This window comes from Macaca nemestrina, chromosome 13 (assembly GCF_043159975.1).
Source record: "Macaca nemestrina isolate mMacNem1 chromosome 13, mMacNem.hap1, whole genome shotgun sequence".
Lineage (NCBI taxonomy): Eukaryota > Metazoa > Chordata > Mammalia > Primates > Cercopithecidae > Macaca > Macaca nemestrina.
This window is the reverse complement of record NC_092137.1, coordinates 58521061-58593149: the sequence shown is the minus strand read 5'-3', so window position 1 is coordinate 58593149 and position 72089 is coordinate 58521061. Positions and strand designations below refer to the sequence as shown.

Below are 72089 nucleotides of genomic sequence, written 5' to 3'. Positions count from 1 at the left end.
AGGATGGTCTCGATCTCCTGACCTCGTGATCCACCCGTCTCGGCCTCCCAAAGTGCTGGGATTACAGGCGTGAGCCACCGCGCCCGGCTCTCCTCAACATTTTTTTTAAACAAAGTCAGTTTAGCTTTGGAGTTCCTCAAGCCCATGCGTGTCATTTCTATTGACGGTAAAAAAAAAAAAAAAAAAAAAAAAAAAAAAAAAAATTCTTAATCTTCCCTCTTTATTTTTATTGTGTTCCTAATTACAAAAATATGTATTCCCCTAGTCAAGATCAAGGTTCAAACTGGGTCCATTCAACGTTCTCCCGCTCTCCCTTCTTCTGTCCTCCTCCAGGGAAGAGGTACAGTCTTTAGGATCTGATATGTTTGCAGAGCAAAAGGTAGAAAAAACTGTAAATGTCTATTCCACTTCAGACCTAGGCCCCAGTCAGACTCTGGGACAAACGAGTCCCTGGGCAGAGGACATGTGAAGGTTCATGTCTTAGTGTCTCTTCACCAAGCCCATCTTGGGCTTCTGCTTCCCTGTTTTGACTTTTCTTCTAGTTGCAGTGGAAGCTGCTCCTTCTTGTAACCAATGCCCAGATTCATTACCACAATTTCTACGTAAATTCTGAGTTGCTCTCTGATACCCCTGTTGTTAGTTATTCTCTGTCTCCAATATGTGGACACTTAAGAATGGATCCTTACTCTATATTTCTTTTGCCACAAATTACTGAAGGCTTGTATCTGAATTCTAGTCTGTGAATTGAAGCTCATTGTGTGCTAGTAAAATACCTGATGTACCTGAACAGGTAGTTGTTGGGGGGAGGCGGATTGTCAAGAAAAACCAATGAATTCTAACATCCACCTTTTCCCTGATGCTGAGATTTTCCATAATTTTCCATGTTTTCTCAATTTAAGCTCTTTTAGCTTTTTTGGCTCATCATTGCCAACCAAATCCTGGTCCTGGAAATAAATTTTCAGTTTTAAACTTAAAAAAATTAAAGATGAATTCATGCCAATAAACTCAGCCCTGATAAATGTATTGAAAGCCTGAAATGGAAATAGCTTAAATGACTCACTTGTTTATGAAACCAAGTGTTCTAAGTCACTAACTGTAAGATAACACAAGGTCCAAAAGTTGCTTTATTAATTATACACTAATCATTGTAGACCTCTCAGTAGTCACTTAATATATTATACAGTCTACTATAAAATTTAATGTATTAGATTATTTTAATCTCAATTAAATCTCAATATTTAATTCTCATAGTTTAAAAATAAAATTTCTTTAATGATTTTTTAAATTTTATTTTATCATTGGCCCACTCCCAATGAGTAATTGTTAATTCATTTTTAGTTAACTTATTTGTGTACGACAGTATGTGTCCAAATAGGAACTTTAACAAATGTTGCATCAGCAACAACATGTTTTTATTTTGTCATCTAGTTTGCAAAGATACTTGCCTGGTGAAAGTACAATCATGGCTATAGAGGGCTTACAAAAAAATCAATTTCACAGCTGTTGAAAGTTAGGAAAGGCTGCATACTAATCGGGGCTGAGCTCACCCTACTTCTTCCATCAAGAATGGGCTGGCCTGTGAATCAGAGATTCAGAAAAGGGAGCTCAGACCATTAACCTCCTGACTTAGCTAACACCAGCAAAGCACTTCCTCACTCATGCTTGTAAAAGATGATGTGTGTATGAAAGGCATTTTGAAAAGAGAAGTGAATGACTATTGGAAAGTAGCCTTCTTCTGATACCAGGATTGATGTTTTCAGCTCTTTTGCCTTTACTTCTGCTAGTCTCCTATTGTCAGTGGAAGAGTTTCTTTAACTACTTAATGATCTTGTCTCTGACTCTCTTTTATGACACTTTACTTTTTGTGTCCTCGGTGTCAATGAACCTTACTGATTTCCTTCTTTTCACACAAGTGCCAGTATATTCACCTTGAATGTTTTTAACCCTGTTGCTCTCTTCACCCTTGTATTGACCTCTGTAGAAATCTCCAAAGTTACTTCCGTGGGCTCAATGGGCCATGTTCTTCTCCGAGCTCAATTTCTAACTTATCAGTTTCTATTTAATTGAAGGATAAAATACAACCTCAAGGTAATTTTTAAAAAAGATATCTTATCCAAACAACAATCTCAACCCTGAGTTCCTGGCTCTCCTGACATCCAGGCCAATGTTCTTTTCATGGAGTTCTGCTGCTTCCCTGAAGAATAAAGGTGCAATCCCACATTCACTAGGTGAATATATAATAAAAGAAATGCATTCACATCATCATGACTACTGTGACACAATTATAGTAGCGACCTTCCAACTTGCTTTCTAGGCAAAAGGAATTGTATTTGGCAACTGATTGTAGACAAATATTAAAAATTACAAATATTAAATATAGCATTTATCAGGTTTCCTTTTAACTCAGTCCATTCCCGAGTCTATAACCTACACTTACTAAGGGAACAAAGATGGTGCACATATTTCCCTGCAGCTCCTAACAAGGGCCAAAGTAGACTTGGTTTAACTCCTTTTTCACTATGATCAGAAAAGATAGAATGAAGAATAAACGAAATAAATAATCTGTATCCAGGCTCCATTATTGTCCACGCAGTAAGACTTGGTATTTATTACATGTAAGATAGGTGATTTGTTCTGTTGCTTAAAGGGTATGGGAGAAAGTGCTTCTGAAACTAGCATCACCATAGCACAATAAGCCATTAATATCTGAAATTATAACATAACACATTTATTCCCCTTCATTAGTAAGGACCTGCTTACTGACAAAGTACTATAGGGGTAGATCACATTTAGCATTTTTACATTTTACTAATGTAAGTCATTTACCACATGGGCATATAATAGACACATATTAATTTTAAGGTGGTAATCAGAGGCTAGAACTAAAGTTATTATATAGATTTTTTTTCTGTATAATATACAGAATGCATGCCCATGCATTTTTAGATGAGGAAGCTGAGACTCAGAGAAGGTTGATCAAACACAGAACCAGGGCCAAAGACCAAGGTCTGTGAGTCCCAGAGCACTGTAGCCACTTCCCCATAGTGAAGTGGAGTAGTGGAGTTCTCCTTAGACATGCAACAGGAGCACAAATGCCTAAGAGATCCTACACGTGCCACTGAAAATATTTAATATTTTTCTTGTGCCCACTGAGGCATAGCATTCTACTCAGGGAGGAGAAACATACTTGAAATATACCTGAGGGATCAACTAGTTGAATATACCTGAGGGATCAATAGTTGAAAGGAACCTGAGGGATCAAATGTCCCAATCCCTCAATTTAAACATGAAGTAACTTATATCTAAGCAATTAGTGGCAGGTGTAGGACTAAACCCCATCACCAGACTCTCAATCTAGTTCTCTTTTCAGTGTATCATGCCTCTGTGAGCATCAGAAAATAAAAGTGGCTGTCTGACTTTCATGGGAAGGAAGACCAAAAGGCAAAATTAGGAGAGGTGGTTTACGTAAAGAGCAGACTCCAGGCAGGATCTCTCCTCTGGAAAGGGGTGAGAGAGAGTGTTATGTGAAAACAGGATGCGAGGAGCTGCCACTGCTAGAGTTATAGTTCTCAAAATATGGTCCCTGGCTATCAGCACTCAGCATTACCTGGAAATTTGTTAAAAATTTAAATTCTTGATCCTACCTAGACCTTCTGAATCAGAAATTTTGGGGTTTGAGCCCAACAATCTATGTTTTAACAAGTCTATGAGATAATGCTGATGCAGTTTAAATTGTGAAAACCAATGCAGTAGAGAAGTCTTTATGAAACTCATATGAACGCAGTTCTCAGGACACAAGAATCTACTGAATAGAAAAATATTTTCCTAGATAGGACACATCTCTGTTCTATTTGCTCTCTTCTAACTCTGAAGGCTTACCTGATTACTTTCATAAAATAGTCACACAATCTTAATATGGACAAAATGTTTAATTCTCTCTCATTCATTTCTTTCTAAGCTCTAAAATTCTTAATCTTTCTATAATTATTGCTTACCATGTCCTTTAGTGCTACTGATTTATTTAGGGTTTTTTTTCCTCCATAGTTTTCATGTGTCTATATAGTTTGGTATTGAAACATATTAATACACTAAAATTACTTCACTCAACATATCAAATAAAGGGCATATTAAACTGAAAAATATTTTTAAAAGATAAACCACAGTTGTATTCTTACTCTTTTAGGTCAGCTCCACATTTATAAACTTTATCTTTTCATTGAGTCTTAAAGTTGGTGCAGTGAGATTCTAGTATAGAGTATATTTAGCCAATATGCTAACATTCTGGGTTTCGAACATTTTTATTTACTAAACAAAAACAAATAAAGAAGGTTGGTTTATAAAATAGGTAAATACTGAGGATGAGGAAGTGAAAGCAGCTCAAGAAAAACAGATGCAAGTGAACAATGAGGAAATAGCATTGTTCTCTGGGTTAAATACACTTGGTTTTGACTCCCTGCTCTGTTGCCTAACAAAGATAGACACCTGGGGCATATCACTTATACTCTACATCTCAGCTTTCTTTCTTTTCTTTTTTTTTTTTTTTTTTTTTTTTTTTTTTGAGACAGAGTCTCTCTCTGTTGCCCAGGCTGGAGTGCAGTGGCACTGTATCGGCTCACTGCAACCTCCATCTCCTGGGTTCAAGCAATTCTCCTACCTCAGCCTCCCAAGTAGCTGGGATTATAGGTGCCCACTACCATGCCCAGCTAATTTTTTTATATTTTTAGTAGCGACAGGATTTCGCCATGTTGGCCAGACTGGTCTTGAACTCCTGACCTCGGGTGATCCGCCCACCTCAGCCTCCCTATAGTGTTGGGATTACAGGAGTGAGTGGTATTAACGATGGGAGATCATTTCTCCCTCTCTTCTTCGTTTTCTGTTCTATTAATTTTGCCTTTACATTATGCTGTTTTGTATTGTTAAGTGGCTCTCAAGTATCCTATAAATTCATTGAGGGCAGTTAAGGTGTCTAAGACTTACTTATAATTTGTTCAGCCTGTTGTACAAAGCTCTAAACATCTAAATGCAGTAGGCCCCCCAATTACTGAGAGATATCCAGTATGCGATGGCAATGGAAGAGAAAAATGCCACCAACATTTGTCCATGGGCAACTTGCTGTCATTTCTGTTATAAAGGCTCATACTTTATCTGTGGTCCCTACTCTGTGGCTTTCTGAAACAGTCAGCAGTCGTAAGGTTTAGCCACATCAAAAGACCAAGAAAGGTTTTTTCTCTAAATAGAAACTGTAACTTGGTTTGATGCTCTCATTATACTTTACAGTGGTTCTCAAAGTGAAATCTCTGGATGAGCAGGATCAGCATGACCTGCAGAACAGTTAGAAATACAAATTTTCAGGCACCACCCTGACCTATTAAATCAAAAATCTCTTACCACAAGCCTTCCATGTGATTCTGATGCACTCTCAATTTTGAGACCACTGGCCTAAAACAATGTCCCTGTTTCTCCTTCCTGGTTATCAGGGTCCTGACTAATATCATTGATGTTCTTAAGGGGATATCTTAACCGAGGTAGATAATGGGATAGCAGTATCTATAATGTATCAATCCAACCAGTAATAGTTACATAATGAACACAGAGTATGGAATTTTTCAAAGCATGTTTAATGGGTTAGAATTCAAAATTAGTAAGTACTGTTTAAAAAAAAAAGTATTACTTACGCAAATAAATTTAGACTAACTAGATTAAAAAAATTTCTAACCTGAGAAATTTTCAATTTTTTAATATATTCAAAAACATTCCAAATCTTCACAATTTCCTCAAACTTATTTGAAACCACCTTTTCAAATAAAAATGTATTTTTTGCTGATTCAAAGGCCTCTTTTTGTGGTTTTATTTCCTACACCTGGATTTTGTTATAGCTTGTTACCAAAAGGTGTTTGATGTTACATTATTTTTACTCGGAGCCTTTCAAAATTATTATTCCAGTGGTTCCCAATGGAGCAATTTTGTCCCCAGGAATATTTGGCAATGTCTGGAGATATTTTTGCTTGTCACAACTTCGTGGGGGAAGTTGCTACTCGTACATAGTGATTAGAGATTAGAGATGCTGCTAACCATCCTACAACGCACAGAACGGCCCCCACAACAAAGAATTATCCAGCTCAAAATGTCGATACTGTTGAGGGTTGAGAAATCCTTCATGAGTTCTTCAAGTAGTAGTGAGCATAGTGGGCACTTTCTGTGTACCTACTTGCACATTGAATACAGATTGTCATACAGAATTGTCTTTTTTATAGTGATAATTCCAATACCTACGACATCATCTGATAAAAATGGAGGCATCCGGTAAGAGCATATTGAATGAGTGAATTAATAAAGTAATTAATCATTGAGAGAAACAACTATCAGGAATGAAATTAACAGCAAACCTTGGAAGTCAATGTAAAAACCACGTCATTTAACACAGCAAGTGAAATCCATATCGAGGAAGGCTTTGAGGAGGGAAAATTGCAACTGATCTTGACTGATCAGAGCAGATGGGGGAGAGCAGAGAGCAGTCCAGCCAGGGGGATATGACAGACCATGCAGAGAACGGGCGCATCAGGGGCTGTCACACGTCTTGTAAGTCAATGCCTCACAGCGTCACTCATGTGAATCTACCTGCAGGTTCTACTCCCCTTCTTTGATCCTGTCCCTGTCCTACAACAGACAGGTAGCAAGTGGTAGAAATCATTAACTGATGGCCTAAAAGCCACAAGGTTTGGTTTGCATCCCAAGATTTTGTTTGTCTGTTTGATTATTTTTAGGAACTTTGTTTTCTTAACTATTTTTATGATGTAAATAACCATGCATTATTTTTTTAAAAAATTTTGAAACACAATGGTTGTACATATTTATGAGCTTTCTGTGATATTTTGTAATATGCATATAATGTGTAATGATCAAGTCAGTGTATTTAGGGTATTTATCACCTTGAGCATTTACCATTTTTATGTGTTGGTAACATTTCAAGTCCTCTCTTCTAGCTATTTTGAAACATACAGTATATTGTTATTAACCAGCCACTTTGCTCTGCTATTGAACATTATAACTTATTTCTTCTATCTAAGTATATGTTTGTATACATTAGCCAAACACTCTTTATCCTTCCTCCTCCCCACACACCCTTTCCAGCCTATGGTAATTATCATTCTACTCTCTACCTCCATGATATCAACTTTTTTTTAGCTTCCACATGTGAGTGAGAACATGCAGTATTTGTCTTTCTGTGCCTGGCTTATTTCATTGAACACAATGACCTCCACTTCCATCCATGTTTCTCCAAACAACAAGATTTTATTATTTTTTTATAGCTGAATGGTATTCCATTGTGTACCACATTCCATACCACATTTTCTTTATCCATTTATCTGTTAATGAACACTTAGGTTGATTCCATAACTCTGCTATTGTGAATAATGCTATAATAAACATGGGGATGCATGTATTCTTTTGTTATATTGATTTCTTTTCCTTTGGATAAATACCCAGGTGAGGTATTGTTGGATCATCTGGTAGATCTATTTTTCGTTTTCTGAAAATCTTCATACTGTTTTCCATAATGACTATGCTAATTTACATTCCCACCAATAGTGAATGAGTTCCCCTTGCTCTGTATTCTTGCCAGCATCTGTTTTTTTGGCATTCTCACTAACAGCCATTCTAACTGGGGTAAGAAAATATCTCATTGTAAGTTTGATTTGCATTTTCCTGATGACTAGTGATGTTGAACATTTTAAAAATATACCTGTTGACTATTTGTATGTCAACATTTTGAGAAATGTCTATTCATATCCTTCACATTTTTTTTTTTAACAGGACTGTTTTTCTGTTGTTGAGTTTGAGTTCCTTGTATATTCTGGATATTAGTCTCCTGTCAAATGAATAGTTTACAAATATTTTCTCCCATTCAATAGATTGTCTCTTAACCCTGTTGATTGTTTCCTTTGCTGTGCAGAAGCATTTTAATGTAGTCCTATTTGTCTATTTTTGTTTTTGTTGGCTGTGCTTCTGAGATCTTAGCCATAAATTCTTTGCCTAGTCCAATGTCCTATAGTGTTTCCTTTATGTTTTCTTCTAGTAGTTTTATAGTTTTCAGTCTTATGTTTAACTGTCTGATCCACTTTGAGTTGATTTTTTTATATGGTGAGAGAGAGAGGCCTAGTTTTATTCTGCATATGGTTATTCAGTTTTCCCAGCACCACTTATTGAAGAGGGTATTTTTCTTCAATATATATTCTTAGTGCCTTTGTAGAAAAGCAGTTGGCTGTGAATATGTGGATTTATTTCTGTGTTCTTTATTCTGTTCCATTAGTCTATGTATCTGTTTTTATACTAATACCATGCTGTTTTGGTTACTGTAGGCTTGTAATATATTTGGAAGTCAGAGAGTGTGATAGCTTCAGCTTTGTTCTCTTTGCTCAAAATTGCTTTGGCTATTCAGGCTAATTTTGGGTTCTATACATATTTAAAAATTGTTTTTTCTATTTATCTAAAAAATGGCATTGGTATTTTGATAAGGATTGCATTGAATCTGTAAATGGCTTTGGGAAGTATGTTCATTTTAATAAGATTAATGCTTCTGATTTATGAGCGTGGGATGCCTTTACATTTGTCTGTGTCCTCTGCAATTTATTTCATTAGTATTTTGTAGTTTTCTTTGAAAAGGTCTTTTACCTCCTTGGTAAAATTTATTCATAGGTATTTTATTATTTTTTGTGGCTGTCATAAATAGGATTGCCTTCTTGATTTCTTTTCAACTATTTCATTATTTGTGTATAGAAATGCTACTGATTGTGTTATTTGCATCATGCAACTTTAAGGAATTTGTTGATCATATTATAAGAGTGTTTTAGTGGGGTCTTTGGTACTTCTAAATATAAGATCATATCATCAGAAAAATGGGAAAGTTTGAATTCCTCTTTTCCAATTTCAATGTCTTTTATTTTTTTCTCTTGCCTCGTTACTCTGGCTAGGACTTTCAGTACTATATTGAGTAGGAGTGAAGAAAGTAGGCATCCCTGTCTTGTTCCAGTTCATAGAAGAAAGGCTTTCAGCTTTCCCCCATTCAGTATGATGTTAGCTGTGAGTTTGTCATAGATGGGCTTTAATATATTGAGATATTTTCTTTATAGTTCTAGTTTGTTGACAGTTTTTATCATGAAAAAGTGTTGAATTTAATAAAATAATTTTGCTGCAGCTATTGAGATAATCATATGATTTTTGTCCTTCATGCTGTTAATGTAATGTATTATGCTCATTGATTTGCATATGTTGAACCATCTTTGCATCCCTGGGATAAATTCCACTTGCTCGTGATATATTATCTTTCTGGTGTCCTGTTAGACTCAAATTGCTAGTATTTTGTTAAAGGTTTTTGTATGTATATTCACCAGGGATATTGGCCTGTAGTTTTCTTTTTTTGTCATGTCCTCATCTGATTTTGGTATCAAGGTGTTATGGGCCTCATAAAACAAGTCAGGGAGAATTTGCTCCTCTTCAATTGTATTGGAATAGTTTGAGAAGAATTGGTGTTTTTTTAAATTATGAGTATTCACTTTATTTTTGATCCTGCCACACTAAGCAACCTGCCCCAATGCATTGTTCTTAAACTTTTGATAACTGTTACTGCCTTTCTTCTATTTCACAAGAAACTTGTAGTAGATAATAACACGAATGGATGAGCAGAAATAAGCAGTAGTGGAAAAATGTCAAAGCAGTATATTATCTAATGATAATAGTAACAAATATTTAATCATGCTTATGATGTGGTACTTGGATATTCTAAACACTTTTCATGGATTAATTTATGCTTACCTTATAGCAGCATCCTGAAGGGGAAAGACAATGTTTTTATCCTCAGCTGATAATAAGTCCATATGTTTGACAGTATGCATGCATGTGCTATTTTGTAGAGGTAACCTGTGGATGTGATTTTATTTTATATACACATACAATTATTCTTTCTAACTTTAAAAATCATTCCTAGTTAATATGCTAGAACAGCACTACTAGTATGGCAGCCATCAGCCACATGTGGTTATTGAACATTTAAGGCCAAGTCTGCTCACACTTGTAATCCCAGCACTTTGGGAAGCCAAGGTGGGAGGATCATCTAAGCCCAGGAGTTTGAGTCCAGCCTGGGCAACATAGTGAAGCCTCCAGTCTTCCCAAATAAAAAACTAATTTTTTCTTTTTTTGTAAATTGAAATATGACCAGTGTGAAATGAGATGGACTGTAAGTGCATAGTGCACGTAAGATTTTGAAGACAATATTTTTAAAAGAATGTAAAGTACTTCTTCTTTTTTTTTTTTTTTTTTTTTTTTGATACAGGGTCTCATTTTGTTACCCAGACTGGAGTATAGTGGTACAATCATGGCTCACTGCAGCCTCCACATCCTGTGCTCAAATGATCCTCCAGGCTCAGCCTCCTGAGTAGCTGGGACTACATGTATGCACCAGCATGCCTGGCTAATTTCTGTATTTTTAATAGAGACAGGGTTTCACCATGTTGTCCAAGCCCATCTCAAACTCCTAGGCTCAAGCAATTTGTCCACCTTGGCCTTCCAAAGTGCTAGGATTACAGATGTGAACCACTGTACCTGGCCATACAATACCTCTTTGATATTTGTGATTGATTAGATGTTGTGTTTTGCTTTCTCTTTCTTTCTTTCTTTCTTTTTCTTTCTTTCTTTCTTTCTTTCTTTCTTTCTTTCTTTCTTTCTTTCTTTCTTTCTTTCTTTCTTTCTTTCCTTCCTTCCTTCCTTTCTTTCTTTCCTTCTTTCTTTCCTCTTCTTCTTTCTTTCCCTCTTTCTCTCTCTCTTTCTCTTTCTCTCTTTCTTTCTCTCTTTCTCTTTCTCTCCTTCTTTCTCTCTCTTTCTCTCTCTTTCTCTCTCTTTCTTTCTTTCTTTCTTCTTTCCTTCTTTCTTTCCTTCCTTCCTTCCTCCCTCCCTCCTTCCCTTCCTTCCTTCCTTCCTTCCTTCCTTCCTTCCTTCCTTCCTTGCTTCCTTCCTTCCTTTCTTTCTTTCTTTCTTTCTTTCTTTCTTTCTTTCTTTCTTTCTTTCTTTCTTTCTTTCTTTCTTTCTTTCTTTCTTCTTTCCTTCTTTCTTTCCTTCCTTCCTTCCTCCCTCCCTCCTTCCCTTCCTTCCTTCCTTCCTTCCTTCCTTCCTTCCTTCCTTCCTTCCTTCCTTCCTTCCTTCCTTCCTTCCTTCCTTTCTTCCTTTCTTTCTTTCTTTCTTTCTTTCTTTCTTTCTTTCTTTCTTTCTTTCTTTCTTTCTTTCTTTCTCTCTTTCTCTCTTTCTCTCTTTTCTTTTCTTTTTTCTTTTCTTTTCTTTCCTTTCCTTTCCTTTCCTTTTCTTTTCTTTTTCAGGGTCTGGCTCTGTCACCCAGACTACAGTGCAGCTCATTGTAGCCTCTACCTCCTGGGCTCAAACCAACCTCCCACCTCAGCCTCTCAAGTACCTGGGACTACAGGCACACATCACCACATCCAGCTAATTTTTGTATATTTTGCAGAGATAGCGTTTTGCCATGTTGCCCAGGCTGGTCTCAAACTCCTGAGCTCAAGCGATCCACCTGCCTTGGCCTCCCAAAGTACTGGGATTACATGGGTAATCCACTATGCCTGGCTTGATTAGATGATTTTTAATTTGCAGTTTTTTTGAGAACTGGTGTTAATTCTTAAGTTTCGTAAAATTTGGCAATGAAGCCATCTGGTTTTTGACTGACTTTGCTTTGTTGGGAAAGATTTTGTTACTGAGTCAATCTCATTCCTTGTTATTGGTCTGTTCAGCTTTTCTGTTTCTTCCTGGTTCAATCTTGGTAGGTTTTATGTATCCAGGAATTTATCCATTTCCTCCGGATTTTCCAGTTTGTAATTGTCTCAAATAATCTTTGTGTTTTTGTGTATCATTTGTAATGTCTCCATTTTTATTCCTGATTTTGTTTCTTTGGTCCTTCTCTCTTTTTTTCTTGATGAGTCAGCTAGTGATTTATCGATTTTTACCTTTTCAGAAAAGCAACTTTACATTTCATTGATTTTGTGTGTGGGTATGTGTTTTTAGTCTCCATTTCATTTAGTTCTACTCTGATCGTTATTATTTATTTCCTCCTACTAATTTGGGCTTGGTTTGTTCTTGCTTTTCTGATTCCTTGAGATGCATTGTTAGATTGTTTACTTAACATCTTTATACTTTAAAAAATTTGTATTTATTTATTTATTTTGTAGAGATAGGTCTCCTGTGTTACCCAGGGTGGCCTCAAACTCTTGGCCCTAGGCAGTTCTTCTGCCTAAGTCTCCCAAACTATCAGGATTACAGGTGTTAGCCACTGCCTCCAGCCAAAATCTTTCTACTTTTTTGGTGTAGGCATTTATTGCTATAAACTTCCCGTTAGCATTGCTTTTGCTATGTCCCATATCTTTTAGTAGATTGTGCTTCCATTTTCATTTGTTTCAATTTTCTTTAATTTTTTTCTTAAGTTTTTCATTTACCCAGTGGTCATCCAGGAGCATGTGGTTTAATTTCCATGTTTGTGTACAGTTTCCAAAGTTCCTTTTGTTATTGATTTCCAATTTTATTCCATTGTGGTCTGAGATGATACTTGGTATGATTTTGATTTTCTAAATATTTTTGGGACATTTTGTTGCCTTCCATATGATCTATCCTAGAGAATATTCTATAAGCTAATGAGAAAAATGTGTATTCTGTAGCTATTGGATAAAATGTTCTGTAGATGTTTCTTAGGTCCATTTGGTCTAAAGTGTAGTTTAAATCCCATGTTTCTTTGTTAATTCTTTGTATAGATGATGTGTCTAATGCTGAGATTGTGGTGTTGAAGTCCCCAACTATTATTGTATTGGAGTCTGTCTCTCTCTTTAGATGTAATATTTGCTTTATGTGTCTGGGTACTCCATTGTTAGGTGCATATATATTTAGAATTGTTATATCCTCTTGATGAATCGATTCCTTTATCATTATATAAGGATCTTCTTTGTATATTTTTTCTGTTTTTGACTTAAAGTCTGTTTTATATAACTACTCCTGCTTACTTTTGGTTTCCATTTCCATGGAATATCTTTTTTGTCCCTTTACTTTCTGTCTATATGTGTCTTTACAGGTAAAATGAGTTTCTTGTAGGCAATATATAGTGGCCATATTTTTCTTTACCCATTCCTCTAATTTATATCTTTTATGATGATGATGATTATTATTATTATTATTGAAACAGGGTCTCACTTTGTTGCCCAGGCTAGACTGCAGTGGAGCAATTATAACTCACTATAGCCTTGAACTCCATGTCTCAACTGTTCCTCCCTCCTTGGCCTCCCAAGGTGCATGCCACTATGCCTGGGTAATTCAGCCAGTCTATATCTTCTAAGTGTAAAATTTAATCTGCTTACATTCAAGTTTTTTTATTGACTTAGGGGGACTTATTCTTGTGATTTTGTTCATTGTTTTCTGATTGTTTTACTCGCCCTTCTTTTCTTTCTCTCTTGTTGTTTATCATTATGGTTTGGTTGTTTTCCGTGGTGTAACATTTGAGTTTTTTCTCTTCCTCATTTGTGTTTTTGCTCTACCAGTGAATTTTACATTTTCATGGGTTTTCATGATGGTAGATATCCTTTTGCTTTCAGGTGTGAGACTTATTTAAGCATTTCTTGTAGGACTGGTCTAATGGTGATGATTTCCCTCAGTTTTTGTTTGGCTGGGAAAGACTTTATTTTTCCTTCATTTATGAATGATAACTTGAATATAGAATTCTTGGCTTGCAGCAATTTTCTTTTATCACTTAGAATAAATCACTCTGTTTTCTCCTGGCCTATACCATTTCTGCTGAGAAATCTGCAGTTAATCTGATGTGGAGGTGGCTGCTTTTCTCTTTGCTGTTTTGAGAATTCTCTTTTTGTCCTTGACTTTTGACAGTTTGACTATAATGTGCCATGGATAAGACATGTTGAGTTGCATCTATTTGGGATTCTCTGAGTTTCTGTATCTGGATGTCTAAATATCTTGCTACACTTGGGAAGTTTTCAGCTATTATTTTGTTAAATCGGTATTCTATGTATTTGGCCTTTTTACCTTCCCAAATACCCAGAATTTAAATAGTTACCTTATGGTGTCCCATCTGTAATGTAGGCTTTCTTCCTTCTTTTAATTCTTTTTTTTTTTTTTTTTTTTTTCTGACTGGGTTATTTAAAAGACCTCACTTCAAGTTCTTAAATTTTTTCTTTTGCTTGATCTAATCTATTGTTGAAGCTTTCAAATATGTTTTTAATTTTATTCATTGAATTCTTCAGTTCTATGATTTCTGTTGGGTTCTTTTTTATAGTATTTATCTCTTTGGTGAATTTCTCATTCATATCCTGAACTGCTTTCCTGATTTCTTTGTATTGCTTAACTATCTTCTCTCACTGAGCTTCTTTAATTGATATCATTATTTTGAATTCCTTTTCTAGGATCTCATAAATTTCTTTTTCATTGAAATCTGTTGCTGGAGAATTATTATGATCCCTTGGAGGTGTCATATTTCATTGCTTTTTCATTTTCTTGTGTCCTGATGTTTATATCTGTGTATGTGGTATAACAGTTGCTTCTTCCAACTTGTTGGATTGGCTCTCATCGGGGGAGACTTTTTGTTGAAGTTCTATCTGTGGTGTTAGTTCGGTAGGGTACTTTAGCTTTGATTCTGGGTGCATGCAGCAGTATAGTCTCCGTGTTATTTTTTCACTGTAAATAGCTTCAGTGCTGTCTGTGACTTCCTCAGTGGCTTAGGGTGTGGTTATTAGTGGAGGCTGTGGTAAGGATTTTCTAGGGATGTGAATGTCAGGCCCCAGTGGTGAAAGCAGCAAGCCAACTATGCCTGTTTTGGGGTTCCCAGGTAGTATACATAGGCACTGTTGTAAGCAGTCTCTAGCAGGCCAATTCTTGGGTTTCCAAGCAGCTTGCTTGGGTGCTGACAGTGGGTCAAGTCGACGGAGGGGTCCTTGAGCCCCTGGGTAGCGAGTGTGGCATGGATTATAGTAGTAGTAGTGATGGCTCCCAAGCAGCACATACTGCTTTTAGCATTGGCTGCAATCTGCTAGGCAGCCAGTCCCCAGGTTCCCACGTGGTGCATGTAGGTGGGTGCTGGCTATCATAGTGGCAGGCTAGGTGGGTCTATCCTCAGGTCTCTGGGAGGAGTACTCAGATATCAGTGGTGGTCGATGGGTTGCAGTGATCCCCAGACTCCCAGGTAGCGTGCTTGGGCACTAGGATTGGATGGTGTCCAGCCAGCTGGGCTTGTCCTCAGGCACTCTGGTGGTGTGCACAGGCGCAGGCTGCTGTGGGCAGGCCAGAGTGATCCTAGGTCCCCAGCAGAGTGCTTGGGGGATGGCAGCACTGGTGGCAGAGGGTGGGATAGCCAGCCCTTTGGTATGTGCAGGTATGCAAGGCCCTGCTGCTGGTGGTGGGGCAGGGGTGTCACTACTAGTGGCATGTGCTTCTGTCCCTAGTAACAGCAGTGGGGGTGGCTGTGAGCAAGGAGACTCTGTTCTCAGGGAGTGTGCAAGAATGCAGCAGCCCTGCTGCTGGTGGAAGAAGATTGCTATCAGTGGCAGTGGCCTCAGGCAGGCAGGTTTCAGTCTCTGAAGAACACATGCTTTGGCTCCCTTTGTCCCAGACACAGCCTCTCAGTGCATGGCACCACCCCTTCATTGGGGTGCACAACATTGTCTGTGCTAGCTGGGGATCCTGCTGCTCTGCTGGATGCAGCTAGTATTGTGCCACTATAGCCTTCCATGAAGACAAGAGGGAATATCAGTGGAGCTCCAGGGATATGGAGATGCAGGGGCTATTGGCTCTCATGGCAGGTTGCAGTGTGGTGGGGACTGGGCTCTCCAAATGGCACCATGCTGCAGCTGCTTAGGACTTGCGGGGTCTGTGGAACCCTGTGTGAGCTCCCTTTCCGGAGAAATGCTCTTCATCGCTCCCTGGCAGCTCCTTATGCTAATCTCAGGGCCCACAAAGATCACGAAGCTCTCCCATGGCTTGGGTTGCAGGAATCTATGATAGGAATATGGACTTCTGGGTTCTCCCTTACCCTTTCCCCACACTGGGGATTATCTTTGGGGTCTCAGATGATCCTGACTGAGTTGCTTGCTCACTTACCCCTCCTTCCATGCTTCAGTTCTTTCCTGTCATTTCTCTATTGAATTCTAGTGTTCTCTCTTAGATGCTGTATTTGAAGTACGATTATCTACTTGCTATTTTGGTTCTTTGTGGAGGAGATGAGTGCTGGATGCTTTCAGTCAGCGATCTTGAAGCCCCTTCCATCTGTGAATTTTTAACAAACAATTTAAGTTTGTTAAATAAACCCCATCCTGCTTTTCAGTGCTTGAAACTTCTTTATTGAATCTACATGCATTTAGGAGAATATTGTGCAGTTCTCTGTGACTCCACCTACTGTTTCACCCCCAGCCCTACTGCAATCCACTGTATCACCTACCTGGCCCTGAGTTCATTTGCCATTAGAGTAAAAGCGCTGTACTTGGAGTCATTAGATAACTCTTATCTGAATGAACCTTGATTAGCCACTAAGAGATTGAGCTTTACTTTGTTCATCTTTAAACCCTATGCTTCTTACACAGAGATGGTCATGAGAATCAAAGCCAATTATATCAGTGAAACCACCTGACTAGCCATGCTTTCTGAGCAAAAGGTATCCCAAGAAGGAGAAAATATAATTTATAGCAACCTATAAAATCTTTTAGGCCCATTATTTGTCTGTGAAAATAAAAGTTTCAATTTCATTATAAGTGACAGATTCCATGACAAGCAATAACATATATGTGTAGCACTTAGTCATTGCCAAGACAAAAGTGATTCACAATTTTAGTCACCATTATTGATGGTTTATATAATAAATAATAGTAATAGTCAATCCCTGTTTATTTTTACATGTTTTAAAATATTCTAAGTAAAATTGATACTACAGAAAGATAAGTCATGTTTGTCCTACAGCTTCAAATACTTTCCAACACCTTACAAAACATTAAAAAAACATGAAATGTTATTATTACCAGTCTTTCAAGACCCAGCTAAAGAATTCCTTTATAAAAAATTATTTCACAACCCCAACCTAAAACTTTCCCTCTGAATTCTAGCAGTTGCTGTTTCTCTTTGGTTTTCTTGGCCATTATGTGTACACATGGCCTTGTATTGCTTCTATTGTTGTCACACTGTTATTTAAATATTTGTGGAATTGAGATTCTAGCATTTAATTGTTCATGTGTTTATCTCATCTCTCCTCAATTCAATTATAGGCTTCCTTATGTCACAGGCCATGTTCTCTGCCATACTTTGCAACACATCACATACATAGTAGGGACCCAGTAAGTGTCTTTGATTTCATTTGAAGAGAGTGTTATATCCTAGAAGTGCCGTAAGAATGTGTCTCTTAAAACTCCTCATCTATAACCTTGTCCCTTCTGGAATGTAACCAGAGAGTAGCTTTGAAGTGAGGTTATGGTGTGTTTCTTTCTTACTTGTTTCTGGGAATGAAAGACCTTGTTTTCTACCCTGGCAAAGTAAGATGATTTGAATTTCTCTAATACACAATCCAGTATATGTTGTTTTTTCTATTGAAGGTCATGTGTTGAAATGTAAAAGTATCTGTTGGCAGTAATTATTTAAGTAGACTATTTCCAATCTTAAAAACATAGCCTTGTGTTTAAGGCTTATTTATTTGTCTATGGTTGCAACTTAAAACACTTTTCCTTATATACACTATAAAATGTTAATAGCTACATATAGAGTGACTTTACGACTGTAGTGTCATTTTTCTCAGCTTGATCAGCTCTTTTGAATGGCATCATTATGATCAAAGTTGTTTACAGTAATAAAATATGAATAGTTTCGATAAAAAAGTAGGCACCATTACAATTAAAAAGTATCTGGCATTTTAGAATGTGATAACCACTCATAATGCTGTCGTAGGATAAGTAAGTCTACAATATAAACACAATTAGAAGAATGACCTAAACAAGTCTTTGAAGCACAAAAAGAAATACAAATTGAGGGAGGTGGTGCTGCATAGTTGGGGATATGCAGAATATTCAACATTATTTCAAAGAAATTGTGAGCAGTTTAACATTTTATTCATACTTGTATCCTTCATCTAGTTCCACCTGCAAAGAACAAGCAAATTTTAAAATTAGGACAACGTGCCAAACGTTTCAATAAAAATTCGGGCTTAGTAGTTTGTTTGAAAAGGTATACTCCAAAAATCAGCAAATTCACATTTGTGGGGGTATTTATTCAATTATATTACATTGCTATTGGAAAACATAACAAGGAGGATGTATAAAATAACTCTGCAAATCTTCACACCGTGAACTAACACCTCTCTAAATGATAATGTTTTCTTCATCCAGACACTGATTTTTACGTTTCTGTTTCCTTCCCTTCATCTGAAGATTGATTTACTTCTGGTTCATGCATATGCTCATGGCCACTACCATCAGAGGGGTGGCAGGTAAGAGAAATTGAATAAAAGTCTAGGTCAGTTAATAAAAGTCTAGGTCAATTAATGTTGCTATTGCTGGTTTCTGAAACCAGGTTTGGAGAAGGTAAATGATGGTAGGCTATTTCTTTGGGGAATAAAAGGAACTGGTTTCAGCAATTTTATAACGGTGATTGTCTTTGTAATGTTTATAGTGAATAAAGTTGCAAGGGCTAACACAGAGGCAGCTGAATACAATGACTGTTTTGACTCCCTTATTGAAGAATGGAAATAAGCAATTTTTAACATAATTCCTGATGCACACAGTAATTAGGAACCTGTGTACAAATAAATAAAAGAATTGTCAAACAATTTACTTAAACATGTTGCATGTGTAATAGTAATACTAAAACATAACTCAAGATATGTAATCCCTTTACTAATTCATTATTTTTGGTGAATAATGAAGGTGTGTTCTCATGCCAGACTATTTTAATCCTGACATATATCTCCACCTCCGTTTTGGAAAACATACGCCTTTTTCATAAGAGTGAATGTTATCCTTTTCTCCATGAGACTGTCTATAGAATACCGCTTTCCTCTAGCAGTACATTGGCTCCAGAGTGAATTAATCAATAAAGAAAATAAATTATGTAATATTAAGTATGTATGTATCTTCTTTAACTGCATAAAAACCTAGACTAAATTTTAAAATTGCTCTTGTAGGTGCTTGATTATGTTTTCAAACAAACTAAAAGTCTATCAAAGGGAGAGTAGCTAAAGAAATTATGGATGTATATAATGGAATATGTTGCTGTTAAAAAAATCAGGTAATTCTGTATGAATTGACAATAAAATGTTATTGTGAAGTGAAATATTTTAGTTAAAAAAGAAAGTTACATAACATACACAGGTATTGTGTCATTTTTTCATAAAAATACGTATATTTATATATTCTAGAAAAGAGTCTCAATAAATACATATCTTTCTTGAGGGAGGAAAAGATTCACTGTTTATTTGTATGATTTTAATTATCACAATGAGCATTTTAAAAACAGTTTTTATGATACAAAGATCAGGGAGGGTCTCAGAAAATTTCTATAGACTTCAAGGAAAACAGCATTCCTTTATTGTTGGCTTGTTTTTAAACAGAGAAGCCATGGAAAAATCCTTGGTTTGTTATGAGGAAATTTTTTTCTTTTGGTATTTGCTATCTATTTTTATTTCCTCATTTGGAAATTATGTATTCATATTTTTTTGATCATCTATTGGAACATTAAAAATTGATGAAACAGAAACCTATACTGGCTTAGATATTCCAACCTGTGTCTTTGATCAGTGTATGGCATTGTGTGGCCTCTGGAATCGGCTCAGGATGGATGAGCAATTGCAGCCTCCTGTTTAACAGTTGTTTGGCTCTCCCATTGGACGAAGTTGAGAAATCACACAGCTGTGATTGCTGCTGGCAGCTACTCCATAACCCCAGGGGAACTAGCCTTCAGAGAAAGCTTACTCTGAGGTTGCAGGGGAGAGAGACAGAGAGAAATTAGGCATTTGGTGACATCATTGAGCTGATGGATAGACCAACCCTGAAACCTTTCCTATTCTGTATTTTCAGGTATAGTATCCAATAAATTTCCTTTATTCTTTAATCCACTTTGAGTCAGTTTTTGTGTTAGTTGCAACTGAAGACATCCCACTAATATATTCTCTTAAGTAAATAGGAATGTAGACAAGGATTTGTGTACAATAATTATTATCACAAATATTTAATGAGTAAAAAAATAAATGTTTTAAATGTTAAAATATTAGGAAAACAAGTACATAGATTATGGTTGACTGATATGACAGACTATTATGTAGCTACTAAAACTAATGTTTTCAAGTAGTTTTTAATTAGCAAGGCCCTTCACAATCCAGCTCCTGTCACCTCCCTGACCTTGTATCTCTGGGCTCCCTGGTTCTCTGTCCACGTTGCACTGTCTTACTTACGTGCTTTGCCTAGTGTGGTTTTCTCTGCATAGGAAAGCTCAGAATTCTCCCAACTTGTAGCTTCATCCTACTCACCCTTTAAAGTTAAGCTCAGGCATAGCTCCTCCAGGAAGCCTTCCCATAATTTTTTTTGTTGCTCCCCAAGTTCATGCCAGCCCCCTCCTCTATGTACCTGCAATAACAGTAGTCATTTCTGTAACTGACGGTGTTTTAACTATCTCTTTACGTGCCTTTCTTTCCCACGATACTGTGAGCTCTTTGAAGACAAAGACTAACTGCTTCTTATTAGTCTGTGTATTCTTAATGCCTAGTCAAAGTTCTGGCAGAGAATAGCTGCTCTATAAATATGTGTAGACTGTGTGCATACATAGTTAGATGAATAAATGGATGAATTTTCCCCATGGATATATCAAGAATGTAGGATGGGAAGCTTTGAGAATTTTTCACTTTTTGTGTGTTTTGCATGGAAATGGGGAAATTTTGTGATAAATAAGTCCTGGAGATTTATACTCGAAACAGCATAGCGCCTATAGCTAAGAATACTGAATTGTATAGTTAAAATTTGCTAAGAGGGTAGACTTTGTCTTAAATGTTTTTATCAAAACAAAACGGCGATAATAATAAAGGTGGGGGAGAAGACTCTGGAAGGTGATAGATATGTCTGTGGCCTTGATGGTAGTGATGGTTTCATGGGTAGATACTTATCCCTAAACTCATCAAGATGTATATATTAAATATGCACAGCTTTTCATATTCCAATCATACCTCAATGAAGTGGCTTATAAAATAAAGGAAGGAGTAATAAAGAAAAATATTGCTTCTCCTATTTAGTTTCTAAATTTATAAGACATTATCAATGAGCTTGTAATGGCTGGCTAAATGATAAGACTATTTTGGGGGGCTTCCTGGAAGATTACAGCTTTATTTCCTATTTTTCTTTCATTTATACGACAATGACTAATCGAGACAACTCTTCTGCCTACCTCCCTTACTCTTATACACAAATATTTATTTATTTGCCAAATAAGTATTGAGTACCTAGAATGTGCTAGACACTGGGCTATAAAGAGAGCTGTGCCCATTCCCACAAGGTTAACAGTTTAAGTAAGCAGACTGTCTTTTAATAAATACACAAATAAGTTTTCTATGCTAGTGAAGACACAGTCTCCACTGAAGGGAGGTGCAATTCCCTTTACCCTCAGGTGGAAAAAGAAAAGCAGCTGGCTATTTATGTAAAAAAACAAGGCTAGACTTCAAAAAATTCCATCTTTTAAACTCCTTTTGTGAGAATTTATTCAACAACATTTATTAATAAATATTTATAATTGAGACAGGTGAAGACAAGCCCCATACTGTTATTCTCTCATGAAAAATTAAATTGAGTTATTCTTTTGATTAATTCTAAAAGCTTCAGTTTAAGGTTACTGAAGTCTGACAGGAAAATTGAAACCATGATTGATTTACATGACATACTTTTAGTGGAAAATACTGTAAAATATTGCAGAGCACTTTGACATCTTAAAAGATGAACCCAGATGAGACGTGCCAGGCTTGTGGGGCAGGGCAAAGGTATTCACGAGTAACCTTCACCTCAGACCACCCACTTCCTGAGGAGCCCTGGTTGGGTAACGTGCTTTCACTTTCTGAATGGGTATCTCTTGGAAACGCAGAAAGGCCAGGAAGAAGCGCTCTCCTATCATACAAACAATGTTAATACTAAGCTTTCTAAAAAAGACTTAAAAGAGCATGGAGAATATAAGATGAATTCTGAATCTGTACATTACAAAAGGCTGGTAAAATCCCTTTTCTCTGCCCTCCTTTCAGGACAGATAGTATGTATTAGTCATTTCTGTATTTATACTGCCAGCAGAGTAGACTGTATACAATAGGCATTCCTAGGAATTCCTGAATGAAATATTAATGGTGATTCTGTGTATATAGTGCGATTTTCTATGAGTGTTGTTTTCTCCTTTGCATTCTTTAGTCTTCACATTTTCTACAATGGTGATGTACTGGTGTTGTTATTTTCATAAATTCACTGTCAATGGAAAAGAAAAGAGAAGGGTGGAAGATATTGAGATATTGGTGCTGTAATTCAGCATGCCCCTAATAATTGGTGTATTTGCTATTTGTGGCTAAGAAAGATAAACAGGTCTCCCCACACTAGCCTTTCAGATGTGCAGCATACCTGATTTTCTTTTTCTTCCAAGTATCAGAATTTTTATTCTAATATCAACCTATGTAAAATACAAACTCACAGGAAGATTACAATGAAGAAAGCTAATAGTGTCTAGTGAGTTTGATGCATAGGTTAGCCAAAAATTCTTCTGGCTAAGCCCACATCTCAAGGTAGTGCCAATGAGTAACTTGAGTATGGGGTGATTTTTAACTTCCCTATAATTTCCATCACTTCAAATATATTTAAGTAAAAACCATTTATTCTTCAAATGCTGTTTCAAGTCGAATCTCTTAATCCCTTACCAGCAAGATTGCTATCCTCATGCCACTCCTATAATATTACCATAGGTAAGATTATCTGCAATTTTATTTTATTTTATTAATATTTATCTTATCTTATTTTTAGAGAAAAGGTCTCTTTCTGTCACTGTGACTGGAGTGCACTGGCACAATCATGGTTCACTACAGCGTGACCTCCTAGGCTCAAGTGATCCTCCTGCCTCAGCCTCCTGAGTGTCTGGGACTACAAGCATGCACCACCATGCCTGGCTAATTTTTTATTTTTTGGAAAGATGGGATCTCACTATGTTGCTAGGGCTGGTCTCAAACTCCTGGTCTCCAGCAATCCTTCAGAATTGGCCTTCCAAAATGCTGGGATTACAGGTGTGAGCCACCATGCCTGGCTTATTATCTTTATTTTTAGATGAGGGACAAATAAGTAAACCACTCAGGGGCATGGCCAGTGAGAGGCAGAGCTCAGAAGAGAGCACTTGTCTTCCTTACCCCCAAGTCTGTCCTTTTCTTACTATGTACCATGTTGCCAGAATTTCATAAAACCACAAAATGAGATATAGAATCACAAGTTTAGAATTTATAGTATGGAGACACTATAAGCTTTATTACTTAGACAACTTAAGTAAAATGATAACAATTCAGGTATTAATTACTAAATTCCTTACTAGAGGATTTAGTGAGCCATCTGTAGCTAAAATAAATTTTTCTGTTTTCCCTGGTTTCAGATTGTTCATTCTGTTCTGTTCATTTGTTTGCTTGCTTTTCACATTAACTGATCTTCCATGACCCATGCTATTCACATATTAATGATCTCTATGTTACAATGACTATTTTCTTATTTTATGGCTTAAATGTTAATTGCAAAAAGATTTATTCATTTATTATCCTTCTGGACATGACTAAAGGCCCTCATTTTTGCTTTAATATTAATCAGCCATATTTCTCTCTCTCTAACTAGCTCTGCTATTACTAGCTAATACATAGATCCATGTAATTCCAAGACATAGAAAGATATATGTGACTTCAATTTGCTTACTTCAAATGACTTATCTTGAAAATTAAATATCTATATTTAAGCCATTTCTGATCTTCTTTTCTCTGTGTCTGGAAGGAAAAATGTGTATAATCCCTGACTTTTTGAAAGAGTGAGAATAGTCACAATCTGATAAAGGAGTCTCACCTTGGAGTTGAGTTCATTTACCATTATCCCCAGTACAGCAACCTTATAATCCTACCCTGACCACAACACCTGAGTGTGTACCGTCTCTGGCTCATGAAATAAACAGGATTGTTACATGGAAAATTGTATTTGATACTCGTGCCACTGTTCTCTGTTCCCCTTTTCACACATTGCCACCGTTAATTTCTTCTTTAGAGCCATCTTCTTACAGAAGCAATGAATAAATTGTATAAGCCTCAATAGATTTTGGTCAGGAAAAACAATCCCGGGGATTTCATCTTGGAGACTCCTTCTTCGTTCTATACATATACTTGTGTTTGTATCAGTGATCACAGTGCAGTGAGGCACATGTGGGCTCCAGATACAAATCTGGGTTTGAAACCTGGCTCTAAAATCTATTAAGTATATTTTTAAAGTTTAACCAAGTAGTATTTATATGTACGTATTTGTAACTATAGGAAGAAAGATAAAAGATGAAATATTGGCCCCTAAATCTGATTTAAACTGTTAGGAAACAAAGTTTGTGGGTTTTTGTTGTTGCTGCTGTTCTGTTCATTTTGGATTTTACCCTTTCTCCTTGTTCGTGAAAGAAGTGATTTTTCCCGTTACATAGAGAATTAAAATTTTAAATAAAAGAAATGTGAGGCTACCTTTTTCTTTGATGAAAGCAGATTTTGAAGATCAAATGTTTGCTTTTCTTTGGTCCTTCATAGTATCTTCTAGAAGGAAGACTCTATACCAGGTGGAAAAAAGATGCCTGTCAATATACCTGAAGCAGTGACCACTTAATATTGAATATTTATTAAAATAGGTTGTGTCCTCCTGTTCAGTTTTAATTATGTTCTTACTAAAGTATTACAGAAAATATTTTTAAAAGTATGCTATGAATCTCACTTATTAGCAGATATTTAATCCAAATAAGCACCAAAAAAGCAAATTTTTTGGCTTTGTGTGGGGGCCATTTATTATTTTATTTAGGCACATGTATGTGTAATAGCTTTAATTAAGTGTAATTTACACACCATAAAATTTACCCACTTTAAGTGTAAAATTCAATAATTTTTAGTAAATTTACAGAATTGTGCAACCATCACCACAATCCAGTTTTAAAACATTTTCATCGCCCAAAAAGATCTTTCATGCCCATTTGCAGTTGCCCTCTTTTCCCATTCACAGCTCCAGTAGCAATTTTAACAAAAAAAGAAAATCTTCTCTTAAAAGTGATCCAACTCTCCCCCATTATCTATCTATCCTAGGTCAGCAGACAAAGGGACTAAAATTAATAATTCAAAACCAAAATTCACCTCAAAGCAAGCTAGGTTACAGAGTTCAGTGCTTCCCCCAAATTTAATTATTTGTTTCTTTTATTTATTTATTTACTTTTTTTGCATGAAAATGGCACTCTTTAGGCCTAAAATATGAAAATATGTTGGATAAAAGATCTAAGAAGTGGAACCAGCAGTTATTGAGGCTGTTTCTGCTTACCCCTAATTTAAATGCAATAAAAATACACTTTGAGAGGCTGACACAGGCAGATCACAAGGTCAGGAGATCAAGACCATCCTGGCCAACATAGTGAAACTCCATCTCTACTAAAATACAAAAATTAGCTGGGCGTGGTGGTGCATGCCTATAATTCCAGCTCTGTAATCCCAGCTACTCAGGAGGCTGAGGCAGGAGAATCCCTTGAACCAGGGAGTTGGAGGTTGCAGTGAGCCAAGATTGCACCACAGCACTCCAACCTGGTGACAGAGTGAGACTCCATCTCAAAAAAAAAACAAAAAACAAAAATTATATATATGTATATATATACACACACACACACATTTATTTCAATATAATTGAAATGTATTGGGCTATCAAAAGACATAAATTCTGTTTTAAAGATTTTTTCAAACTCATTAATTTTTATTTAAAAATTTCTTTTTTGAATAGACCTTTTCCCCATGCCTTTCCAATTTTCACAAATGATATACATTTATTTCAGCTAAAATGTTCAATTTTGAAGCAAAAGTATCCTAACCTAAACATCAAGGACAAGTGCCATTTCCCCTCCAAGTTACACTCAATCTGAACACTGTAGATAGTTAAAACATAACCATTTGAGTGGTAGACTGTTGATCTATTCAGTAAAGTCATCTGCCTTATGAACTTTGTAGGCCAGGCAGAAGGGGTTGCTTCTCCTTAGTGGTCACATAGACTTAATTATTACCTGGAAAAAAGTAATGAAAACATACATATAGGCCTTGTGTTATGATCCATCTCATATTGCTCCCTCCTGCTCATAGGTGCTCTAAGTGATTTCACTGGGAGTAATACCTTTCTTTCATAAAGAAAAGTATTATCATATCATAATGAATATATACACATATATACTTATGTCTATGTAGGTATATATATTCATCATGATACATACACACATTTATGTATGTGCGTATATATTCATTGACCAATACATAATACACAATAAAAGAGTCCATATTTCAGAAACAACCTTGGGATAACAGAAAAAGAATTTTATAGGTGGGAGTAGAAATTTGAATTTTGTTCCACACTAGGTAGAAAGAGCAAAAGTATTTAATCCTTCTGTAATTAATCAGGTTTCAGGAAGACAAATTTCAGAAGTTTGTTATAAGTACATGATGGACTCAGATATAAATTTGGATCCTAAAATGACAACAAACAGAGTTTTAGTAATATCTAAGGAATGGAATCTTGTTACCAATTCAATTTTAGAAGACTTATTAAAAAATGAGTATTTTCAATTCAATTCCTTTCCAATCAAGTCTACAAGTATTTATTATGTGAAAAACACTGTGCCAGAGCCACAGGCAATATATTAGGCCATATAAGCAAGTGCAATAGGAGAATTTCAGCTCAGTTAGTGATCAGCAAAATCGAGTTCTGACCTAAAGCATACTGGTAACAATACTGTGACCCGCATATCTTTTGGACCCAAACTTAAAATTGTACAAAGTAAAACTGCACCTAATTTTTTCCTAGGCTGAACAATCATGTCTCCAGATGTAGAGCCTCCTCCAGGTGGTACTAAAAGTAACACAAGTAGCTCTGAATTTCCCTTCCCAATCTTGAAGCTCTGCAAGGTAACATTTTCCCATCTTTTCAAACTGTGTCAAATATGATAAACTGAGCCATCAAATCCAAATGCAATTTTGAAATGATCCATTAGGGGAATTCCATGGATAACTGGTGATTCCTCTATCATATGCATGAAAGTTGCACGGTAGCATTGGTGCTGTTCAAGAGCTTTGAGTTCAGAAATGGAAGAAGGGAAGAAACTGGTAAGAAGGAACAATTTAGGTTTCTGACTCTGAAGGTAGGTTCCAGAGGCAACTGAAAAATGTGTTTTCACCAGATTCCTTGGTAATTTCTTCCACAGTTCAAACATTTTTTAGGTTACTTTGCTTTATACAGGAAAATCCATTTGTTACTGAATTATTGGCTTATAAGCATCTCCTTTTTTAAATATGAATAACTTTTAAGAGACTAAGAGGGCTAATAGTTACTCACAAATTAATGTGAATTAATTTGAGAATATTTAATAAGATTGTTTTTCTCCTAATAACCAAAAACAACTACACTTTCAGAATGGTAACTGTTCGTTTTGAGACAAGGTCTGGCTCTAACACCTAGGCTGGAGTGCAGTGGCACAACCTCTGCTCAATGCAACCTCTGCCTCCCAGGCTGAAGCCATCCTCCCACCTCAGCCTCCCGAGTAGCTGGGACTACAGGCATGAACCAGCACACCCAGCTAATTTTTGTATTTTTTGTAGAGATGGGGTTTTGCCGTGTTGCCCAGGCTGATCTTGAACTTGTGAGCTCAAGTTATCTGCCCACCTTGGCCTCCCAAAGTGCTGGGATTACAGGCGTGAGCCACCACACCTGGCAGAATAGTAGATTTTATTTATGAGTAGTTATGAAACACCAAATATGCATACCTGTTCATATCCTTAAAATTTAAGATTTGTCACATACATTATCTAGTTTGCTGCCCATAAATGCCATGTGATATGAAAGACACTGTTGGTTGCCTAAAAAGCATTCCCTTGTTCTGTCTTGTATGTAAAACTCTGAGCTGGGGTACACCCCACACCTCCATGTGACTCAAGTTCAAAATAAGATAAATCTAATCCAATCATAGTTTATCATTTGCCCTATCAATAAGTGATTTGGGGCGAGCATGTCACTGATTTCTGGTCAATAAGATATGGGAGAGGCCTGTTGAAGTACTTCCGGAAAAGATTACTTTTTGCTCTAAGGAAAAAGAAGAAAAAGAATGAATAGGAAGAAATAAGTCCTCTTTCTTCCATTAGGTATAGTTATATTTGTAAGTGAAGCTATACTTCAGAAAGGGATAAAACCAGAATGGCAGAAGTCATCTTTCAACCAGGAGCTTGCTAAGTGATCATTCTGAAATGCCTTATAGAAAGGTCAAAAGTACTAGGGTCCTTTGCCATGTAATTTAGTAACTAATTTAAATATTCCAGTACCTGTACACTCTTAGAATTTTGTGTTATATTGATGAATAGTGAATACATCTGCATTTCTGTTTTAAAAAACTGAGTCAGAATTTTGGGTGACTGTTAACTGAAATCACAATGATACATGAGAAATGGTTAGATCCCTAAGTTAGAGATACAGAGACTGTGGATGGAGGTTCAGAAATGTGACCAAGACCACATGGTAAATTACAGGTAGTTTACATAATTAACCATTCTAATGACATAATTAACCATTCTAAGCAGACATCTCTACTTTTGCTCCATCAGCCATTGTCATAGAGTAATGGTCACATTGAAACATCATGGTCACTTCTATGGTAAAGGAACATTCTCGGCCGGGCGCAGTGGCTCAAGCCTGTAATCCCAGCACTTTGGGAGGCCGAGACGGGTGGATCACGAGGTCAGGAGATCGAGACCATCCTGGCTAACATGGTGAAACCCCGTGTCTACTAAAAAATACAAAAAACTAGCCGGGCGAGGTGGTAGGTGCCTGTAGTCCCAGCTACTCAGGAGGCTGAGGCAGGAGAATGGCGTAAACCCGGGAGGCGGAGCTTGCAGTGAGCTGAGATCTGGCCACTGCACTCCAGCCTGGGCGACAGAGCAAGACTCCGTCTCAAAAAAAAAAAAAAAAAAAAAAAAAAGGAACATTCTCAGAGAAGGAATTGGGGCTGAGAAAGTACCCTCAATGGAGTCCAATCAGTATTTACAACTTTGTTTTATTTTGTTTCTTAAGAAATTTAAAGTCTCTAATAGCCAACTTGTCAATAAAATTTTAGACATAGTTTGATCATAAGTAATAAACTTATTTCTAGTACTGAAGGAGAAAAAAATAACCAATCATCCCTGATGATGACGATTACTTAGTGTGAATAACAATAAGTAAGTGAAAAAAACCTTAGAAGTCATAATTGCTAGTGTATGTCACCATTTTTCAAAGTGCAATTATCTATAATTATGTGTAATTTATAATTATTTATTGCATTTAATATATATGTTAATACATATATATTAAATAATATATTTATATTATATGTATATGCTAATACAAAATACCTAGGTGTTTTAGAATTCTATATATGTATTCCATATGATATATGGAAAGTACATTAAAAACTAAATTCTTACATAATTTGACTGCATTCAAGTAACTCAGCAATATGCCGTAAGGATTATAGAGATAATATTAAAATTTTTCAGAAACAAGTTATATATATAATACTGTAATGACATCAGAAAATATTATATATATTTTAAAAAGGTGAAAATGAGTAATGCAAAAGCTATATCACATTATAGATGTCACTATACATAAAAAATACATAATTTAAGTCAAATTAAAAATGTTCATATGTAAAATAAATTGAAATTAAGTGTAATGAAGGTTAGGAAAGTACAGGTATAAAAACTGTTAAGAACTGTACAGATTATAAATTTTAATCATTAGGTTTTTGCAAGCTGAAATTTATGTTCTATATATGTCAACACTAGTATGAATTTTGTTTATCAAAAATGTTTTTCAAGCATCACAAATTTTAGGGACACAATAACTGAAATCATAAATTCTGACATGATATGTGAATCTATGAAAAATATATATTTAGTTATAGATGTGAAAATATATTAGGAAAAACCTAGCTAACATGAAATTCATTTTGTAAATTGAAGTAGGCAATAATATAGTTCTTTATGAGAACTTCGAGAGAACTTAAAAAGAAGTGCTATGTTGAGTTCATCTTTTTAACAAGTAATGACTTAAGATTTCAGAATGCGATGACAAGAAATGTCAGAATTAAATCCTATGGATTCATCTGTTGTATGTAGAAGGATTTTCTAGGATGTGAGCTGTTTCTGCATAAAAATGAAAGCAAAGGCTGGGTGTGGTGGCTCATGCCTGTAATCCCAGCAATTTGGGAGACCAGGGCGGGCAGATCATAAGGTCAAAAGATTGAGACCATCCTGGCCAATAAGGTGAAACCCCATCTCTACTAAAAATACAGAAATTAGCTGGGCGTGGTGAGGCATGCCTGTAATCTGTCTCAGGAGGCTGAGACAGAAGAATCTCTTGAACCTGGGAGGCAGAGGCTGCGGTGAGTCTAAATTGTGCCACTGCACTCCAGCCTGGCGACCAAGCAAGAGTCCATCTCAAAAAAAAAAAAAAAAAAAAAAAAAGAAAAGAAAAATCACACCACCCATTTAGAAAAGTCAGAACCTCGCAAACATTTACCAATACTACAAAAACAAATACCTACTATTTTCCAGAGGATAGTGCAGTTCTATTATTTTATTAGTTTCCATTTTCACTAATCTCTGTTCTACCTGGGTTGAGTGAATATGCCAAAATACTATGCAAATAACTGCTCCTGTTTCAGCTGAATTGGGAACCAGAAATAGAGAACATCTCAAGGGATCTCTAACTGAGCATTTCAGGAGTGAATTGTTTGGAGTGTGATGATTAGGTTTTGGATAAGATTGTGAATTATGTTTATTCAAATACCCCTAAATCTCCAAAATCAGGCAGAGCCTGCCATGACTCTGACTGAGCAATGATATTTTACACCTTACATAAGGCTGAGTCAACTGTGGCTGCACCAGAGCACTTCCTCTGCAAGCCTGAGCCTTCTCAATACCTCAATCCAGGAGCCAGTCGTGGTCATTCCTGGGCCACGACATCCTAGATGATGAACAATATACAAATTCCTCTAGCCATCTTACTTCTTCAATACATGGTTTGTGCTTCCTTTTTTTATTTTTTGGTCTTGTTTTTCTATTCTAATTTGCCTGCTTTTTCTCTTGTTAATTCCTCGTATTTGTTTTCAGAAACTTTGAATTGAGTCGCAAATCACTCTCCTGCATTATTTATTAACTTTTTCACATTTACTCTGTGAAAAGGGATAATAATTGGGTCATTCTTGTCATACTCAACTAAAACAGAGTGGAGAATCCAGGTGGGGCAAAAGCCCTCAGGGTACATGATGCTGCTCCAATAATTTAATTATCTGCAAGACTGGCTGCTGAAACTGCTTGCTGTAACCTGAAACCAGTTTTATTCACTGGTTTCTGAAATAAACTGTTGCAACTCTAAGCCTCCTTTTACCCACCACCATCACTTGCCAGCTCTCAAAAACTTTACTAGTGCCATTGAACTTTTGAAACAATATCTAACATTTCTTCTTTTTCTGAAATTTCCAACCTTCTCGTTGTTCTTCCGACATACTGAAGACCACCTCATTTATATGGATGCCCTGAATTGCAATTCTTGTATCCCAAATAAATCATTAAAGATTTATCTTGTGATATTGTTTGGATCTGTGTCCCCATCCAAATCTCATGTTAAAATGTAATCCCCAATGCTCGAGGTGGGGCCCAGTGGGAGGTGATTGGATCATGGGGGCAGTTTCTAGTGGTGTAGCACCATCCCCCTAGTGCTGTTCTCATGATAAAGTTCTCATGAGACCTGGTTGTTTAAAAGTGTGTAGCACCTCTCCCTGCTCTCTCTTCCTCCTGGCTCCAGCCATGTGAGACATCTCACTCCCCTTTTGCCTTCTGCTATGATTGTAAGTTTCCTGAGAGCTCCCCCAAAGCAGAGCAGATGATGCCATGCTTCCTGTACAACCTGCAGAACTGTGAGCCAATTAAACCTCTTTTTTTTAAAGAATAAATTTTGCTCTATCACCCAGGCTGGAGTGCAGTGGTACAGTCTCGGCTCTCTGCAACCTCTGCCTCCTGGGTTTAAGTGATTCTCGTGCCTCAGCCTCCCAAGTAGTTGGGATTACAAGCACCCGCTACCACACCTGGCCAGTTTTTGTATTTTTAGTAGAGACGGGTTTCACCATGTTGGCCAGGTAGGTCTCAAACTCCTGACCTCAGTGAGTTTGAGGCCATCTTGGCCTCCCAAAGTGCTGAGATTACAGGTGCAAGCCACCACCCCTGGCCTAAACCTCTTCTCGTTATAAATTATCCAGTCTCAGGTATTTCTTTATAGCAGTGTGAGAATGGCCTAACCCATCTTGTAACCAAAAATCAAATTCTAAGTCCCACAACCAACTGAATAGACCCCTCCCCTCAGCCAAGGGGATTCCAAAGTAAACCTGAAAATCTAGTTCAGGCCATGATGGGATGTAGGGGTTGGACATGCTTCATTATACTCTCCTCCAGTTGGAATTCAGGCACAGCTGACCAGCATTAGCATTAAAACAGAGATCTTAAGACCGACAAAACAGGCTTTGTAGCAATAAGATACCAAATTTCAACCAGACTGTAGTATAGCATCCCCCAACAGATTGCAAGCCCTGAAAGAAGTTATTTTACCCCAATATATATTTATTTGACATATTTTGAAATGGCCCTGCAAAGCTTTCTCTTGTGGGGGAAATTTGCATTCTGTAGAGAACCCCCTTCCCTTTCCAGGTCTTTTTCTGATCCTGAAGAAATTAGCTGAGAATCTAACACATTTGAAAGGTTTAAATACGAACCATTTGCCACCTATTGCCTCTAAGCCACCTGGGAGACTTCATCTACTGAATAAGAACCTTGTTGTCCACAACACCTTATCATATCCCAGGCATTCCTTCTATTGATTCCAAGTCTTTAGATAATAACACAATGCTTTCAACTAACTGTCAATCAGAAAGTCTTTGAATGCACCTATGACCTGAAAACCCTGCTTCGAGTTATCCCTCCTTTCCAGACTGAACCAATGTACACCCTACATGTATTGGCCGAGGTTTGCCTATAACTTCTGTCCCCCTTAAAATGTGTAAAATCAAGTTTTAACCCAACCACCTTGGGTGCATGTTCTCAGGCCCTCTTGAGACTGTGATTCTGGCTCAGAATAAATCTGTTCACATATTTTAGAGAGTTTGGTTCTTTTCATCATCAATCTACATTTTTATTTTGACCTTGATAGCTCTATGGTGGTATCGCTTTCTCTCATGTATGTTTGTTTGTAGTAATATTTTGAGGTAAAACTTACATTTTACAGAAGGCTCAGATTTTAAATATAGTTTTATGAGCTGTGAATATCTTGATTACCTCTCTAATCAAGATCTAGAACACTTCTATCATCCCAGGAAGTTTCCATACGGACTTTCTAGTCAACTGCTTCCCCTTCCCACAAGCAAAAAATTAAAAATTTTCTGTTATCATAGATTAGTTTTGGCCTGAACTTGTACTTCATGTAAATGCAGCTATATAGAATAAATTTTTTTTCTGACTTTTTTAGTTTAGCATAATATTTTGAAATTGTTGAGAATGTTCATGTTACTTGTATCAGTAGATCATTCTTTGTATTATTGAATACTATTCTGTTGTATGAATATTCCACCTAATATTGTTTTTGAGTTTTTTTGCTCCCAGGAATAAATCCATTATCAACATTTATGTACAATTATTTTTTGTAGACATATGTTTTTGTTTTTCTTAGGTCTTAGGATTAGATTGAAAAGTCAAAGAGTAGCTGGTTCTAATAATAAATTTACCATGACATTCAGGTTTAATAAATTAGTGTGAAGAGTTTAGTTAAGGTTAAGTTCACCAATGAGAAGTGGCTCCCTTCTAAGCTTGATGATAAACAGGATGTTCAATACTGATGGCAATCCTGAATTGTGATGAATTAATCATGGAAAGCCTCCCTGAGGAGCCATTTCCATATATGAGCTGGCCTTCCCCCCATGTTTTTCTTCTGCTGTGCTGTGGATCAGGAGTCTGTTTATCTGAAGCTCTCTACTGTGCAACTGCTCTCTCTGCCTGTCCTATGCCACACTCCCATCTGCAGTTGGTCATTCACTGTGTCCCTGTTGGGAGAAAAAAAAAAAATTCCAACTTAGATCTAGTGATTGGGGGCCTGCAAATTAACTGACAATAGCAAAGAATGACTTGTGAATGGGTAGCCCCCAAACCAGAAAAGGATTAGAGATGCTCCAGCACAGCCTCGTATCAAAGGACATTTATGAACAAAGAAAGGAAAGTGACATACAGAAAAAATGGAAGTCAGATACAGAAATATTAGATTGGTTACAGCTTAGCCTTTGCCTTATTTGAATACAGTTTGTTGGCCACCTTTGATTGGCCAAAACTCAATCAAAAGAGTAGGTTATAGTTTGTTTACATAGTCTCTTAGGTTACAGTTCACTATGGATGGAGAAACTTTTAGGTTGTATTTAAAATATGTAAGGAAGAGTGCTTTTTCTCATGGCCAATGTTGGGGTACAGAAGCCAATATTTCAAAGTAAGGTGTGGTTTGACATTCTGAGTACTTCTTTTTGTAGAAACGAGGTCCCACTGTTGCAAATGCTGGTCTTCAACTACTGGCTTCAGGCCATCCTTCCTGCCTCAGCCTCCCAAAGTGCTAGGATTACAGCAGTGGGCCACAGCACCCAGCTTTGAGCAATTTTGAATAAAAGGAAATTGGAAGACCTTTGAAACTGCCTCAAACCAACAACTTTCTTTCTCTTATTGCCCCTCCATTTCCCCAAGTGCAGGAAGGGGAACTGTCTGACAGTTTCCTTGTCTGACTGAGGAAAACTTCTTCCAAAAGAAATGAAATTCTCTTAAATTCCCCTCCTTAGGAATCTCATTAAATAATCTCATAGAACAAGACAGATAAAAGTCATCACCACACCCAGACATTTAATTTATTCTTCCTAGAGCAGCTCCAAGAGATTACTTGAGGCTTTATCTTCGTAATAAGATAACCTTTGTTCACAGTGCAGTTCTGTCCCTTACCTTCCCATAACTTATTGGTCCCATTCAACTTTCAAACGGAATCATTTACAAAGTATTGTCTGCTCTTTGGGCTTGTTCATTTTCCCTAAAAATCATTTACAACTCCTCAAAGTGCCTACATTTTCCCCATCTCCCTTTCCCCTATGAAGCCGGTATATAAGCTTCAACCATCAGACCTTTCTTTGATTTTCATATCTCATGTGGATCTCATGCTTATGCACATTCATAAATTTGTGTACTTTTTCTCCTGTTAATCTGAGTATTGTCAGTTTGTTTGAATCTTCAAAGTTTGAACTTCACTACACTCCCATTGCACCTATGCTCACCTTCCTTCTAGTAACTGCCACATATCATTTGGTCAGTTTTCATAGTTTGCCTCTTCATGATATAAATTTCTTGAGGAGAGGAATTTTGTTTTGTCTGCAAAGTATTCTCATCATCTTTTGCCTTGCAAAAAGTAGATGCCCAAGAAGCAGTCAATGAATGAATGAATGAATGAATGAATGAAGTTCTTGAGCACGTTGGAGAAAAAAGTTCCAGAAATAGATGTCATGCTAAATGAAAATAGCATGTGCAGTAAGTGGAGAGCTTTTGCTTGAATGGAAATCCTGGTGGTCTATCTATGACAGTGCACTATTATATAATCACTTATCATATAAGCTACCCTGTCATTCCTGCCTTCAGTGTCTGAGGAGTCTGGGAGGCAAGTATAAGCCACACTTCAACCAATCTCTGATACTCATCTCCAGTTGACCTATTTCAGAGGAGGGACAATGGGAACCACCTTCTCACCCTTAGAAAGGTTAAGGGTCATAGATCTGGCTAGTAACAGATGGAGCTCCAACTCTTTGCCTAGAAATAATAATACATATTTCACTTTTTTCTGATTTTTAATAAGCTCCTCTTTTTAAACCTCATATTATTTTCCTTACCACACATAGATAAACATGCAATAAATTAAGTCATTAACACTATATGAAACAGAGCTAGAAAGAATCTTATAAATCATGTTATCTGCCCCCTTATACTAAAAGTGATTATTTTTCTACTATAAGAAAAACATCATCTACATCAACTCATTTACTCTGAGCAATTGCTCTCCTTGTAATTGGTGTGACTTCTCCAAAGCTATAAGGAGGTACCCTTTGGTCTCACAAAATCCTTAGGAGCAAGTAAATGCACTCCTCAAGGCTATACATTCCTGGCAATGCAGCACCTTCCTCCCTGGATTGGGATTTAAAAGAAGGAAACCTCTCTCCCTATGCTCCCCAAGCAACAAATGGCAGGAGCCAAAAAAACAAAAGCCATGTTTGACAGATTTTTATGGGCTCACCCTGGCCTTGCACCCACTGAATGAGCTATTTGGGGCAGCCATTTAACTTGAGGAGTACACACCAAATGTTATCCTGTTATTCCTGCCTTCAATGTCTCAGAAGCCTGGGAGGCAAGTGTAAGTCACCACTTCAACCAGCCTCTGAAACTCATTTCCAGTTGACATATTTCAGGGGAGGAACAATGGGAACCACCTTTTCACCCTTAGCCACATCACCTCCTGGAGTCAAATGCAGTCAAGCACCTCTCGCAGAATAGACATGTTGGCAGAATAGACATGTGGCCGTAATGGCCAGTTTGTATTGTTACCGTTGTTTTGTTTTGTTTTTGATTTTGCTTGTTGTCTCATGTTCCTTTCCCCACTGTTACTACAATTCCAACCCAGTCATAGATTGTGGTGGCCAGAGTAAAGTGTTTTAACCCAGCATAAATCAAACAAAGTGAGCATGGGTGGATACGAGTAATCTCCGGAAAGAAACAAATACCTAAAATTAAGCCTTGAAGGGTAAACATATATTACTGAAAAAGACAACTCGGGAAGGCAATATTATGCTCAAAACCCAGTAGCAAATTTCGTTACTACTCATGACTAGATTACGATAATTGTAAATAAATGTTACCTCTTAATCAGCAAAAACATGCATTTTCTTTGTGTGTTTTATTTCTGCCCTTCAAGTTCCTCTGTTTTTTGCATTTAACATACAATGTCTACTAATACCAAACAGACTGTTATAACTATATAACGTTTGCATATATTCACTGGTTTTTATGGGCACCTGGGCTTTCTCAACACAGTGGTGAGGAGAATTTATAGCAGAATTTGAAAATGAAACAGATATACTTGTTATACTTTCAAAAGTATAGTATACATGATTGTACTTTTCTGCAGGTGGTAAAACGATTAAAATATAAGAAGTTTTTTTTCTGATAAACTACCTCTGTATTATGGAAACAACAGAAAAACAATTTTTTAAATTGGTTGAATAAAATTTAAAAGTACTATTTTTATTTGAAAATCTAGGTGTGATTATTCGTGATTTTCAGGAAAAAACAAAAGCTTTCTGTACTTTTTATATAAGAAAATTACTATTCTATATTCTCTAAAATATAAACATCCAAACTGGTAAGAGTTTTGAAAAAAAGAATTAAAAAATGAACCCAAGTAGTAGACAATTTTAGTATCTGAAGGCAGCCTAATTATTTATTATAGACTACAGTCATATTAATTTTAATTCAAGTCTCCCTATATCATTTTTAATGTAAGTTTAATGCAAAAAACAACGTTAATACAATATAACTTATTAAAGTTAATAAAACCAATAAAAACTGAATTTGTATTTTAGACTTTAAAAACCCAAATTTATATAGAGAAAGTGATACAAAGCAATGACACAGTTATACCCCTGTTATCAGAAAACAACACAATTGAATTGCACTGGACCCACTCAAGTTGTCATATCATGTTGCTATTGTTTCTTTTGAAATAAATAGCTCTGTTTTTCATGGGCCAATGTTACATGCCAGTGCAAAAATTATATTCTCTGCCATGGCAGCAGGGAAGAGAATAGATGTCACCACTCAACTAAACCTGAATATCCTTTGGAATTCATAATTATTGAACCCACATACTCTACACCTTGTTCACGGGTCACTCTGCATCTTCTGCAGTCAAATTTATAAATATCTTCACTGATAAACCAATAGAAATGCCCATCCAGAAAAATAAAGGTCTTTCTTAAGAAATACTGGAATACAAATCAATTTCACCAGGAGCAACACAACTGCACTGGGTCATAAACATTTACTTATAATCAATTAACCTGCACTTTTGCCACCGTTAAAATGCAGCATTTAAAAACAGATCCCCTCCTTTATATATAAAAGTACAGTACAGAAATCTTACAATGCACCATTCATAATAATAATTTCATTTACCTGTTTCTCTATTAATACCTCCTCTTGATTTTTCTCATTTTCTCCCCAGCATTTTATGGCTTTTCTTTTGTAAATTGCATTATAGAACCTTACAGTGAGGGCGTGATAATAAAGAAAAACAAAACTAATGGGAAAAAATTATAATTAAGCAATCCATGCCACATTTCTGCATGAAGCATTGGAGGCAATTTACAATATTGGTCATACCTGTAGGAAAAGCTTTTGTTGTTCTAAGTTAAATTTTTATGCTGATGAACTATTGAACATAGAGTGCACTCACAATGATTTCCTTATAATATAACTATACCCTGTGTCCTGAAGTGAAGATAAAAATTTAAAAAAAAAATCAAGGTAAATTGATCATGGGAATACTTTTTTCTCACTGAAAAATGGAAAAATGCATTTACTTTTTTGTGGCCTCTAAATAAATTGTTATTTTCCTTCTTTATTTTGTATGTAGTTTTCTGTGTACATATTTATATATAAAGTACATACATATATTGTGTATATATTATATATATACACACTTGTGTGTAAGTATGTAAGTGTGTGGAGGTGTATGTGTATATGTATGGGGGGTGTGTGTGTGTGTGTATATATATATATATATATATATATATACGTCCATTTTCATACTGCTATGAAGAAACACCTGAGACTGAGTAATTTATAAAGAAAATGAGGTTTAATGGACTCACAGTTCCACACAGCTGGGGAGGCCTCACAACCATGGTGGAAGGCAAAGGAAGAGGAAAGTCATATCTTTCATGGAAGCAGGCAAGAGAGCAGGTGTAGGAGAATTGTACTTTATAAAACTGTCAGATTTCATGAGACTTATTCACTATTACAAGAACACCGTGGGAAAAACTCACCTCCATGATTCAATTACCTCCCAACCCCTCCTTCCCATGACATGTGGGGATTATGGGAGCTACAGTTCAAGATGAGATTTGGGTGGGGACACAGCCAAACCGTATCATTCCACCCCAGGCCCTTCCAAATCTTATGTTCTCATATTTCAAAACCAAACATGCCTTCCCAACAGTCCCCAGTTCTTAACTCATTTCAACATTAACTCAAAAGTCCACAGTCCGAAGTCTTATCTGAGACAAGCAATACCCTTCTGCTTATGAGCCTATATAATCAAAAGCAAGTTAGTTACTTCTTAGATACAATGGAGGCACAGGCATTGGGTAAATACATCCATTTCAAATGGGAGAAATTGGCCAAAACGAAGGGGCTACAGGCCCTATGCAAGTCCAAAACTCAGTGGAGCAGTCAAATCTTAAAGTTCCCAAATGATCTCTTTGACTCCCTAAATTTTAAGGATATGAACATCCAGGTCACTGATGCAAAGGGTGGGCTCCCATGGCCTTGGACAGCTCCACGCCTGTGGCTTTGCAGGATACAGTCCCCCTTTCAGCTGCTTTCACAGGTAGCCTTGAGTGTCTGCAACGTTTTCAGGTGCACGCTGCAAACTGTTGGTGGACCTACCATTCTGGAGTCTGGAAGATGGTGAACCTCTTCTCGCAGCTCCACTAGGCAGTGCCTCAGTGGGGAATCTGTAATGGAGCTCCCACTCCATATTTTCCTACTGCACTGCTCTAGCAAAAGTTCTCCAATGAGGGCTCTGCTCCTGTAGCACATCTGTGCCTGGACATCCAGGTGTTTCCATACATCCTCTGAAATCTAGGCAGAGGTTCCCAAACCTCAATTCTTGACTTCTGTGCACCCGCAGGACCAACACCATGTGGAAGCTGCCGAGGCTTGGTTGGGTCTTGCACCCTCTGAAGACATGGCATGAGCTCTGTGTTGGCCCCGTTTAGCCACAGCCGTGGCTGGAATGGCCGGGATGCAGGCACCAACTCCTAAGGCTGCACACAGCAGGGGACACCGGACTCAGCCCAGGAAGCCATGTCTCCCTCTTAGGCCTCTGAGCCTGTGATGAGAGGGGCTGATGTGAAGTTCTCTGACATGCCCTGGAGACATTTTCCCCATTGTCTTGGTGATTAACATTTGGCTCCTCATTACTTATGCAAATTCCTGCAGTTGGCTTGAATTTCTCCCCAGAAAATGGGGTTTTCTTTTCTATGGTATAGTCTGGCTGCAAAGCTTCCAAACTTTTATGCTATGCTGCCTCTTGAATGTTTTGTTGCTTAGAAATTTCTTCCTCCAGATACCCTAAATCATCTCTCTCAAGTTCAAAGTTCCACAGATCTCTAGGGCAGGGGCAATATGGGAGCTGCCAGTCTCTTTGCATAGCAAGAGTGACCTTTAATCCAGTTCCCAGCAAGTTTCTCATCTTCATCTGAAACCACCTCAGCCTGGACCTTATTGTTCGTATCACTATCAACATTTTGGTCAAAGCCATTCAACAGGTCTCTAAGAAGTTCCAAACTTTCTCACATTTTCCTGTCTTCTTCTGAGCCCTCCAATCTGTTCCAACCTCTGCCTGTTACCCAGTTCCAAAGTTGCTTCCACATTTTCGGGTAACTTAATAACAGTATTCCACTCTACTAGTACCAATTTACCAAATTAGTCCATTTTCATACTGCTATAAAGAAATACCTGAGACTGGGTAACTTACAGAGAAAAAGAGGTTTAATGGACTCACAGTTCCGTATGGCTGGGGAGGCCTCACAATCATGGTGGAAGGAAAAGGAGGAGCAAAGGCATGTCTTACATGGCAGCAGGCAATGTGTAGGGGAACAGCATGTGTAGGGGAACTGCCCTTTATAAAACTATCGAATCTTATGATACTTTTTCACCATCATGAGAACAGCACAGGAAAAACTCACCTCCATGATTCAGTTACATCCCACCAGGTCCCTCCCACAATATGTGGGGATTACAGGATCTGCAATTCAAGATGGGGTTGGGGTGCAGACAAAGCCAAACCATATCTATCTATCTATCTATCTATCTATCTATCTATCTATCTATCTATCCATCCATCTATCTATCTATACATATGTGCGTAGTATCTTGGGGAGGGAGGACTATAAGAGAAAATGTATTAAGTATTGGGTTCATATTCATAGTAAACTTTCTCTGCATAAATTTCTAGGGAACTTTTAAAAGGTTAATGTTGAAAGTATGATCACTTTTTATTTCCCGATTGTAGAGATTAGAGCTAGGCTGGCACAGTATCCACTTCTTGACAGTAGCATCCCAATTCTTTGCTGTCTCCCATACCTCATTTAACTTATTATTTGTGGTACTCAGAAACCAACATGTGGGCCTATAGACCATGTCAGGTCAATCAAAATCAAATTCTTCATGAAATTGTAATCTCAAGCAGAGTGTCATCAGAATGGAAAATAGTTAGAATTGACTTCTCCTAATCACAAGACCCTGGAAAAATTGCTTACTAGTTCCTGTATACCAGATTCCCATATTTACCATGGGATCTGACTTTGCAAGGCTTGATAGTTATGCCTTTCCTCCAGTTCCATGAGCTGCCTTATACACTTCCAATAAGTTTCTAATGTTTTATTTTGGCTTAAACTAGCCAGAATACCTTTCTGTTTCGTGTTCCCAAAGAACCCTAACAGAAATTGCAATATTTTCTACCCCGTGTACAAGTCACTGGGCTGCTCTAGAAAATTATTCTTTTCCAGTATGTAGAAAAGGCTTTCAGAAGTACAGATATGATCTAATAAATAAAGCCTCAGTAAAAAGTTATGAATCCCTATTCTGATTTTGTCTTGTTAATTCTGGACCTTTTTCAAATCATTTTATATCTCTGAGCATCAGTGTTGTTATGGGTAAAATAGAGGTATGTGTTCTATTTAGTGATGTTGAGGATTAACTGAAAAATTAATTACAGTATTTGAAGATTCTTCAGAAATTGTGAAATTCATCCAAATGTCAGCTGTTATTAGTAACTCCTTCATTACAGCTCTGCCACTTATGGGCTATGAAACCACTTACATTTCTATGCCTCAGCACCTTCATCTATCAAATGAAACAACAACCTCATAGAATTGTTGTGTTATTAAATAATTTAATAAATGTAAAATGCTTGGTACAAAGTAAGTGTTATAAAACAGTTACCTGTTATTAACTGGAATATTATTGTTCCAGTGTAAATTCACAAAAACCTACATATGCATGTTTCAACATAGTATCTGCCTTTTTACCCTTTCCTTCTCTTTTTTCTCTCAATTAAGCCACAGTAGAGGCATTCAGATTGGGAAGGAAGAAATAAAACTATTTTTATTTCTTAATGAGACAAAATTAATGAGAATTAATGAGACAAAATCAGATGACATGGTATTGTGTGTAGAAAATCTTAAGAAACCTACTAAAAATTATTAGAGCTAATAAAAGAATGCCATAGGTTGCCAGATATAAGATCAATATACAAAAATCAGTTGTATTTCTAAAAACTTGTAATGAACTATCTGAAAATGGAATTTAAAAAAAATTCATTTAAGATAGCATCAAAAAGAATGAAATACTTGCAAATACATTTAACGAAAAGTGTGCAAACCTTATACTCCAAAAACTATAAAACAGTGTTGAAAAAAACTAAAGAAGATCTAAGCAAATGGAAACAGATCTCATATATATAAACTGGAAGGTTTAATACTGCTAAGATCGTAATACTCCCAACACAAATCTACACATTCAGCAAAATCCCTGTCAAAATCTCAGTGGATTTCCTTGTACAACTTAGCAAGCTGATTCTAAAATTTCCATGGAACTGCAAGACACCCAAATTGGCCAAAACAATCTTGAAAAAGAAGAACCAAGTTAGAGGTTATAAAACTCATTACAAAGCCACAGTTATCTAGAGAGTGTAGTACTGGCACAGTGATAAACATATAGAGAAATGGAATGGAATTGAGAGTCCAGAAATAAATCCATGTGCCAATGGTCAATCGATTTTTAACAAGGGTCCCAAGACCATTTAATAGGGAAATAATTGCCTTTTTGACAAATGTTGCTGGGGCAAATGATGACCACATGCAAAAGAATAAAGTTGGAACCTTACCTCACATTGTATACAAACATTAATGCAAATGGGTCAAAGACCTAAATGTAAGAGCTAAAACCACAAAACTACTAAAAGAAAACATAGATGTAAATCTTAATGACTTCGGATTTGGCAGTGGTTTCTTTGATATAATAAAAATTTTGCTGAAGTCCAATCTATTTTTTCTATTATGGTACAAATTATTTTAGATTTCATTAAAATTAAAAACTTTAGTTCTTCAAAGGACACTACAAAAAGGTGAAAAGACCAACCATAGAATGGAGGAACATATTTACAAATCATGTATCTGATAAGAAGCTTGTAACTAGAATATACAAAGAAGTCTTACAACCCAGTAATAAAAAGATAAACAACCTAATTAAAAATGGACAAGCAATCTGAATTTCAGTTTCTGTAAAGGAGTTGTACAAATAGTCAAAAAGCACATAAAAAGTTGTCATTATGAGTCACTGGGGAAGTGCAAATCAAAACCACAATGAGATACCACATCACCCTTAACAGGATGACTAGAATCAAAACGTTATAGAAAAATTGCTGGTGGGATGTTAAATTGTAGATCCACTTTGGAAAACAGTCTAGCAGTTTCTCAAACAGTTAAACATTCAGTTACCGTAAAATACAGGAATTCCACTCTGAGGTAAATACCCAAGATAAATAAAACATATATCCATACTAAAGCTTGTACACAAGTGTTTATAGCAGCATTATTTATAATAGTCTAAAGGTTCCCACCAATTGATGAATAAACAAATGTAGTATGTCCATACAGTGAAATATTATTTGGCCATAAAAAGTAATGATGCACTGATACATGCTACAACACAGATGGACCTTGAAAACAATGGTTGCTTGGAGATGAGGGAACTAAGAGGGAGTGGGGGACATATCTAGAGGGATGCAGTTCGAGGTGATAAGAATGTTCTAAAATTAGCTGTGGTAATTATTGCACTTATCTGTGTGTATATGAAAAACAATCATGTACATTAAGTGGGTGAATTGTATGGTGAATTAAATTTTTAAATGCTGGGTTTTTTAAGCCATTATGGAGAAAGGAAATTATGCATCTTCAGGTAGAGATCTTCAATAAAAATAAATAAAATACTTTTGGTGAAAACCCACAGTGGTGTTAGGATATATTCAATTTTATTTATATATTTATAAAGGATTTTATGCCTAAAATGTGTATATAAGTCTATAGCTTATGTATAGGGCGGTATAGCAAAGCCTATGCTCCATAACTCTGTCCTCCATTTTGAGTATAGGACTCAATTCAGGACAGATACAGCACTCCACTTTTCTAATATTACATAAATATTTCTCATAGTGAATGGAAGTAACCAGGGAGAGGTAATGTAATGTGCTCTTTGCTTCGGGTTATTGACCTTTCTTACTTTTTATTCATCCTCCAAAAAGAAACAAAAAACAGGAAGAATTAACTCCTGGCTTCTCTATTAAGTTTGTCTGCTTCTCCTTTATTACCACCTCCTTCAGAATTGAATACTATCATGTCTTCTCAGAGATCTTTCCATCTAACTGCATCACAGCATTTATTCTGTCCAGAATCATTTCCTTATTTTCAAGCACTTGTTATCCCCACAAGATGATAAGTACCTTGAGGTCGGAGATTATGTTTTATTTATCCTTATTTTACCACAATTATAGACCTTCACTAAATTTCTGCAGAAGGAATGAAAATTTTACATTTGTGGATTCTAGAAGATGAGCTTTTCTAATAACTATAACATGAAATCATAAAAATTTAGAGTTGAAAGAAATCTTAGAAAATATTTGGTCTAATATATCAATAAATGTAAGAAAACTTTTCATAGCATTTCTTAAAAACACTTTATTCAAGCCGCTATTTGAATATTTCTAATGCCATGGAATCTGCCCCACAAAGTGATTCATTGCATTTTCAACTAGCTTTTATTGTTGAAAGGTTCATCATTAATGTTATATCTAAACTTGTAACTTTCTCTCTTTGGATGGTCTAAGATCTATCATGTATGGCTATACATTATCTAAATTATCTTCCATGACAATATATTAATTATTTAAAGACTCTATCATAACACCCTTTGTTTTCTCTGTGCCAAGCTTTCCATTTTATTCAAATGTTTATCATAGACATGATTTCTGGACCTTTCACCATGTGGATTCAGCTCCCGTGGACATCACCAGATTTTTAATATCCACTTTAATTTGTACTTCCTGGAAACGGAACCCACTACATGTGACTGGTGTCAAGTACACAAATGCCTTTTCCTTCTAATCTATACTCTGGGCTTTGTTAATGGGACTAAAGCTATGTCAGTTATTTTAAAAGCCATATCACACCAGTCTTCTACTAAGCTTGCCATAAACTGAACTCTTCTGACATTTTTTTCCATGCAAGGATCCTGTGAAATCAGAGCTCTTTAGTTCTTAAACTTGCAATTAATCTTTTCAACCTTCATACAAGATTCTACATTAATTTATGAAATAAACAAAATGCCTTACACAAACCAGGTTTTCAGCAGATGTCTGCACCTCCTTTTCACAGCACTTATTACAGAAGTAATGTTGTGTTTATTATTTGATTATTCAAGAGGAGGGTCTGTGCATATCTTTAGTCATCACTATATTCTCATCACTTAGCAAAGTGGCTAGCATAGAATAATTGCTCAAGAATTTCCATAATTCTTTGACCACATTGCCATGATGCTGAAAACAACAGTGAATTCAGAGAACTGATTTGATTGCATTAGCGGTCAATTCAGCCAAAATAATTGAGTGACCACATGGTGATAATGTTTGAAATAATCTTCTTAATAATAAATCTATTATGGCCAGTGCCATAAAAACCCAAAGCCAGATTTCCAAAATATGCCCCATCTTACCTAAGAATCTAACCTTTGTGTCAAACAACTGAAGTCCTATAACCTGAAAGATTATTATTTTTTGCTGAGCATAATGACTCTTCATATGCCTAGTCTCTACAACATTAGCTTCTAATTTTAGGTTCATTATACTGATGCCATTGTTGCCACATGTAAGGTTCAAAGGAAAAAGGGTAATGTTTTATTTTCCTACTTTCACTAACTCATGAAATTTAGATTTGAGTGTGTATAATTTGTAAGATATGTAATCTTTTCTTGTTTCCTTGATTAGGTAAAGGTAAATGCAAAGACACCTCAAAAAACTCCTTTTTTTTAGAGTACAAAGGTGACTGATAAATAAATCATAGGTACTTTGGAAGAGACGAGATTCTCTGCAACCTAAAATTTCTAATTAAAATTGAGCTGTCCCTATTGTGTAGTATGTGGAGGCTAAAGTTTACCTTTTATATCATACACCAACTTGAACACATTATTTCATAAATTAAGCATGAAATTCCAATTGATTTTAGAATTTGGAAAGCTTTTTGTCATTTTTGATAGCCTCCTATTTGTGGACAAATAGGCAGGCAAACCTCCCGTTCTTTAATAACATAACATTAAGTACTTCTTGGAAACTGGACACAATAGAGAGAAGGACTGTTTATGAGTCAGAGGAACATGTGCTACTATCAACTTGAATAACAGGCATCAGATATTTCTGGTGATGAAAACCTTTCAGTGAGGTGAAACAGGCCACGTTCCATTTCTTTTATTTTCAGAGATGAGATGGATTTGAAAACCATAACCTGGCTTCTTGATGCAAGGACTCGCCACATGAGATAATCTCCAGCACATTACTATTGGCAAGCAGATCTTTCACCCTTTTGTCTCCATGCATTACAGAAAACGTTAAATCAGTTTGGTGTCCATATAAACTTTTGATCCTAGGAATAGCCTAGGGTACCATCATTATCTTCCCGAGGACCATGTGTAGGCCTTCAGTAGGTAGTACTAATTTAATCTCTTTGCTAGAGGAAAAAGTAACTGATTTTCTAGATCAATATTTGATTGAATATGTTTGAAATGTTGGCAGATAAAGGCCCCTTTTCTGGTCCAAAGACTTTTTGAACCACAGAGGTATAGCGTTCTAGCTCCCCTGGGATTTGAGTGGAAGGAGGTCTCAAAGATCTGTAAGAAGCCTTCCTGCCTTTCCTTGTGTTCTTCCAGCAAGACTCTCTAAAGGTTGAGATGAGAAAAAGATAAGATCAAGAACTGGAATGTCTTTATTCCATTTTTTTAATCTTTCCTGGGGCTTCTCTTAACTAAAAATAATCGTTTATACCACTAGTTTACAAAAACCTCCTGTAATAGGATGTTAGAAAGAAAGCCCATCTGATCAGCTTTAAGGAGTTAACCCAGTGACTTTGGCAAATAATTTGACACTTCAGAGTCTACCATTCATACCACTAATTAAACAAGAATATCAATATATCACCAACAGGGAGATGAATACAAATTAAAATGCTAAGGTGTTAGACAGATTAGAACTTTAGTTGTCTAGTTATATTGATAAGCAAAAGAGTTTTCACAAATTATACTGATTTTGAAAATGGAGACTGGGAAAAAATTCCATCCAAATGATATTTGACCATACAAACAGAAAATTTAGTTCAGAAGCACATACTTCACTGTAATCATTATATTTGCTTTTTAAAGTTTTAGTTAAATTAGTAACTCCCCCCCAAAACAAAACATTGAAAAACAGCTTACATCTGACTGAAAAGTATTACTCAGAATAAATAGCACTAACAATACTGTTTTCTGAGTCTACATATGAAATTCAAAGAAAGATTCTTGAGGAGAATGTTTTCCTTTAATTTTCTTCTTTGCTGCAGAAATGCACATGCATTCCCTAAGCACGAAGAGAAAAAAATACTCACAAATTCCTATACTTTCTTTCTTATCATTGAACTTTTGTTTAGCTGAAGGATAAATTTGCTTTCCCCTAGCTACAGACTTTGAACACAGAAGTATGCTTTATAAAGGAGTAGCCACCGCATGCAAAGCCAATTGCAACTCCTTGGAAATGTGGACTCTAAAGGACTTATTTTCCACAGCTTAAGCCAAATCACTTCTCTAATTTTGAGATGAGAATATTATGGTCATTTAATTTTTTTTGAGAATTTCTCACAGTTTTAATCTATTTTTGTCAAATCTTCTATTCAAAGTAATGATATTCCCAATATAAACTGAATAACTCTTCAGGGCATTAGATTATATTTCTTACTTAAAATGGTAAAAATTAGCCTGTAAAAAGGGATATTGTTTTTGTATGTTTTATTTTATAACACCTTGCTCGTTGCTTGGTATGGAATAGGTATGCAACAAATACTTAAGCCAATTATGTAGATAAACTGACTTTTCAAGTTTTGTTTTTAAAGAATAATCATAATTTGAATTAAATATACCAACTTTCTATCTACAATTACATTATGAAACATACAATGCTAATGTCATTAGAGGCTGCAATAGAATATTTCTTCAGAGTGCTTATACGTCAATTGAACATAACATATAAGCTACTGCTATAGGCAGAAGGATCTTAAATGCAAACTCAGATTGCCCCTGAATCTTTGATGTAGAATCCTTGCTTCAGGGTCTTCTTGCAACTGTAACGTCCCTTGTCAACCAGAGAGCTCTGATTGTTAGTCCTTGAGAGAGTTTCCATTTTTTTCATGACCTAAAAAGAAAGAAAGAAAAAAAAACACTGAGATGAGTTATTGGATGTGAAAATTTAAAGTCATGCCAGCAAGAAATAGAAAGTATTTAATATACCTTTCCTTAACATTATCGTTAATAAATGTATGACTCTATATTTTCCCAACATTTCTTGTTTTATAAGGTTCAGCTTACACATCTTTTATTATTATTACTGTAATAGAATTCCTTTCATATACAAGATTTAAGGTTTTAGATTCCCTGATAATTTTCCTAACTAAAATGATGGGCACTGGGCTAATACATCTCATTGGTACATGTGAAATCTAAACTGAAAATTCTGTCTAATTCTATAATGCACTAATACTGATTACCTATCAGATTCCCCATTCATTCAGAAACAAGAGTTTGTTACCACACATTCTCACTAATAAGTGGGAGATAAACAATGAGTACACATGGACATAATGATGGAAATAAACACTGGGGACTCCAAAATGGGGGATGGTGAAGGGAGGAGGAGGGTTAAAAATTACCCTCAATATTCACTGTGTGGGTGACGGGTACACTAGAAGCCCAAATCTCACAATTATGCTCTATATCCATTGAACAAACTTGCACTGTACCCTCTGAATCTAAAAGAAAAATAAATAAGAAATTGTGTTTGTGTGTGGGGAGGTGTTACATATCTATATAATCCTTCCCTACATAATCCTTACATACTCCTTCACTATATAATCCATAATTTTAGGGAAAGTTGACCCTCTTCCCAGTTCTGCGAGAGTCCTGTAGACTTGCTTGAAAACTTTTTCTCCCATGAATTGAAGCAGCATGGAATCCCACTAAAGCTGGAAGCATCATCTCACCACAGTGGGAAGCAGCCATGGGGTAGAGCCCTTCCTGGAACCCACAGAAACTGACTGGGGAGGTAGAAAAGCACTCAAGGCAAGCTGAAGTCTCTGGATCAAGTGGCCCTGAAGTTTGCCCTACCTCTTTTCCTTGCTTGAAGAATCAATCCTGTTTCTCAGTTAGACATTCCTGAGTTGAGTTTTCTGTTACTTGCACCTTTACAGGTGCTAACTGATTCTCTAACTTTTCATTATGTAAGTATATTTTCTTTCTTATTTTGTTATGCCACAAGAGACATAAATCATTTCTGGCAAATCCTAAGTTTTGTGTGTTTTTGTGGCAACATAGCTGTGCCCCAAATTCCACTATTTGAATATTTAAACCCCAAATTCATTTTCTCAGTTGAGTTTTCATTAGTTTTAATATCATAGTCAGTATGGAATTATACTTTTAAAAACATCTGTTTTAGACCTGACTACCTCCCAAGCAACTCTGATGTTAAGGACTCTGATGGGGATGTTAAGGTTTCATAAAAGATACAGCCCTGATAGAGAAATCCTCTAATAAGAGCAGAAGGTTTAATCCAGACCATGCACATTCTGTGCACAATAAATCCTTTTACTCAAGCAAAGAGTATAAGCAAAGTAACATTATTTGAATATTATCCTTAAAAAATTGATATATATATATACACACACACACACACACACAATTTCATTAAGGTACATTAAAAAATATATATACATGTCATTAAACAAAGTGGCATGACAAATAGCCATCTTTAAATCATTCCATTGATCGTATCATAAAAACAATATTTGTATTGATAGGAATCAAGGAAACACTTTTCCAAAGAAACTGAGTGGCTATTACATTTTTTATTTTTAAGCTCCTCAACTGACTAATAACTTGGTTTTTTATATTTGCTGATAACTTTGCAAGCAACTTTAAGAAGACAGATGAATGTTACAAATGAAATTAACATGTGGCAGCACCGTGATGCACTTAGTATACTTACCATTTGTTTTGATTATTTGGTTGGCATGTTCTTATTTGCCCTTACTATAATAAACAGGATATGGTTAATCACATGACTTTTAGCAACAATAAGAAAACACAACAAAAACCTGCCTCCTATTTTTTCTATATCTGTTACCGTTACCTCTAGAACTCTCTTTTTGGTGATGAGGGCTCAATGCTCTTAAAATAGAACAAAGATGAATCACAATGAATAGAATACATTTACTCCTAGCATTTGTGGTAAAGAAATAAATATAAGACTGACTGGAAAATTTTAGCAAACTGTGATATATCTATAAACTATTCTGTATTTGTACATATAAAACATCAAGTATTCTGAATAATTTTAAATAGTTTGAAATCAGTCATTCTTTTTCTTGAGATTCGTAATCTGGAATAATTACATTAGTTATCAAAGTACTAGATAAATAATCCTGAGCAAAAAATATGTCATGATTCAACATTCTGGGTGTATGTTGCCTATGACTGAGGCATGGTGATTCTCCACTTACCAGAGCAAGAAATTCCCAGGAGCACGAGGAACAGAGATATGGTTCAACAAGAGCAGAAGAGAAAAAACAGGGGACCCATTCAGGCAGAGTTGGCTTAGAGATTGTGCCCAATGAATTAAGACCTGTGCACTGGATCCTTCATTACTCCAGAAAGCACTGCAACCAACAAGTCTAATCATGTAGACAGAGGGCAGTTGCCAGAATGCAGAAAGCAACCTTCTCTAGAGTCGAGCAAAAGAAGCTGGTCATCTGAGAGGTGTCCATCCTTTATCTTGGGGATGAAGCTTCTGGATAAAATCAAGGCAGGATGATACCATCTCCATCAATAGATGAGGATTCAGGGCAGGCTTTCAAGCTAATAATAACACAGGAACTGCAGTTAGGTAATACAAAGAAAAACAGATGAGCCTAATGTCTCAGGAAATCGACCTAAAAAGTGTAACACTTTCTACCAGGAAATTAATGCTGCTACTTATAGTATAATGCTGAATGATTTCTCCAAAAACTACAAGTTGAAGAATATTTTAGATAACAACCTGATGAAGCTGTATTAATAAAAGCTATGATACAGGCTTAAGGAAGCAGAAGATGTGAATTGTGTAGTTCTTGTAGTTATCTGTGTTCACATATTATAGACTGAACATGGTATACTGAAGAGAGCACAAGTCATAGATTCTGCTTTCCAGACTTAGCTTTTGCCAGTAATTGCATTGCTTTGCGAAAGCTAGAGCCAGTATGAGCCACAATTCCCCCATTTATAAAACGAAAATGAGGAATTCAGTCAGAATGATCTCTAAGATCTCTCAAAAATTCCATGCTTTAAACATTCCTGGTAGATTTCCTGAAACAATAGGCATCATCTCTATATTTTCTTTTCTCACCTATCTTGTAGTCATGTCAATATTCATTATTATATATAAGCTGATTTTCCTAAATCACTTGTCTTTTAAAGATTAGCAGCTCTCCCACTCTTTCCACAGCATCCTAAAGGAAGTTGATCATATCAAACAGTGTTGAGCCACTACGGTGATTCTAAACAAGGAGAAACGAAGCATCCAGCAGCGATGTTGGATAAGAAATAGTCTCTAAAAGGATAAAAGTAAGCCTGGCAAAATCATTGTTTTGTACCTGCCTCCAATACATTTGCAAGGGGGTGTTAATGAAAAATGAGAGTGATGTTCCCATCACACATTTTTGGATTACTGTGCAGCAACATCAATTGGAAACCTAATGAAACAGAGACCACCTACAGAGGAGGGATAGTGTGTTCCTCTGTCTTCCTGCATCCAATTTACCAACTGACTCTATAGAACAAGCTGCTGGTTTGTTTGTGGCCTTCATACTGATTGGTCATGTATTTAACATTGATAATTGGCAGTGCAAATTTCCACTATCTTTCACAAGTAAAAGAATGTTGTAACGCATTACAATTGTGTGGTAATTGTAACAGGTAACAGGCATATTTTCTTCTACCCAGGTGATCTTAAAATTCCAGCACTGATATCATCTCATAATGTGGACTGTTCGAATTAGACTAAGTCCCAGATGAGTTGGTCATTCCCCCTATTTAATTGTTTTCATTGACTAAGAGAATATGCTATGTATTCATCAAATAGAACTTCTCCCAATCAGGGAAATGGCAATAAGAAACTTAGTAGGTGAGTTCCCACAAAACATATCAGCGACTATATAAAGAGCTGATGTTCCAAATGGAAGTGTTCTGTTCTTTGTTTTTGCACCTGTTCAAACTGGCATCTGGTATTAGGCTTGTGACTAGTCAAACATTACTACTTTCTGTCAAGCTGGCTGGGAGAAACAAAAGAAAGAGAATACAGTGTAAAATATTAGTTCATCCTTATGTGTTATTTTGTGACTGCATTTTCCTTGTCAGCCTCCCTCCCTGTGCTTATCATCAAGTGCAGTTTATTCTTTTTTTTTTCTTTTTTTCCTCAAATTTGACTTCTAGAAGCCATCTGGCATTCATTCTAATTCCCACATTACAGCTCTCCATAAGTCAATCTGATGACTGCCTGTCAGGTTATAGGATTAAGTTTAAGATTTTCCTAATTCATTGTGAGGTTCTTCATGGATTTGATCTATTATATCTTCCTGAGCTTGTCCAGTTGTAGATTTCTGCATGTGATTTATGTCTAACAGGTGTTGGTTTGCTACAGTTTTCTAAATATTGGCCTCCCAATGCAAGGGAGGCTTGGGAAGACACTAGAATTCAAATTGTATTCCTACACAACTGGAGAATGGCCTCCCTGCTGAAATTCAGTGTTGCAGAACCATTTATTAAGCTAAAAAGATTGATGTTTCAATATATGGAAAATAAAGAGACTCAAATTCCATCATCAACTCACCAGTTGCACCTATGTATCTGTGGTTCTCAGGATACAGTATATTATTTAACAGGTGGAACAAGTAGGTGAGTTTAAAAATACAGATTTACCCCTTGCTATGAGTTACTGTGAATTTGAGTGTTGTTTTCTAAGGTCTTACTTTTAAGCTGAATGCCTTTGTATAATTTTTGTTTTCCTGGTGTAAAGTTAAAATGCCTAATGGAAACCTATGCATTTTTAGGGAGAGAAAAAGAAAGATTTGTTTTAAAGACTGTATCTAGTAAAGCATTTTAAAATTCATTATTATACTTTTGAAAGATGTATATAGCGTTGAAGAAAACAGAATACGAAATAAAGTTTATTTAATAATGAATGTCCACATAAGTCTGACACCATTACAAATGTTTATTTCTTACGCTAAGTACATTTTAATAAAATTTCTAGATTGAGATATGGTGATTTCCATAGTTTTCATGTTGGGCCATTTGTCTTATCTTTGTGTGAATGACATAACACTTACGTTTATTAAACCCATAAAATCTTTAGCCTCATATTGGTCTTTTGTGTGATATATATAGTGCTCTTTAATTTTAAGCTACTCTGTGCTTCATAGTTATTCCTCACTTTAGCTACAGCAAGAAAATTGTTGCATTCATATTATAGATGAATAATCCAAGATACAGGGAGATTAAGGCACTTGCCTGTGGTCACACTGAGAGTTAATCAAAATTAAAATGCACAGCTCTGAGTTCCCAGGCCACTGCTCAGCCCCTGGAGCAATGCCACTTTGCACTATAAATTGTTCCCGTAATTTTAAAAATTTATAATGTGCTCATCAATTTGCATATCTGAGTATGAATTACAAACATTAAAATTGGCTACAACTCCTCATCAACCAATTACTAACAAGAAGCACCTAAAAGGTCAAAGTCATGAAATACCAAAGTAAACAGATATGTGTGCACCTTTTGCTAAGTACTAGTCATACAATCCAACATGTATTCATTATATTTTTGACACTAGGAAATAGTTTAAACCTTGGTTTATTCATTGTAGTTGACCTTGAATTATTAGAAGAAACTAAATTGATATTTTAAAATATTACTTTCATATGATTCAGACATGATATGATCTTTAGATAGCAAATATTATGGGAGTTACATATAGATGTCAGTATTAAGATATAGTGTAATTTGTCAATTGGAAATTGGTACTATTAAAAGAAAAAAGTCAGCAATATATATTTAAAAAGCTATTCAGGATTATAACATGTATTAAGTACTGACTAAGTACGTTCTGTTTGGGGAATTTCTTGATTTCTAACAGCATTTCTTCTATGATAAGAAGTTTTCTACAATTTTCCACCTTCGGCTGTTGTTATTCTCATTCTTTGTCCCATCATGGTTCCATTGTTTGGTTTCTCACAGTCAGCCTTAATGGGGCAATTAACCATATAGCATTGATAAAAATACTAACTCAAGAAAATTGTTGAAAGAACATAGAACATTCAGGATTTTTTTTAAAGGCTAGCTGTGTCACTGAAAACTGTAATTAAAGTATGTGTGATTTTGCTTGTGTGTTTGTTACACAATTCTCCTGGTCTACGGTTAAAGAAAATGTGGGCCCCTACAGTAGACTGCAATGGGAAAGCACTTTTATTCTCTAGTCAGTGATAATAAAGCATAACTCCTTGGGGAGGGACTCTTTCCCTATAGTATTTGCACTACCTTTCTTTTAAATGCTGGTAGGTGTGAAATTAGTGTTGTCCCTGAAAGTGCATAAGATTAATTGTTAGTAATTGAACACAGTTTGGGGGCTAATTATATAAAAATTGATATTAAAAGAATACTACCAGATTGATTGAGTTTTACAGTTTGCATTTAGTTTTCGAATTACATGAGTTGAAAGGCAGTGGTAAGAAAAAATAAAAATCCATTCAAAGCTGCTAAAGCAAATTAAGGTTTACTAGTCTTTGAAAGACAAAGGAGTCAAATGCTGTAATATAGGGAAATCAGTAAAAATGGTTCTAAAATTAACTATAGAATTAAAATATCAAAACTCCTAAGATTGTATTGGTTGACCACATTTTGTGTAGGTGACCTGACTTTCCCTGTGCACCTGACTGGGTAAGGTAGAGCAAACCAGGAAACTAGGGCCATTCCTTGAAAATATAAGTTATGATTATTTGAAAGAAAGAGAGAAAGAAGGAAGGAAGGAGAGGAAAGAAAGAAAGAAAGAAAGAAAGAAAGAAAGAAAGAAAGAAAGAAAGAAAGAAAGAAAGAAAGAAAGAAAGAAAAGAAAGAAAGAAAAGAAAGAAAGAAAAGAAAGAAAGAAAAGAAAGAAAAGAAAGAAAAGAAAGAAAAGAAAGAAAAGAAAGAAAAGAAAGAAAGAGAGAAAGAAAGAATCGACTTGATATAGTGTGTGTTTGTCTCCTCCAAACATGTTGAAATGTAATCCCCAATATTGAAGGTGGGGACTTGTGAGAGATGTCCGGGTCATGGGGGCAGATCCTTCATGAGTAACTTGGTGCCATCCTCACAGTAGTGAGTGAGTTCTCCCTCTATGTGTTCACATGAGATCCGGTTGTTTAAAAGAGTCTGAGACTTTACCATTCTAGTAACTCTATACTAATTAAAACAGTAGAATTCTGGTATAAAAGTAGACAGATAAGTCAATGGAATGGAAAGACATCCCTAAAATAGAATCTCTGATGGGTAGTAAATTAATATATAAAAGGCATTTTCCAACTCAGTTAGGAAAAAAGGGCTTACCAATAATTAATTTTTAGATAATTGGTTGGCAATTCAGGAATAGGATCAATTTTGACTTTTACTTTATACCATATACCGAAAACTGTTTCTAATTTTACTTCTGAAAAACTAAAGATACCTCAAATATAGGACCATGGTTGAAAGAACCAGATAGGCTGATTGAATTTGCATTCCCACACCAATTCACTTAGACCTTTCCACTTTCCTTTTTTTTTTTTTTTTTTTTTTAGACAAGGTCTCACTCTGTCACCCAGGCTGGAATGGAGTGCAGTGGTGTGATTATGGGTCACTGCAGCCTTGACCTCCTGGGTTCAAGTGACCTCCCACTTCAGCCTCCCGAGTAGCTAGTACTAAAGGCATGTGCCACCAGGCTCCTCCGATTTTTAGTTTTTTTAAAAAGCGGGGTCTTATGATGTTGCCCGGACTGGTTTCGAGCTCTTGGGTTGAAGCAACCCTCCTGCCTCAGACTCCCAGAGTGTTGGGATTACAGGCCACCACCCCTGGCCAACTTTCCAATTTTTATAAATTAAACTTCCATCTAAGATTCTGTTTGAAAAACAATTTTCTACTAAAAAGGCTTGAAAATTTGCCAATACCAAAAATACATTTAGACAGATGAAATACTTATTATTAAAAATAAAACACTGAAAATCCAAAGGAACACGTAATTCACACAAAGCAAATATCTGAAATAAGAAGAATTTTCCAAATATACATTCAATAGAAGAAAAATATGTATAGGAAAGACTGAGAGATGACTACATGAAATTTAAAACTTTCTTTACATCAAAATAAACCAAAGTAAAAACATGACAAAAATATTTGTATCATATATGAACTTATATGTGTTAATTCCTTAATTTTAGAAAGCCAATGAATTAAAACTACAAACATCTTAATTTGAGAAGGAAAAAAAAAGCACAATCTTTAGGCAACAATATCCCAGAAGGAAAATCCAGGTAAATATCACCATAATAAAGAGATAGTGGATGAGAAATTTCAACCAATTTTTGCAAAATAGAAAGTGAGTGAAAGAGTGGTTACTGATGAAAAAGCAAAGGGGGAGCCTGAACCTAGAAAGTACAGAACAGACTGACTGATCTGCCCTACTGAGCCCCAGAGAGAAGCTGGCCTCCAGGACACATGGCACTCTAAAGACAGGGATTCATAGCCAGGGTGTACACGTAATTCAGTCACTGTTGTCTCTCTCCACCCCCATCTCACCCTCTTCTTCATACACATACACATGCAAGCAGAATCCTCAGAAGTCAAGCTTCTATTTCCCAAGTTAAAACGAAAACAAAATCAGTGTTTCCTTTTCCAAAGAAAAACGAATCACTTCTCTGGGAAGAATTCAGGAGTGTGATAAGGCTGTTCCAGAGCAAAGACTTCTTTTGTTGCTTTAGGGCCTCCCAGCATGATGGCTGGCTTCCATCCTACTCACCCTAAAGCAAAGCATGCCAGTGGATAAACTGCTCATGTGCACAGCACACAGTCACTTATTTTTATTGTCGCATTCTGAAACATCAATGGATAAGAAGGAATCACTTGGAATTGAGTGAAGCACGTAATATGTAAGAGAATGGTCAAGAAGTGCAAGCAGAAAGAAATGATCATCAAAGAAGAATAGGGTTCAAGCTAAAGAAAATAAATAAATAAATAAAATCTCAATAATACCTCACACATATTTCAGAAAATACTGTAACCATAAGGTATAGACAGAATGCTATTTAAAAAGGAGGGTAATTCTGAGAACAGAAAGAACTCATGAAAATTAAAATATGATGGCAAAACAAAGAACTATCACTAATAAAAAATATATGGGAAAATGAACAGCATCATGAGTATGCAAGTTATCCAAATTAACACAAAAATGCTCTGCTCTGTTTCACTTTAAGCATTAACAAGAGCAAAAGAAAATGTTAATAAAAGTACTAAGTGTTGGGGAAAATGCAGTCAAACTCTGCTTGTGGTATTATAGATTTGTACGACTCTGGAAATAATTTAGCTATATGCATATAAAAAGAGAAAGACATAAAAACAAACTTTTGGCCTAGTGTAGAACAGTTCTCCAAGTGGCCGTATACCAACCGAGTTCTCCACCCTTTCTTTCTTGTAGTTCTCAAGAATAACTGTACAATGATCTGGAAATGCAACATCCTAAGATAGGAAAGGATTCACCAGAATAGCCCAAGCTCTGTTGCAGTCCAATCCTAGAAACAGGATGTCCTTGAGTGCTTTAGCCCAGTGTGTCACATGTTCCTGAGGTACAAACCCCAGGGCTAGATGCTTTCTGGAGTCCCTCAGCTGTGGCACAAGTGGGACACCTGCAGGTGAGACTCCATGCTCCCCAGGCAGCTTTCCTGAGCCTTGAGGGAATGACTGGTAATGAACCCAAGGCTTCTGTTGTTCCTTGCTGCCTATCTATAACTAATAAACCCACTTCATGTAACTTATGTGTGGTGTTCTGTTTCACTGGACTCAGACTACTTGGTAACCGGTTCACAGTGGATCTATTTCACAACCAGACATTTTTTGTTCCCAAGTGAAAGATATAAGGAAATGGAAACAAAATCTAGAAGGAGCTAGGTGTGCAAATATATTACCATAATAGCACTGAATAATAAAACACTGCTTTTGCAACAACTGTTCTTGAATGAGCCCCCAATAATCAATGCGCGTTTTTGAAACACCCACAAAGGAGCAATGAGGATATTTAAAATATTGGCCTGGGTGTGGTGGCTCACGCCTGTAATCCCAGCACTTTGGGAGGCCTAGGCGGGTGGATCGCTTGAAGTCAGGAGTGTGAGACCAGCCTGGCCAATATGGTGAAACCCCATCTCTACTAAAAATTATAAAATTAGCCGGGTGTGGTGCCAGGCATCTGTAATTCCAGTTTCTTGGGAGGCTGAGGCAAGAGAATCGCTTGAGCCTGGGAGACGGAGGTTGCAGTGAGCCAAGATCGTGCCACTGCACTCCAGTCTGGGCAACAGAATGAGACTCTGTCTCAAACAAAATAAATAAAAATAAGATAATAAAATAAAATAAAATAAAAATCACCCAACACTAGGCTTGCAGATCTTGCCCTTGGAAGTAAATCGCTTAACTTTTCCTGTTCTCAAAATCACTGGTCAATAAAAGTTGTTTCCCAGATGAAATAATGTCTGGGATTTTAAAAGATTAATAATAACTATACAGAGTAAGAAAAGTTGGAATAGCATTTCAGGCTGTAGAAAAAGCATGAACAAGTGTCCAGATCATAAAACAACAGAGAGAACATGAAAAACTATAAGTGGCTTAGAGTTCCTAATGTTTAAACCATGAAGCTGGGAGTGGCTGGAGATGGGACCAGGGAAATTGGTAAGGAAGTGCAGATCAAGGAGGGTCTCATGACATACCAGTTAAGAAGTTCTAATTTTAGGTAATGAAGAGCCAGGAAGGGTTAAGCAGAGGCATAACAAAATTAGATTGTGTTTTGGATATAGCATCATTACTGTAGATGTGGCAGGAATAAATAAGAAATATGGGGGTGGGGGTGGGAGTTGAGTTCAGTTTAGGACATGTTACATATATTGTGATTATAAGACATCTAAAGAAGTATGTTTGATAGGCAGTTGCATCTGTAAATATAAAGGGGAGGGAATAGTTTAGGATTGAAGATACATTTATTGAGGTCATTAGAATTATAAGCAAGAATTGAAGTCATGAAAATTATGAGATTGCCACACACTTACACAAAGAATTTATAAAAGAAAAAAATAAATAACTGTGAGTAAAAACTGGAACTTTGTGGGGCATCAGTATGAAAGAGACAGGCAAGAAGAAATAATCCCAAAGAAATGAAGAAGGAATGAACAGAGGTAGGAGAATGAAATAACAGTAAAATGTCAACCAAAGGGTAGACAGTTTCAAGAAAACGTCAATAGTGTTAAATGGCATAGGGGGATTCATTTAGACAGGGAACAAACATGACCATTGGACTTGATTATCTGGACATCACTGGTAATTTTTTCCAACACTAGTCCCTACAGAACTTAATTGCAGGAAGTTTGAGTATTAGAAAGTCATAGAGGAAGCAAGAATTATGTCCTCTTTAAAAGCAGCTGATAAAGCAATACAGGAGAGTGGGAGAAGTAAGCAGGGGAGAGCATAGGATGTGGGATTGATGGTGGAGGGTGTGTAATTTAAGACTTGGAGATAGTTGAACATATTTATAGGGCAATAAAAACATGTAAGAGAAAATAAAGCATGGAAATAACAAAAGAGTACAGTTTTGGAGTAGGCAATAAGTACTAAGATCTAAAGAATAAGAAATGTAGGTTTTAAACTGGGGAAGTAGACTTTAACCTTTGACAGGGTTCAGGACACACTACCCCAAATTTGGCACCCTGGCACTTGAGAAAAGAAGGAAGGTCTTTCTGACCTTCTCCTGTGGTTCTCCCCTGAAGCAGACCATAAAATAATTCTCTGACCATCCTTTAAAGTAGGTCATAAGACACTCATTCCAGAGGGGTCCTCCCTATACCCAGAGGAAAGAACGAACACACAGAGATACAAACAAGAATGTGTACAAATAGGCCTTGCTAAGTTCCCCATGGTTTATTACCATTAGATCATACTTCCTTTTGTCCAACCATAATTCCACTCTTAATCAAATCTAAACATAAAATAGATAGTGTATTCGTCCATTTTCATGCTGCTAATAAAGACATACCTGAGACTGGGTGATGTATAAAAGAAAGAGATTTAATTGACTCACAGTTCAGCATGGCTGGGGAGGCCTAAGAAAACATACAATTATGCCAGAAGGGGAACAAACTTGTCTTTCTTCACATGGTGGCAGGAAGGAGAAGTGTTGAGCAAAAGTGGGAAAAGCCCCTTATAAAACCATCAGATCTCGTGAGAACTCACTCACTATAATGAGAAGAGCAGCATGGGAGTAACTGTCCCCATCACTCAATTATGTCCCACTGGGTCCCTCCCACTACACATGGGGATTATGGGAACTACAATTCAAGATGAGATTTGGGCGGGGACACAGCCAAACTATATCACATTGTTTTTTTCTGTTTCTTTAGGTCTTTATTTCCAAAAGCTTGTGGGTCCCATAAAATTTATATTAAATAAATTTGTAAGTTTTTTGCTTCTCAGTCTGCCTTTTATTGTAGATGCCTGAACCATGAGTCTTGTGATGAGTAAGAAAAATATGTTACTTTCCCCCACTACACCCCTGAGACTTCAGAAAAGCAATTAAGAATGAATGGCAGGTATAGATCAACTAGTGGTCATGAGGGTAGGGGATGGCCAATGAATTACTTGGGATCTCACACCTCATAGCTTTATTTTTTTCTGCAAAATAGAAGGCAAGTTCATTTGGGTAAGAAAATTAAAGAAAATGGTAAGATGTTGAAGAGTCATGGAATCCAAACGGGAAATGGAGCTGGTAGGGTACAATTTAAGAACTGTGAGATGACATTGAGGTCCCAAGCCTCACTGGAACCTCTAAAATCTGAGAGCATTTAAAAAACAATACTACAGTTGGTCCTCTGTATCTGTGGGTTCCACATCTGTGGATTCAACCAACTGTGATTAGAAATATTTTGGAAAAAAATAATAATGATACGACAATACAAACTAACACAAATTTCCAAGAAGTGTAACAACTATTTACAGAACATTCACATTGTATTAGGTATTTTAAATAATTTAGAGATTATTTAAAGTGTACGGGATGGTGTGTGGTGGTTATCTGCAAATGCTATGTCATTGTATATAAGGAACTTGAGCTTCTGAGGATTTTTATATAGGGGTTTCTGGAACTAACCCGCCAAGGATACCAAGGGTGAACTGTAGTGTGCATATGCCGTATATTATGCTAACCTCTTTGTATGGTCTGGGGAAGCACTCTCATAATCAAACAAACATTTTGCTATTTCTGCAAATAAATGTATAGGTCAAGTTTTACCCCCAAATAATTTTGCACCAAATGAAAAGGCTTCTGGTTTTTAGAGTTTTTTAGATTTTATAATTGCAGGTAAGAGACTATCATTCTGCAAAGAGTAAGATGTCCACAAGTTGATAAGGGAGCACCTAGAAGCCAAAAGAGGAAGGAGTTAGGAAAAGTTTCCCAGCTATGGTGAATTTTGAGCTAAGTTTTGAAGGACAGTGAGTAATTAGCTGCGTGAATGAGGAGATAATAGTGTTCAAAACAAGAAATCTATCTTTCATCTTCTGGAATCATTCATGTATTCATAGGTTAATCTTAATTTGGGTCTTCCCTGGGTTTCCTTAGAAATCATTTTATTTATTTATTTAGAGACAGAGTTTCACTGTATCTCCCAGGCTGGAGTGCAGTGGCAAGACCACAGCTCACTGCATCCTCCATCTCCCGGATTCAAGTGATCCTCCCACTTCAACCTCCAGAGCAGCTGGAACTAAAGATGCACACAGAGTCAGGGTCCCACTGTGTTTGTTGCCAAGGCTGGTTTCAAGCTCCTGGGCTCAATCAGTCTTCTTACCTCAACCTCCCAAATTGTTGGGATTACAGTGTGAGCCACTGTGCTCTGACTACAAAGCATTTAACAAGAGCTTCTACAATGGATCAATTTACACCTGATGTTTTGGTATTAAAATCGAGTAAAGCCAATGACTTCCAGACTCCTGATAAAAGCTATCTGAATATTAAAAGGAGTATATTTAGGAGTAAAATTCTGAGTGAGAAATGGCAACAATAAACACATTTAGATCATATACAGGTATGGATTAATTAAACTATTATTAACTCAAATATTCGAGTACCTCATTACTAGAATTTAACTGAATCAAAGGATGCTTATATTACAAACAAAGTTTTTAGCCTGGAAGAAATAACTTTTTAAGGGGAAAATTGCTTATCTATCATTTTGTACACCAGTATTAGCATTTGCTAGTTCAAATCTAATAAAGCCCTCTCCATGAATACATCATTAATAAAATCTTCAAAATGGCTTCTCTCAACATTTTATTTTTGATTTTTCATGATTTAATTAGAAACATCTTTTAAAAGGCTGGTTTTACTATGGTAGTATCACATCTGCATTTTCAGCAGTATGCTGTTTAATCACAGTGGGTTGTAAAGTGAAACTCCCAGTACTTATTGTATTATCTGGTAGAACCCACACATTTTGTATTTTTAGTGCCCCTGAGTCATCATCTTATATTTGTTCATCAACATTTTAACTGCGCCTCTTAAAAAAATGTAATTTGATAGTTAATTTTCTAAACTTGCCATCCTTTTATTTTTTTCAAAGTAATGACATTTCATATGCCTTTGATATGCTTCATCCTGCACCTGAACCCTTTTCTCTAATAAGCCAAAATTTATTTCTTTTTTTCTACCTTATATTAACTTTCGCTATTTTTGTTTCAAGATTTCAAACTAAATTCTTCTAAGGTTTTATGATCCTCAGTAAAAATGAGTTAGCTATCTTATGCCACATCACTGGATAGTTTTAGAATATATGTAAATGCTATGGTGGTAATGTTGAAATTTGTAGTGTAAGATTAGGAAAAAATGAAATATATTATACATACATATAAATGTAAATATACACATATAAAGTTGGTGTTGGGTTTTTTGACAACAAAATTATTTTCTTTCAAGTTATTAACAAAGGACAGATTCCCTTTTCTAACAGAGACGAATTCTCCCATTAAAAGTACTGTCTTAAACTAACTAATAGTAATTCTATGCATTCTTAGGGTGCATAGTGATGTTTTGATACATATAATGTACAGTGATCAGATCAGGGTAACTGGCATATCCATCATCTCAAACATTTATCATTTCTTTGTGTTAGAAGTTGGATTTTTTTAATACTCAAAGAATGGTGAAAAGTTTTTGTGGGTGTAAGTGCTGGCTTTGAGTTTTTTATTCACTGTTCCTTGTCTGGAACAGAATCAAACAGGCATAAATTGGATCAAAAACCTGTTGAAGAACTAGGGCTGTTTCCCCATCCTACCCTCCCTTCCTTCCTTCCATCATTCTATCTTTTCTGCCTTCCTTCTATTCTTCCTTCCATTCTTCCTTCCTTCCTTCCTTCCTTCATTTCTTCCTTCCTTCCTTCCTTCCTTCATTTCTTCCTTCCTTCCTTCCTTTTCCCTTCCTTCCTTACTTCCTTCTTTTCTTCCTTTCTTCATCCTTGCCTCCCTGTTTTCTTTCTCTCTTCTCTTAAATTGCAAGGAAAAAGGGAGAGCAAATTATTCAGATAAACAAGTATTGTTAATTATTGTAAGCCCCCTTGAAAGCAGGTGCTGATTCTTAGCATCCTCCACCACTCCTAGCACAGTACCTTTATCACTGTCTACATTACATGGAGTAATAGTTTAGAGCATGGGTTCAAGAGTCCAGCTGCCTTGGTTTCAGCTCTAGTCCTGTCTTACAAGATGTGTGGCTATGGGCAAGTAACTGGACCTTCCTTTACCTGAAAAATCTAATAATAGTAGCATTCCACGTATATAATTGTATGAATTAAATATGACATTTAAAGTACTTAGAACTTCTGACATATAACAAGAATTTAATAATTGGTAGTTACTGATATTGTTTTTCTGTTTCATTTTGCTAGCAAGATACATACATTCTTTTTCCTTTTTTGTGTGTCTTTTTAAGTTAATTTACTCGACTAGTACTTCTTTATTTATTCATTGATTTATTCTTTTATTCAACACATATTATTTGAGCACTTGCCATGTTTCAGAAACAGTACTAGATTCTGGAGACTTAAAAGTAAACAAGGAACACATGGCCCTCTATTAATATGAGAGCTAAGAAGGGCTACCCAACTAAACAATAAAATACAATGCAGTGTTCCTAAGAGTTATAACTAGATTGGTGAGGGGTGCTACAGAGTTGGAGGTTACACACTCAACCCAGGTTGAGAAATGTACCTGGTGGGGACCCCCAGCAGGTGACAGTAATAACATCTTGTTGGAAAATACTCTGCCTTGGCACTCTCTGACTCTCTAAATCCAAAAACATGTCCCCTCCCTCATCTTAGTAGGCCTCTGAAGATTCACAAATTGGGTTACTTGACCCCCAAAAAAGGATGGAGCCTTGAGAATCTATATACTTACAAAACTCTTCAGTTGATTTTGAAGCAAGTGTCTGAACACTAAACAATAATTGTTCGTCGAAATGGACAAGAGTAGCAAGACAAGAAATACTGGAATAAAATCTCAGTGCTGCTACGCATATCCAAATTATAAACAAATGGGTGCAACATCCCAATATTGCATTAAAGAAAAGACCTTTCAGGTATGACGCATTTCAGAGAGATAATAATCCTAGACAGGACAATTAACCAATGTCATCACCTTGTATTCAGTAGTACATCTAGACCATGCTGGAAAGACCCAACTGTTCTGTTTTAAAAGACTTACAGAGAAGGGATTTTATGGCATTTCTTGTTGACACTTTCTAATAATTTTAATGTTAATTCTTATCACATTCTTGGACAAGATTAGGAACTTTGTCTCTTTTGCTCCTGTATTTCATTTTCTGTAGATTTTTCACCCTCACAACCCCCTCTAATTCTCTCTGAACTTCTTAGTTCCTCTCTGTTATTCTACCTTATTCTTAAACTCTATGTCTAGAAAATATGTGGAGCTCATACTCATTAAAATCATGCAACTAGCCAGGTGTGGTGGCTCATGCCTGTAATTCCAGCACTTTGGGAGGCCGAGTTAAGCAGATCACTTGAGATTAGAAGTTCAAGACCAGCCTGGCGAACATGACAAAACCCTGCCACTACTAAAAATAAAAAAATTAGGCATGGTGGCACGCACTTGTAACCCCAGCTACTCGGGAGGCTGAGGCAGGAGAATCGCTTGAACCCAGGAAGCAGAGGTTGCAGTGAGCCGAGATTACACCACTGCACTCCAGCCTGGGTGACAGAGTAAAAATCTGTCTCGAAATAAATAAATAAATAAAGTAAAATAAAATAAAATCATGCAACAATTATAAGCATCATGTCTCTCAAGGAACATTTGTATTTTAAGGTGAGAAAGGCTTTTTAAAAAATACAAAATATTTTGGAATTTTAGACAGAAGACAACTAATGAGGTACAGTTGAGTTTTCTAGTTGCCCCTTAACAACCATCCTGGTTGGCTACGATCGGCAAGTAATGCTTTATTTGTGAGTATTTAATTACTAGGATAATTCATTTTAGACTCCCTACTAGTTCTAGTTTGAGTGTATAGCTCATGTGCTGAGAACTATATACTTTGATTGTTTCTGACTTATGGGGAAGCAAAATGAAATTGTCCACAATAGTTTTAAAAGCCAATTTTAACTCTTTATCTATGGCAGAATAATAATAATAATTGTCACCACCACTTAAATAGTGCCTTTCATCCTTAGACCTCAAGACACTTCAACATTGTTCCTTTACATTATTTGAGTGAATATGTTTTGGAAGAGGGGGGCAAACTGAACAACACATAATGCATGGTTAGTTATGCTAATTTTATCCCCTCCCCTCCCCTCCCCTCTCCTTCGCTTTCCTTTCCTTTCAGAATGAGTCTTGTTCTGTCACCCAGGCTGGAGTGCAGTGACGCGATCTCGGCTCACTGTAACCTCCACTTCCTGGGTTCAAGCAGTTCTCCTCCTTCAGCCTCCCGAGTAGCTGGGATTACAGGTGCCCACCACCTCACCTAGCCTTGTTTTCTTTAACAAATGCAAAATAAATAGCCCTACTAAAAAGCCAGATAATATCTTGAAGATAAACCCTTTCAAAAGTAGGTTATTCTAAACAGATATGTTCAATGTAAGTTTTAAAATTTTTATTCACATATACACAAATCCCGAACTTGATTAACTAATACTGAATTTTTGGCTTCCATTTTATCAAATACAGAAACAAACAACTTGCTTGTACACAGAAAAATGGCTTTAATGAATAGTAAAACTACAGCTTTTTAAGGCTTTATTGCCTTCTAAATTTTATGAGTAAATTTTGTGGAACACTGTGTAAATAGAGCATAATTATTTTGAAAATAGGAGCCTTTGTTATTAGTCATCTAACTGTCATGGTATACGAAGCCCCCTGCTGAATAAACAAAAGACTGAAAAAAGTTACCTGTAGAGAGTTTTTGCTATTGAAAGAATAAAAACTAAAGCAATGGGGCGAACTTTTTCCTCTTCAAAGGTGCAAATACTGAATGCTAAACCTGGCTGAGAAAAAAATCACTTTAGCCTGATAACCGGATTACTTAGAACAAAAATAGAGAAAATTAAGAACTGAAAGCCAGAAAATTAAGGTGGAATGCAATTTAAAGAGTAAGTAGATGATGTAGGCTTTCATTTTCTTCTCCCCCTGTGTCCAACTAATTAAAATTACAATCAAAATGAAAGAGTCTAAACTTGTAAATATCTTTAGCTAATGATTTTGTCTTTTTAATCATCTTCACATTCAAAGTCTTCTTTTATTCATTTAGGTCGTCACAATAAAATGAAATTGTTTTTCCCCTGTAAAAATCCTTCTTTTAATTTGCCTTATCTGCTTCACTTTATATTATACACTCTCTAGTTCTTATTTCTCTTTCTCTCTTTATGTCATATTTTTTCAACTTTTACTTTGAACATACTTTACAGAAGGCAAAATCTATATTAGTGTAGAGTTTGTATTTTATTTTAAATTTAAGTGCTGATCCAAATACAATGCGTCTAGGCTCTGTCACATGCAAAAATACTCATTATAATGTATACCTTATAAAATTAAACTTTCAAAAATTAAGTAGATTCAATTTTCTTACTATAAATATTTCTTTATTAAACACTAGGAAAAGTCTTTATATTCCAAAGCAAAATCACAGCTAAAGAGCCTACTGATCCATGGAAATTTTACTTTATATCTATGTTTACAAATGTATATGCTTCAAGTTGTCATGGAATAAGTGTGTCTGGGGATCCAAAAAAATTAAAGGCACCTAAGAACCATGAAGTCCACCACGGTGGAATCCTTCAAGTAACCAGGTCCAGTACACATTAATTAGTCGTTGCCATCCACATCCTTTATTGGAGGACTTGTGTCCAAAGCTGGAGGCCAGATCTGGGCTTTACATAGCATCCTGTGTCTCTCTTGATCAGTTTCTGCTCTAGCTGCTTAGAGAGCTACTTTATTTTCCTCCATGTTAGTGCTAAAATATCATTTAAACCCTGGCTACTCAAAGTGTGGTTCTTCGGTCAGAAACACTCACATCCCCTGGGAGCTTTCTGAAAATATAGAATCCCAGGCATCTCATCAGATGTATTGAATCAGAATCATGTGCACATTAAAAGTTGAATCCCAAGTTCATGTGCATGTTAAAAGCTGAGAGTACTGTTTGATTAAATCACCTCTAAGCACTCTAGATATATTTCCACTCCTTTATTTTTTTGCCTTTGTACTTCTCCAACCTCCACCTATGAATAGACAGCATATAATGTCTAAGGTGGAAATGAGAGGATTGGTTTTCATACCTTATCAGCATAGTATTTGACCTATGATGTCATTTCCCATGACTCAGGTCCCTTCTTGATAAGCTGGCTAGAATGCCTAAACCATTCAGCCTGATTTAGGTGGTGATGATGATATGCCAACTAAGGCCAACTTGTTGGCCAACAATGCCTACCTCCTGGATAAGGAACCAACATGGGCCAGCCACACCCAAGACCAAGCACAAGGGCAATAAAGGCACATGTCTGGAGCTGAGGGTATTGTACTTCTGCTTTCTATAGCCAAGGATGGATTCTGCCAGCAGGTATAGATACCTCTATACCGTATGTGATATCCAAGTCTACTGCCAGAAATACTTTGTTTGACTGATAAGGGAGGAATCTAGCACTATGTTTCCAGCATTCTTTCTCATTCATTCATTCCATAAATACATAGGACGATGTTTTCACCCTATCTCTCTGACAACTTATTTTCAATATCTTTTGCCAGCCATTTTCTTCTCCCCAGTCTTGAAATGTTTGAATTCCTCAAGGCAACCCCTTCTTTACTCACTCAATATATTGTCTAGATTCCATTCTCTCAGCAGTCTGGTGGCTTTAATTACCATCCGTATGCCAACTACTCCCATTTCTGTCTCTAGCCCAGATCTTTCTCTGATGCTCAAAATCTGTATATCTAGTGTTCATTTTACAGGTCATTTGGATGCCTCACAAGCAACTCAATCTCAATATGTTCAATAGCGAACTCACAATTTTCCATTTCAAACCAATTCTTTCTCTGGTGTTCATCGATGCAGTAAATAATTCAACTCTGCTTTCAGCTATGCTTATCTTACCTCATAGCCAATTAATCAGCAAGCCTTATTGATTCTATTTTCTGTCTTTTGAATCCTTCTACTCTTCCTATTTCTATTACTCGACCTGAGTCCCAGCATCAACATAGCTTACTCAGGTTCTTCAATAGCCTCTCAAATAATATTTCCGTATCTACTCTAATGTATGAAAAGCACAACTTACAGACTTAGGAAAGTTCATTTCAAAATATCACTGGAGAATTCAATGGGCTAGCTAGAAGCTAGCAAAAGTAGTTATCTAACTAGCCTCTTAACTGATCCCTGCTCCTTCTATATTTATAACACAGCCACTGAGATTTTACATACCAAGCAAATGCTATATATATTATAGTAAGTGATTTTCCCCCTAAAAACTAGGATCTAATCACGTCATTCTCCTGCTTAAAGTCCCATAAACTCTTCCTATTTCCCTTAGTCAAAATTCTTTACATTGACTCATTGACTTCAGGATTCCCTAAGACCTGTCTCTTGCCTCCCATATTAGAATCATTTCATTCCTCTGCATATTCCTATTCTTTACATTCTAGTTTCTTGAAAATACTGTGTGTCTTCCTGGCTGGTACTCCCATATTGAGTATCCTTTCTCACCTAGCTCACTCCTACCCATTTTTCAAATCTCAGATTAGTCACTTCCTGTGAGACTTTATGTCTTACACTTTAGACTAGGTCAGGTCAAGGTAATATGCTTTCTCATCAATTTCTATTTCTTTTTATGATAGATATTGCAATGTATGATATATCTGCCTCTTCAGTTAGATGTAAACTCCATCCCGGAAGGATTATGTTGGTTCCTTTTCACTACTTGTCTTAGTCTGTTTTCACACTGCTCTAAAGAACTGCCCAAGACTGGGTAATTTATAAAGAAAAGAGGTTTAATTGACTCAAAGTTCTTCATGGCTGGGAGGCCTCAGGCAACTTACAGTCATAGAGGAAGGCGAAGAAGCAGCAAGTATCTTCTTCACAAGGCAGTAGGAGAAAGAGGAAGAGAGAACGAAGTGGGAGGAGCCCCTGGTAAAACCATCGGATCTCATGAGAACTAACTCACTATCACAAGACCAGCATGGCGGGAGTGGTGAACCACCCGATGGTTCAATCACCTCCCACCAGGTCTCTCCCTTGACACATGGGGATTACATTTGGAGATGAGATTTAGTTGGGAACACAGAACCAAACTATATCACTATTTTAGCTCCAGAAGTGCCTTATACAAGTAGGTTCTCAATAAATATTTCAAATGAAGAAATAAAGCACCGAATGAATGAATAAGTAGAGTATACTAGGTCTAGGGATGCAGAAGCATCAGACATGACTCTATGCCTGGGTGAGAGGGCTTTGAACTCCATCATCCCGCTGATTGCCAAGTTTGGTATGGCTGGTGTGGCCAAACATCCTTCTCATCCTCCATTGTTCTATATGAGCCCCACATAAAGTTATAGACTTCAAAGGATTCTGGCATCTGGTGTAAATAGGTGTGTAAGAGGCCAGGTTGTATTTGTAAGTTCATGAAGCAATGGCAGGCTGTGAAGGGTTGGATAGCTTTATCAAGTAGTATACTTTGTACTTTATCAAATTAGTACAATAGGTTCAGTTGCCAATATTCCCTAAGAATATGTCATGACTAATTTTATCCAACTGATGAATGCCTTTTACATCAACTCATGACCCATGATTCAGGAAAGGTCAGAATAGTGAATGTCTAAAGCCTGCAAGTGATGAAGTCCTCAACAATGGTCACCTGCATACAGCATTCTTTTCCATGAGTGAAGGCCTGGGTTAAGTTTGTAACCATTAGGCCCAACTGATTGACCAAACTAATTTAACTTTTTAAAAATTCGCAATCATCTGTATCTGAAAGTAGTTATCTTATAGCCAGAACAATTCCCAGTTCAACTGCAGTTTGGCAAGTGTGAGGATGAATCGGACTTACTCCCATCACCTCAGGGCCATAGGTCCTGCTCAGAATGGGTATTTGTGTGATTCGTTCTGTTGAATATGTTCCTCAAATATGTTCAAGGTTCCAATATATTACAATTTATAGGAAAATGTGGTACTCAA

The 72089-nt window shown here is 36.4% G+C and overlaps 1 long non-coding RNA gene across 1 annotated transcript; it reads right to left on the bottom strand.

The window, feature by feature from the left end:
- Window positions 1-49081: 49081 nt before the first annotated feature.
- LOC112423708 (uncharacterized) lies at window positions 49082-69236 on the bottom strand. Its single transcript, XR_003014238.2, has 3 exons — window positions 69205-69236; window positions 51592-51946; window positions 49082-49232 (listed from the first exon to the last, which is right to left on the bottom strand). It is a non-coding gene; the product is annotated as an uncharacterized lncRNA (long non-coding RNA).
- Between the last annotated feature and the right edge of the window lie 2853 nt (window positions 69237-72089).